General features: G+C 36.0%; 2 protein-coding genes across 8 annotated transcripts; one reads left to right on the top strand and one right to left on the bottom strand.

Moving 5' to 3' along the window:
* The first annotated feature begins 14,591 nt into the window (after positions 1-14,591).
* LOC132636557 (uncharacterized) lies at positions 14,592-38,992 on the top strand. Of its 4 annotated transcripts, XM_060353481.1 has the most exons (17): positions 14,618-15,115; positions 16,620-16,757; positions 22,117-22,353; positions 22,426-22,480; positions 22,879-22,968; positions 23,057-23,147; positions 23,648-23,708; positions 29,870-29,913; positions 30,205-30,375; positions 30,495-30,593; positions 31,585-31,653; positions 33,951-34,089; positions 36,220-36,415; positions 36,686-36,819; positions 36,911-36,950; positions 37,829-38,003; positions 38,650-38,992. In XM_060353481.1, the coding sequence occupies exons 2-16, from the start codon at positions 16,623-16,625 to the stop codon at positions 37,993-37,995; spliced, it is 1,728 nt and encodes a 575-aa protein (XP_060209464.1). In that variant the 5' UTR covers positions 14,618-15,115; positions 16,620-16,622; the 3' UTR covers positions 37,996-38,003; positions 38,650-38,992. The 4 variants fall into 4 exon arrangements, 3 of the variants coding, with proteins under 3 accessions (XP_060209462.1, XP_060209464.1, XP_060209461.1); XM_060353479.1 differs by having other exon boundaries at positions 14,613-15,115; positions 22,117-22,480; positions 29,870-29,916; positions 30,208-30,375; XM_060353478.1 differs by having other exon boundaries at positions 14,623-15,115; positions 22,117-22,480.
* Positions 38,993-43,890: 4,898 nt separating this feature from the next.
* Positions 43,891-50,430, bottom strand: LOC132636556 (3-hydroxyisobutyryl-CoA hydrolase-like protein 5). Of its 4 annotated transcripts, none has more exons than XM_060353475.1 (16): positions 50,343-50,430; positions 49,540-49,607; positions 49,362-49,445; positions 48,393-48,461; positions 48,167-48,230; positions 47,927-48,000; positions 47,738-47,821; positions 47,149-47,233; positions 46,958-47,043; positions 46,574-46,695; positions 46,434-46,494; positions 46,248-46,346; positions 45,206-45,307; positions 45,079-45,120; positions 44,409-44,515; positions 43,891-44,284 (listed from the first exon to the last, which is right to left on the bottom strand). In XM_060353475.1, the coding sequence occupies exons 2-16, from the start codon at positions 49,570-49,572 to the stop codon at positions 44,242-44,244; spliced, it is 1,155 nt and encodes a 384-aa protein (XP_060209458.1). In that variant the 5' UTR covers positions 49,573-49,607; positions 50,343-50,430; the 3' UTR covers positions 43,891-44,241. The 4 variants fall into 4 exon arrangements, with proteins under 4 accessions (XP_060209458.1, XP_060209459.1, XP_060209457.1 ...); XM_060353476.1 differs by having other exon boundaries at positions 50,339-50,396; XM_060353474.1 differs by having other exon boundaries at positions 50,279-50,366.
* Between the last annotated feature and the right edge of the window lie 8,537 nt (positions 50,431-58,967).

Here is a 58,967-nt window from a genome sequence, read left to right as displayed (position 1 = left end):
ATTCTATAAAACATGATTTGTTCACCCCATTCCCACCGAACCAGCTCACTGGAAAAACACATGGTGGAAAATTGGTCCCATTAAAATTCTAGGAAATTTCATTTTTTTTTTCTTGTGAAAACACTTACTAAATAATTTTGGGAAATAGCCACTAAATATATATCAGTGGAGAAATTCAATGGGAAAATAGTGTTTTTTTAGTAGCTTCGCTAGGGCTGCTTATTGGACAGATCGGGCGGATAATTAATCTTAATGGTTCGGCTTATCGGTTATCGGATTTTAAATATGCTAATCCGCTAGCCAACCGATAAGATATCGGTTGGTTCGGTATTGGATTAGCAATTATCGGACGGTTATTGAGCGATGTATCGGCTAAATTATATAACAACTAAGGCCCCGTTTGTCCATAGATACCAAAAAAAAATCACTTTTTTTTGGAATTTTGGAGTTAGAGTTGGAGTTGTGTTTGGCCATAGTTTTTGAATTGTAGTTGTTGGTGAAATGTATTTGTAAAAAAGTTTAAAAAGTTTAAAAAAAAAAAAAAAAAAAAAAAAAGCCAAACGCTAATTCCGGAAAAAAGTGGAAAAAATCCGGAATAAAGTGAATAATTCTAATGGCCAAACGGGGGCTAAGTATTACTTTAACTAATTCAGTGTATTTGTTAATTAGATAAGTTAGTTGAGAAGCTGTTAGCGTGATTAGTAAGTTAGTTCGAAAATTTCACTGAAGGTGACTTTAAGTTTTGAAATTACCAGAGGTGACTTGTAGGGACCACATCAAGTCAAAACCCAATTAAATTTGGGATTAAGAAAATTGGGGTTGAAAATATATTTTGCCAAACTCGTTAATCTTTTATAAAATACAAAAAAGACCCCAAACCATTTAATCCAGCCCCCCATTTATTTCAAACTCAACATCGGTCCATATCAAATCCCACAGCTTTCATTCAAAACACACGATCGATCAACTGCTCCTTCGAACTTTCAAACCCACGAACTGATCTCAACCGCTAAATGTGCTTCTTGAAACCGTCGTCAACCTCTTCAAAAGCAAAATCAACGAACTGCTGCTCTCCGTCTCTCTCAGGTAAAATCGCTCAACTTTTTCTTCTATTAAAGTTAGGTTTTTGAAATCAAAGTGAGAAAATGATGATTTTGGTCAGAGAAGAAGAATAATAATATGGGTTTGTCTACAATGTTGTTTATTTTGTTGTTCAATGCTTGAGAAACCCTTATTTGCTGTATTTGTTCGAGTTGTTGGGGTTTGTGTGTTTGTAAATAGTGTATGTGGTTGTGAAATTCTGGTTTTTTGTGTTGTTTGTGTTCTCGTTCTCCTTAGGAGTTCGAAAAAAGGGCTTGTTGGGCTTGACAAAACCCGTATTTGCTCTATTTGTTCCACTTGTTGGGGTTTCTGTGTTGTTAAATAGTGTATGTGGTTGTGAAATTATGATTTTTGGTACTGTTTGTGCTCTTGTTCTCCTTGGGCTTTCGAAAAAAGGGTTTGAATTTTTTCCAACAATTGAGTAAGTTGTTGCAGCAACTTCAGCACTTGTTTGACAATTGAGGTTGGTTTATTTTGTTTAACTTGTGATGGTTGTGTGTTTATAGTGAAACAGATGTTTTTTCTAGTTCAAAAGTTAGGATTTTGAAATAAAAGTACGAAAATGATGAATTTTGGTTAAAGAAGAAGAGGAAGAACATGGGCAGGGTGTCTATTCAATGTTGTGTATTTTGTTCAATTTTTTACTGTTGTTTGTTTGTAATACACTGATATTGCCCCCTGATAGTAAAATAGATGTTGTTGTCCTGTTGTTGTCCTTGTAAGGCTTAGGAAAAAGGGCCTTGTCTTTTTTTTTTTACCCAACAGTTGAGTAATCTGTTGGTAAAAACCCAAACAGTTGCTGAGGTAGTTGCAGCAAATGAATATGTTGTTGCAACAGATATAAAATCTATTGAAAATTATTAAAACAGTTGCTGAGAAAGCTGCAGCAACTGTTCTGATGGTTTCCAACAGATTAGTCTGTTGGAACAACTCAATCATATGTTCCAACAAATTTACCAGTTGTTGCAACAGATTATCCATCTGTTGGAAATAACCAATACAGTTGCTGAGGAAGCTGCAACAACTGTATTGATATTTTCCAACAGATGGATAATCTGTTGCAACAACTTATGAAGTTGTTGGAACATATGATGGAGTTGTTCCAATATATTACACACTTGTTGCAACATATGCTTCAGCTGTTGTAAAAATTCATTATTTGTTTACTTGAAATGGTGCACAAATCAATTGAAAGTGTTTTTGCTTATCTCCTGTGTGCAGATAAAATGTATTCACGAAAAAAGAAAATGGGAGGAATCATCTACAGTTAGTAAAAGAGCTAAGGGGGGCATCATTAGATGATCTTGCTGAACAGGCAAATATTCTTTCTGAACAAACTGCTGAACAGGAAACCTCTCAAGTAGGCGTTTCTGGCCAAGAAAGTAAAGAAGATCAAGTAGATGAAGAAGAAGAAGAAGAAGAAGAAGAAGAAGAAGAAGAAGAAGAAGAAGAAGAAGAAGAAGAAGAAGATGTAAATAATGATGACAATGAAGAGGATAAAACTGCATCTTTTGAAAGGTCGACGGCCGGGGCTGTTGATTCTTCTATTGGGACTGATATTGACAGACCTTCCACTGATGAAGTTGTCAAAACTTCCAGTATTGAGAAGTTCCATATGCAGATGCCGATGCCGATGGATAAACTAGGTGATTTGAATGGTGATCTTGTTTTAAAATCAGTCATGGGCAAGCCCTTTGATTACTTTAGGAAGATACTTTAAGAGAAGGACTTGGAGGATTTCTTCAGGGCCACATGTTTTGGCATGTATCTAGATTTGCCTAAGGACAACAATGCAAGGTTTCAAATGACCATTGTGTATGGTCTTCTCAAACGAAGAATCATTTGCAGCAAAACTGATGAGATATGGATAAAATACTGCGGCATGCCAGTTTGTTTTGGCATCAAGGAGTTTGCCATAATCACCGGATTGAGGTGTCATGCTCCTTCTCAGCCTCTTCCTACGGTTACATTAAAGAAGGGAGCCAAGACACCCAAGTCATCCAAGGGATCCAAGACGCCCAAGTCATCCAAGGCAGCCAAGAAAGGCAAAGCCAAGGTTGATGATGATTTGGATTTAGTGGATGTTGTTGGAAAGAGCTACAAGGTAGCGGATTTGCTAGCAGACTTGAAGTCAGAAACTATGTCAAGAAAGCACAAGGAGTCATTGTGCTTAGTTTGGTTTGTGAATTCTATTCTTTGGCAAAGGATGTAAAGAATAATATAGAACTTGGTTTGATTAAACTCTCAGAGGATCATGAGGCATTGAATAACTATCCATGGGCTCATAAAAGTTTTAAGTTGATTGTTGAATATTTGTCCAAAGCTTTGAACCCTAATGTGAAGACTTTCAACATCTATGGCTTCCCTTGGGCCTTCATGGTAAACTTTCTTTCTTCATTGTTTTATCTTTTTAATTCTTTTCCTTCATTGATTATTCTGATTTTTGGTGGCATAATTTTTTCTAGGCTTGGGCATTTGAAGTCATTCCTCACCTATGGAGTCAAGTCAGGGACTACTCGGAAGAAGTTTGTTTTCCAAGGATCCTCAGATGGTTGACTACCAAAAACAGCAACAAAAAAATGAATCTTGATCCTTTTAACCCCCCCCCCCCCCCCCCCAAGGAAGCAATAAGTCAGAATCTGTTGGAAAATATCCCTGAATAGTTTTATAACAATTAACTACTTGTTGCAACATATACATTTATCTGTTGCAACAACCTCAGAATATGTTGGAAAAATCAAAATAGTTGTTGAGGAAGTTGCAGCAACTGTTCTGATATTTTCGAACAGATAGTGAATATGTTGCAACAACTTCTAAGATGTTGCAACAACTCCTAAGATGTTGGAACAACTTACTCAGTTGTTGCAACAGGTTCACAATCTGTTGGAAAATATCAGAACAGTTGCAGAGGAAGCTGCAGCAACTGTTTTGGTTTTTCCAACAACTAAAGAATATGCTACAACAACCTAGGAGGTTGTTGGAACATATGTGGGGGTTGTTCCAACAGATTACACACTTATTGGTTGAATATATCTGCTTGTTTGTAGTAGGTTGTGCACCCAAGGCTTATCCCGACAAAACGAGAGGTGCAGATGCCATGTCTTGTTAGTTTAGGGCATAGGGAATCTGTGCCTGATGAATTGATTGATCAGATAAAAGAAAAATTGGCTGGAGCCACTGTTGACACCTAATTTTGGCTCGACGTGCTTAAAATTAACGTTTTGGGGGGCCCTGATTCGTTAAAGAGCACGAAATACAGTTTTTACACATTTTTACATTTTTTCAACAATTTATTGATGATTATCCTTATTTTAGGAATTTTCTCAATTTATTGTCATTTTTCAAGAATCATTATTTTGCACATGTACAGCGTAATACTACAATTTTTTGTGCAATTAATAATTGTTTCTTAATTTTATAGCAATACATTTTCATATCATAGACATTAATGTTTATATTTTATACTTGCGTTATTATTTATACATGTATTAATTAACTATATTTTAGTACAGTCCGACAGTGCAGAGAAAATCGGAACAATTAATTTTTAAACGCAAAACAAAAATTCGATCAAGGTAAGGTCTCGTCACCTTTTTAAAAGTTGACATTTGAGGTGATGAGTTGGGTTCTTCATCCATTGGTTGATATATTTTTATACATTGGTTAAAAGGGTGAAATCACCATTGGATAATAACCCAAGGATTAAAATGTGCATTGAGGGGACAAGGGGGTGCGCCTTTATATTTTTGGACAATAGAAGGGGTTTAGTTTGTATTATAAAGGAATGGAAGGGGTTAATTTTTTATGGACTCATTTTTTGAAACACATATTTACACACACACACCACAGAAATAGTTCAGAATTTTTTTTTTCTTTCTTAAAACCTAAAACACTCTCTCTCTCTTCTTCACACAAAAACCTAATTATTTCTCTTCCCTCCTCCATTTTCAGCCGCCAACCACGCCTATCTCATCGCTGCCGCCCCTCCACGCTGGAGCTTTGAGCTCCGGTGAACTCCGACGCGAGCCACCAGCCCTCTACTCCCTCTGTTACACACCTCTCCAGCCAGCAACCACAACACCACCGTCCCTTCGTTTTCCGCCAACAACCACAAAACCATCCCTTTTCCTCGCGAATCCCCTTCACTCCCGAACCTCCAGAAGCCTACGGTGACATCCATGACCACGAACCAGAACCTCCATTCAGGCAACCACGCCACTGCTAGCCTTTTCCTTTCCCCTGCTAGCGTTATTTATGTTCGTTTCAAATCTGGCCACTTTTAGCTTCATCTCCTGTGAGCCTCATGAGTTTTTGGCATTTCATCGTCGTTGAAGTAACGTTTCTAATGGTTGTTTGGTTTCTCTTTTGCTCTTATTTTTAAAGATCTGGTCGGAATTGTGATTTCTCCTGCGAACACCATTAAAACCGCCGACGAGCTCGGTCCTCTTTTTTGCTTATTTATTTTTGTTCTACTTGTACATTTGTGATATTTCCAGATCTGGATGCGTCTTGGGTTGTCCGGAACTGTTGAGTCGTGTTCTTGTTTTCCGGTGTCTCCCGTTGAAGTGACGCCGTTGATCTATGTTTCCTTTTATATTTGTGTATAGTATTTGTTCCTTATAAGTGGTGTTTACCATGATTTTGGCTAGAAAATATTCAACCATTTGAGCTCAGTTTCCATGGACGTCGTCTACTTAATGCTCTTTTCCTTGTTCGGTAATCCGGTGTCCAGTTTTGTTCGTTATTAATTTCGATTTTGGAATCTAACGGTTTGATTGAGAAGATTATTTTCATTAATTCCTTGATACTTACTAAAGGTATCTATCATTGTTTCATGGTCGAAATTTTTGTTCTATTTTAAGAAAACTTGTTGGTTTCTTTGCAAAGTGTGGACTTTACCATGGAATTTGATTCCTTGATGTTGTTGCTGTCATTTTCCTCTACAATTAAAAACGTATATTTTTTAATATTTGGATATTGAAATAGTACTTTGCTTGATGGCCGATGAAGAAATTTCCGTCGATTTCCAAGGCCTTCCATGTACAAAGACGGGTTTTTTTATTTTAAGTTTATTCATTATTTCTTTAATTCATCCGATAGTTATTTATTTTCTTACTAACATTTTTATTAAGTCTCATGCAGGTATCCGGAGTTACTTTTTGAAGATGACACTCAAAAGAAGTTTAAATAGCTTCTTAAATTCTCTGTTTATATATATATTTTTTACATTATTAAATTATACAAGCATAAAATATAGTGAAACTTTACTTTTTTAGGGTGCAGGTTGATGGTATTTATTTGTGATCTGCTTAGGTGATTTAAATTTTATGTGTTTTAAATAAATTAATATTAGGCAGTTATTATTTTTGTAGCTAATATTCTTATAGTTATCATGTTTTGCTAGAGTTTTAATTCAATAGCTTAGCACACTTAAGTAAATAAATAGGGTGATTTGCCTCAATATTTAGGCTTTAGAATGTACTCTCATAATTAATTGATTAGGCGTACATACTTAGCTAGTTAAATTAGTTAACTCACCTTGAGTGCAAAATAATTTCATGTCCATTCCTTATACCCTTTTCACATACCCAAGCTTCTAAGTTGCACATAACTTTTTTTTTAATAATTATTATAACACATATGTATAAAATACGTATTGCATGATTATTTATGTGAATATTCATATTATTCTTTAGTCTAAATTCTATTAATTTTTGTAAATAATAAAGCCTTTTTACACATCCCTCGTATAGTTAAATTGGTCCAGCCGGGAACCACATTTGTGGATTCTGAAGGATGCCTAACACCTTCCCTTCGGAATAATTTGAACCCTTACCTAGAATCTCACTTATTTTCGTAGATCATGTTAAGCTGCATATATTAATAATTTATAGGTACCCTAGTATACCTTAAATGTTAGGTGGCGACTCTGTACATAATTAACTATTTCAGAGCTCCATAAGTTGTGCTTTGTTTAGCCTTTGGTAAAAATGGGGTGCAACAGCCACAACCATCATAAGGGCTGGTGTTGTTGATGGTGGTAGTGGTGATGGTGATGGTGATGTTGATGCTAATGTTTGTGATGCTGTTGATATTAATGTTGTTGGTGATGGTGATGGTGATGGTGATGCTGTTGATACTAATACTATTGTTGATGTTGTAAAACAAGCAGCGGAAGGTCTTGCTGATAAAAGAGGAGATGATGACGATGATGGTGATGGAGTTGGTGGATATACTCCCCAAAGTGGTAGTGGTGGGCAGACCACAGATATCCCTTATAGGTTGGGTAGATATTCTTCAGTTGGTGCTGGTACCTCCAAGGTGTATTTTTGTGCTTGTGAATGCAGTACTTGCAGGCTGAAAATAGAGGGTTTAATAAACAAGGTTGAAGAGTTGCTTTAGGCACAAAAAGATACAAACTCGGCTATAAAGAGTTTGATGTCCAAGAGGGGTGTCCAACCATCCAAAAAGCTCATCTCACCCTATACTCCTATTGGGATTCGCAAGAGGGCAAAAATAATTTCCAAGACACTTGCTGATTGTAGAGCAAGGAAAACAAGTACTCCACAGAAGTCTATCGCTACTCCTTCTGCTGAAGTTGTGCCATGAGTGCTAAAAAAGTTGATATTTTCAAGCGTGTAAACCCCAAAAAAAAACTTGAAACCTTGATCAAATCCAAAAAGAGTGGGAGAGCAATGTACTCAATGCACGAATTTGGGACCGAAAACTTCAAGGTTATGACAGACATGCACGTATGGTGGGAGGATTGGGTAAGTTTCAACACTTATAAATATCTATATAATTCAGTATGTTGTTTGAACAAGTCATGTAATTCGATGAACTTGTTGCAACAAGTTAACTAGTTGTTCCAACAAGTCAACAACCTGTTGCAGCAAGTTCACTAGTTGTTCCAACAACTCTAACTACCTGTTGCAGCAAGTGGCTGACTGTTTTGATACTTTTACTGCAGTATGTAGATGAAATCTTATTGCTGATGTGTATGAGGCAGCTCAATTTCCCTGAGCACTATAATTCCTCTGATAGAATCATGGACCTCAACTTCTACCATCACTGTCACAACAGGTACTTAGGGTTGACCGATGAGTCTACAAATGTGGGTGTAGTGCCCTATGAGGAAAGACTTGCTCTCTTTAGGTAGGACGATAATGGTCTCGCTTTTCCCAGAGGTAGTGTACCCTACCCAGGTGGCTGCGAGTGGATTGGTGCCAAAAGGATCATAGCTGTCATGAATATTAATAACAACTATTTTGTCACTATTGAGATCATCATTGAAGAGGGTATCATAAATTCTTATGATTGCAACATCCCATGTAATGAAGAAAGTGCTTTCTTCTGCCACATGCAACCGTTATTGGATTTGTTCCCCAAGTTGCTAAAGCAGAGTGGCATGTTCTCACACTTGCCTGAAAAGTTATTGAATGAATCATGGAAGTTTGATCGGAAGAAGGATATCCCCCGCAATGAGACCAATAAGGCATGTGCTTCCTGGTCACTTGCTTTTGTTAAAGCTTTGCTTACCCGCATGAATATGACCAAGCCCGATACCTTATTGAGTGAAAATACTGTGGAGAGGATGCAATGGAGGTGGGCTTGTGGAATTATTGATAAGGTGTGGGAGCCCTAATGTGGGGACAAACAATTTCTCTTAAACTATGTTTGCATTAAACAATTTCTCTCATATTTTGCTTGCATTTGAATTATGGTGGATGAACACATTATGTAAATTTGTTAAATATATATTCTATGCTCAGTACCCTTATATATTGTTTAAGTTGTTTAAGTAGTTTTACGCAAGTGACAGATATGTTGGAACAAATACCTAAATTGTTGGTAAAAATAAAACAACTAGTGCAAATATTGCAACAGATGTGAAAAAAGTTACTAAGTTGTTATAACAAGATATGGATCTTCTGTTGCAAATAATCCAGCAGCTGCTGAAGATGTTGCGACAAGTAAAGAATCTGTTGGAACACATGGATCTTCTATTGCAACAATTTACTTAGTTGTTGCAACAATGTACTTGCATTGTGACATAAGTATTCCATTGTTTATCAATAAATATGGTTGATTTCCATTGTTTATCACTAAATATGGGAGAATCAAGTAGTTCACATCAATTCACTCTAATAATTACTTGATTTAGTGCATGCTGACTTAGGAGATCCTCTTTTCTGACTCAAAATACATCATATTGATTAAGTATTATACATTGATCACTAAATATCGTTGATTTCCTTTGTTTATCACTAAATATGGGTGAATCGAGTAGTTCACATCAATTCACTCTAATGATCACTCGATTTAGTGCATGCTGACTTAGGAGATCCTCTTTTCTGACTCAAAATACATAATATTGATTAAGTATTATACATTGATCACTAAATATCGTTGATTTCCTTTATTTATCACTAAATATGGGTGAATCGAGTAGTTCACATCCACTCACTCTAATGATCACTCGATTTAATGCATGCTGACTTAGGAGATCCTCTTTTCTGACTCAAAATACATCTAATTGATTAAGTATTATACATTGATCACTAAATATCGTTGATTTCCTCTGTTTATCACTAAAGATGGGTGAATCAAGCAGTTGATCACTAAATATGGGTGAACCAAGTAGTATCTGTTGCAGCAAGTGTAGTATCTGCTGCAGCATGTGAGGAATCTGTTGCAACAACTGTAGTATCTATTGCAGCGGCTGTAGTAAACGTTGTAGCAAGTACAGTATCTGTTGCAACACATTTAGAATCTGTTGCAACAATTGTAATATTTGTTGCCGTAAGTGAGTAAGTTGTTGAACAAATTCTTACTCTTGTTGGATAAAACACAAGTTGTAACACATAACTTAGTTGAAAAAACCCTAACATGTAACTTAACTGTTGCAACAAATTTATTACTTGCTGGAAACTATTCAACAATTTATTAACAAATACACACATTTGCGATTTGAACAAGATCAACATAAATTACCATGCTAAGAAACAATAACATTAAAATGTCACAAAGTTCCAACAGATAACTATTATTAAAACATAATACAATTTACAACTATGGAGCTTTAGGCTTGGACATGTTGTTTTTTTGTGGCCAACTGTTTTGCATAAGGAGCATTTGTTTTTTCGCGTTGGAAATGATTCCCCGATTCCACGCCTTCTCTTTGTCCGCCTTCTTCCGGGTTTGCTTGGATCAACATATGAAGGAGGTATCTCTCTCTCTAAAATCTCCAAAGGAACTTCCCAAGATTCTTCAAAAGGCACGGGACAAATTTCCTCACAATATGCAATTATGTAATTCTCCACCTTATAATATGGAGAGGAGTAGTCATAAATCCGTCTTCCAAAGTCGTCACCATATTGGACACGAAGCGCTGCCATTGCATGTGGACAAGGTATTTTGTCCAGGTCAAAAACTCTACAAGTACAAGATCTACTTTGCAGATCGACTGTCGCAACTACACCGTGACCGATGACGCTGAACTTGTAGTTGGCTATTTGACGGGCTAATAACTTGTTCTCCAAGTTGACAAATTTTGAAAAAAAAAAATTCAACTGAAGGAACAAAGATGTTTGGTGAGTCGATGAACTCCATACGCCTCTCATGAAATTTTTCTGCAAACCTCCTGTTTATGGCATCAAATAAAGCAGTAATGGGAAACTCTCTTTCAACATTGAACATTGAGTTCACCGACTCAGCAATGTTTGACGTCATAAGATTATACCTGTGAAAATAAACAATAACGTAATTCCTTAACGTACAAACGATTATAGCTGTTGGAAAATATCGAACAACTGCTTAAATATGTTACAACAACTAAGTGGCATGTTAGAGCAAGAGAGTTAGTTGTTCCAACAGATGTGTTACTTGTTGGAAAGAGCTTCAGTTATTGTCTCTGTGTCATAACAAAATGCAACTACTAAGTGAGTTGTTGGAACAACTAACTTACCTGTTGCAACAAGCGAGTTAGTTGTTCCAACAAATGTGTTACTTGTTGGAAAGGGCTTTAGTTATTGTCCATGTGTCATAAAAAAATACAACAACTAAGTGAGTTGTTGGAACAACTAACTTACCTGTTGCAACAAGTGAGTTAGTTGTTCCAACAGATGTGTTACTTGTTGGAGAGAGCTTCAGTTATTGTCTCTATGTCATACCAAAATGCAACAACTAAGTGAGTTGTTGGAACAACTAATTTACCTGTCGCAACAAGTGAGTTAGTTGTTCCAACAAATGTGTTACTTGTTGGAGAGAGCTTCAGTTATTGTCTCTGTGTTATACCAAAATGCAACAACTAAGTGAGTTGTTAGAACAACTAACTTACCTGTTGCAACAAGCGAGATAGTTGTTCCAACAGATGTGTTATTTGTTGGAAAAGTAATGTATGACTACCTATTTCCGGGGAAGAATTCCCTACTCCATCTGTGGAATCCAACACGTTCAAGATGTTCGGCGGCCCCAAGTTAGGTATCTCTGATTTGATTGAAATGGTCATTGAACTCATCTATATTGTACGATTTTGCTGCTTTATAAAACTGAGATACGACCTTCGTATTGTGAAAGGTGATTTGGAGATTTTCCCCAAGGTGCTTCATGCAACAACCATAATGAGATAAAGGGAAGACAATTGAAACTGCTTTTTTTGATACTTGGATGCCTATCAGAAATTATGCACAACTATGTGGTATCATCTACAAAGCTTCTCATTTGTTCAAAAAAATACTTGTATGAGGCATCACACTCCTTGTCCACTACATAAAATGCCACAGGAAAAACATGATTCTCCTCATCTTGCGCCACGGCTGACAACAACACTCCTTCGTACTTGCTCTTCAAGAATGTCCCATCGACAGCTATGACTTTTCTCATTTGCGCAAAATCAAGCATCCAAGCCTTGTAGGCTACAAAAAAGTACTTGAACTTCCCATTAGCATCAACCTTCAATGCCGTCTTACTTCCTGGATTTGCGGAACAAAGCATATAACGGTACGCTTCAAGCACTGCATACCCGTGCTCATGTATCCCCCTTGTCAAAGCTTTTGCAATCTCCATGCCCTTCCAAACTTTCCAATAACTTACCTTACAACCCAATTCTGTGCAGAATGATTGGCTCATATCTTTTGTAGATGGGCCTTTACCATCGGGAAACCTACCTTTGAAGTATTCACCAATGACTTTCGCTGTGGCGTGTGGATTATGGCTAGTAATATGCTCAGAACCACATGTGTGATACTTTACGTAGGTTGTAATACAAAATATGTCAGAACTTAAAAGCTTCATAGCCCTCAGCCACCACTTGCACTCCGGATGTACACATCTAAAGCAATACACAGTGCGCGAATTAATCACCTTCTTGAGTGTAAAATCTTTCTTCACGCAAGCAAGTTTCAACATAGTTGCTAGTTGTTCCTTGTTCTTGAATGACATTCCTTTATAAAAGCCTGTTTCATCATCTCGAACATGGCTGCACTGTGAAGATTGTGTAGAACACGGTGTATTGCTCGCAACTTCGGGTGTAGGAATCGGCTCACCCCCACTTCCATTATCTGGAATATCCATATCCATATCCACCCCATCCAATTTATCATTTAACACATCTTGTTGGTCTTGCCTAAATTATGGTTCTCTACCGGGCTTCTAACCACGTATACCTTTAAAATGGGCCTAGCTACATCATTCAAATAAGTACGCAAACGATCCTGATCGGTTATCTTAAAAGGCAATACCCTCTGGTTTTCAAAAGAGCTATGCATGTAAGTGATGGCAAGATCTTTCGGTTCACAAGTTAATTCACAATAGGTGATAATTAAGTTCACAAAATCATCAAACACAACATCTCTTTAGACACTCATCGCTATCGTCTCTAACATGTAACTACCCTTCTATCGCCAAATATATCGATTGTTCTTCTCGATCCATTCGCCATGGCAATCAACACCTATTGTTATTGAGTCCCCCATTAATTCTACCTGAATATATATATATATATTTTTAAAAAAGGTCATGACAATATAGTAACAAAATATAATAACTTAATGACTTGTTGGAACAGATGAATCAGGTGTTGCAACAAGTGGATTACCTGTTGCAACAAGTACTATCCTTGTTGCAACAACTAACTAATCTGTTAGAGTCAGCTTCAGTTTTTTGAAATATGTTTCATCCAAAGACAGTTGAAGATGTCTAACAGATTAGTGAGTTGTTGCAACAAGTATATTACTTGTTGCAACAGGTAATACACTTGTTGCAACAACTAACTAATCTGTTGGAGTCAGCTACAGTTTTTTGGGTCCAGTTTTTGGGTTCTGTTGGACTGAAGCTGAATCCAACGGATCAGTGAGTTGTTGCAACAGGTAAGATACTTGTTGTAACAGGTAGTACACTACTTGCAACAACTCACAAATCTGTTGCAACTTATTCATACTACGTATTTAACAACAATTAGTATAGAAGTTGTAACAATTGCATAATCTGTTGTAATTGTGGCAGCAACTACAATAGTTGTTCCATAAATTACAGCAGCTTCTGCAGAAACTACAACAGTTGTTGCAAAAATTTAGAAGCTCTTATATAGCAGCTTTAGCACTTGTTGCAACAAGTACAATTGCTACTGTAAATTGTTGGAAAATCAACAGCAAAACCCAGATAAATAATTGAAACAAAACAATAATATTTTACTTACCAAATGAGCGGAAATTACTTCTAAAGTAATGCCCAGCAAAAAAATTGCAAAATCTGTTGGTTTCGTTTTTTTCTTTGTTGAGCAAATTCTTCAAGATGCCGCACCAATGGAAGAAGAAGAAGCAGGAGAAGCAACAATACTTATGAAGTAATGCCCATGTAGATACTAATGAAATTCAGCCAAAAAAATTGCAAATCTGGTGGTTTAGTTTTTTCTTTTGTTGAGCAGATTCTTCAAAATGGCTCAACAATGGATGAAGAAGAAGCAGGGAAAGCAGTAATGGAAAATGAGGAAGAAGAATGGAGGGAGAAAAAGAATGAGAATAGGCGGATGAAAAAGAAGAAGAAGAAGAAGAAGAAGAAGAAGGAAGAAGAACGAACCGAGGAAGGAGAAGAAGAACAGTGGAGGGAAAAGAGCAAAAACGAGTGCGGCTATTGACGCCCTTTTTTTTGGATCCATTTTGGTATCTTAGGGTTTATATTGGCTGAGTCAAAATGTTAAAAATAAAACGTGAGGGCAAAGTGTTAAAAATAAAGTTAAGGGTTAAAGTGTCAAAATAAAAACTTTTTGGCAAGGTCAAAACCTCTTAATCACTAATAAAAAAACATCACATCCACTCAATAATTAAAACTTGAGTCAACTCCACTAAAAACAAAGACCGAAGAGTCACTTATAATTAAATGGCCCAAGTTAGTTAGCCAATAAGATTGTATCTAACGAAGATCAATTGCAATATAGAAAATATCCCTCCTTTGCTCGACAGATCTCTTCTCCTCTTCTGTTATTTTAGTGTTCCATTATCACCATCGATGATGAAGCTTCAAATCTCTCACAACAGATTGCAATGCAAAAGTATCTGGACAATTACGAAGGCATCCATTAAACTGTTGGGGCTTTAGCTTTATTTGTTAAAGGGTTTACAAATTATAATACATATTCTATTATTTTATATACTTCAGGGTAAAATTATGAATATGATAATTCTTAATGGAGTAACTGTTTACCAAATAAGGAATTGAGTAATACTTTCCCGCACCGATAAATCGTTAACTATAAAATTTCAATCCGCTAGCTAATCGTTAATCCAATAATCCAATACCAATAAATTAATAAACTAACTTTATTATTAGGTTATAATGGTCGGGTTTTGAACAGGCCCAGTGGTAATAACGCCAAAAAGGGAAAAGAAAAAGAAGCTTAAAAAGGTGCCGAGAAAATAAAAATAAAATCGAAAAAAGTGCCCCGTGCTTTCTACTGAAGAGTGTGGCAGAACACTGCAAACGTTGTGCTCCTCCATTGCTATTGACTTTGTTTCAGGTAATTCATATTTTAGGGCTTTATTTGTTCACTTTTGGGGTGTCAAACTTGCCTTCTTAATATTCATTAACACATATACCTTATTGGTCAGTAACTGTAAGGATTTTCATAGTATAAAGGGTGTAAATATTTGATTTTAAAATACAAAATTTAGTGTAATAAGTCATATTATAGAGATATGTAGCGTAATGAACCTTTTTTATTTTATTTTATTTTTTAAGGTCTCGCCTTAGTATTAATGATGCAATATTTTGTGTGAGGATTATTTTTTACACTCGAAACTCGAATGCAGCAGTATATAAGCACTTCATTTAGTCAGAGTAACATAGTAATTTCTCAAGTTTTTATCAAATTGTTAATTAATTATTGTTTACATGAAATACATGATGAAGACTGATTATTCTTTACCATTTCTAAAAAGGGCGTTGTTACGATAATTTTTTTTTTTGAAACAGGTAACATTATTTTTACAATAATATTTCATACTGGCATGTTTTTGCTTTCTTGTCCTGATTAAAAACAGTTGTTGATAAGTGTTATTACTCACTAAGCTAGCAACTCACTTCCCGCTAATTTTTTTTTTGTATACTATAATAGACGCGGTCGAGGATTTTGGAATCCCTACATTGATTCGCGTGGGTGAAGAGTTTTATTTATTCATTATTGCCTTTTCGTTTAAACTCTTAGAGTTGCTATGTTAGTGCCAGGAGTGTTCTTGTATGATTATAGAGCTTTGAATAGTATCAGATTTTCTTTTGTATTTCGAGATGGATTTAGTATTATTACGTTGCGAATGGTTAGTTGATGAAGGTTGTGACTTGTTTTGGTGTTGTTGGTTGGTTGTGCTGTTGATTATGAGACAGAAACTTTTAGGATAGTCCTAAAAATAGGGGACATATACCCGCAAGGGTCGCTCAGTTGGTTGAGCATGGGGCTTTCATAATGAAGGTCTCAGGTTCGAAACCCCCAGCCTACGACAGCGGGGGATTTGCCTTCTGGGTCGAGCTCGTCGCATTGGGCTTGCCTAGTGCGGGTTACCTCTCCTGTGTGGTTTGTGAGCTATTGCATAGGAGCTGGGTTTACCCTGTGCGCACCCGAAGGGTAGCGGTTGGAGGGCTGTAGGTTCCCATGTCATCAAAAAAAATATAGGGGACATATTCTATTAAAGTGGTACTTTAAGGATGTATTTGAGGTTTAGGATAAATATAGGGAGATTTTTTGTCAAAAACTTGTCAAAAGGAAAAATCTGTCCCTCATGTTTCTAACCTTTTGAGAACTTCGAAAAATGTGGAGCAAATTATCCTATGGGGTTGCGGTTCTCGTTGCTTTGTATGGTTTCTTCACTGTGTTCGTATTGATTTCACCAAAACCATCATCACTGAGCTAATTTTTGGAAAGAAAAATCGGAAAAAATAACATTCTTACTGTGCTTTTTAGACAAATGCAGAACTTACTAAACTAATATTTGGCTGAGACAATGAGTATTTTGCTGGTTTTATAACAGAGTATGGGGGTTATAAACGACGGTTCAGTATCAGGAAATTTACCCACTAACAAGGTCTTTGCTGTTCATTACCCTGCTTACCCTTCTTCAGTCGAACGTGCTGTTGAGACTCTTGGCGGCATTCAAGGCATTGTCAAGGTATTACAATGTCTACATTTTGTTGATTCATAATGTAACTTCTTTGTATGTACAATTTGTGCAAATTAACCGCGTCGGAATTTGAAAGTTCAGTTCTTAGTATGTTCTGTGCTATTGATGAGTAGCAATCTCATAACTCTTTTTGCTTTGCACAAACGGTCAAGGAAAAGCAAGTTCATCTAGTTTAGTTTTGGGGTGGAGTGTTCACTTGTCTAATTAACTACTATTAAGCTTATTCAAGAGCAATGAACACTTAGCCTAGTGTGCAAGAATGTCCTTTTTGATGGTGTTGAAACTTGAAAAAATTCCTAACTTTTTTTGCCTAAAACATTGACCGAGCTTCTAGAAAAATACTCAGCCGATGGTACTAATAGTGCATGTCATAATGGACTCTTTCACATTTTCTGCAGCTACCTTTTTTTTGTTACTTGATAAAAACAAGTTGAAAATATGTAAGTGGTCGTACATTTCATCTTTGAGAATGTAAGTCATGTGAAGTGGAAATTTACTCCAAAAAGAAGCACTTCATGGAGCATCTTGAAGTTTGATAAAGTAGTTTGATCTCTTCTTACATTTACCAAATCGCTTAAAATTTAGGACATGAGAACAGTCAACATTTGGTTTCTCTATCTAATCTTTCATTATTAAGCTGCCAAACTCCTTTAGAAAGAAAAGAAGAGTCAAAACAGGAAAATGTAACATTTAGCTTAATTTATTCAGCAATTATAATTTCTTTCAGGATCTATAATTGCCTCAGAGTGTCAAGTTAATGTAAGTAGGTCATTGACTCTTTCACATAGCATTCAAGAAAATCTTAGTAACAGTGAAGATGCATGTCAACTATTGAGGATTCTACATAAAGAAAGTGGAAAAAGGAACAAAAACAGTGTGATTGATTTTCTATGCAATTGGACTTATATAGCTTTAATTTTTAATTTAATAGGTTGGAAATAGTGAATATTTACGGAATAATATTTGTACACTTAAAGTGGTAACGAAGGCTGTTAACTAATACTAGATGAAACAGTGTAACTGATTTTCTATGCAATCGGACATATTTATTTGCTTCGTCTACCTTTAATTTTCAATTTATCAGCCTAGAACTAGAGGGAGGAATCTAGGTAGCAGTCATCAATGAGAATACAAATGGTGTCATGGAATGTGAGGGGGCTCAATGAGGATAAAAAGAGGGGATTAGTCAGGAATCTGATTAATCAGTGGGTAGCAGATGTGTATATTTTTGTAGAAACTAAATTGTTGGGCAGTGTTAATAATATTATTCAAAGTATATGGGACAATAGATGGGTGGGGGAGGTGCATTTGGAGGCTGTTGCGACTAGTGGACGAATACTGATCTTATGGAATAGGAGAGTTTGGGAAGGGGAGATGGTGGAGTGTGGCAATCAATGTATAACTTGTAAAATGACGGGACAAAACTCAGATTTTACTTGGTTTCTAACAGCTGTCTATGCTGACGGTAAAAAAATTGAAAGAAGGGAACTATGGGGGGAGCTTTACTCAATGAAGGAAAGGTGTGCAGGGCCATGGGTGGTGGGGGGCGACTTTAATGTCATCCGATACCCTATTGAGAGAACAAACTGTCTGAGAATCAATGGAGCTATGGCTGAGTTCTCTGAATGCATAAAGGAACTGGAGTTAGTGGATCCTCCTTTATTTGGAGGTTCCTTCACATGGAGAAGAGGTGAACATAGAAGTGCTTCCAGAATTGGTAGATTCCTCTACTCTTCAACATGGGAGGAACAACTCACTCTTATTTAACAATCAGTTTTGCCTAAGATAGGATCTGATCACTATCTATTTTGCTATATTGAGGAGAGTTGAACTTCAAAAGGTCTTGCTTTAGATTTGAGAACTGGTGGATGGGAGTAGAGGGGTTCAAGGAAAATGTGAAACTGTGGTGGGGATCATTTGTTGTAGACGGGAGGCCTGGCTTTGTTCTGGCTGAAAAGCTGAAAATGTTAAAAGAAAAACTGAAGGACTGGAGTAAAAATAATAGGGGCAACTGGAAACAGAGGGAGGAGGATATTCTAAATCAATTGGCTAATTGGGAGGCTATTCAAGAACAAAGAATTCTTACAGATGATGAGGCAATACAAAAATCCAATTTAGCTATGGAGTATGAGGAAGTAGCAAGAAATGAAGAAATAGCTTGGAAGCAAAGATCCCGGATACAATGGCTGTAACAGGGAGACAAAAATACAAAATACTTTCACAGGATAGCAACAGCTCACAAAAGGGTTAATTCCATTGATAACCTGACTGTGGGGGGAAATGAGGTGACAAACCCTGAGGACATCAAAGAAGCAATCCAAAACTTCTACAAGACTCTTTACAAAGAAACAGAGGAATGGAGGCCAGATTTGGTGGTACATGAAGTCAGAGGGATTATTATGGAAGAGAAAGAGTGGCTTCAAAGACGATTTGATGAAGCAAAAGTTTTGGAATGCATAAAAATGCGGGAGAAGGCACCTGGGCCTGATGGGTTTCCTATTTCATTCTATACTTTCTGGGAGATAATGAAAGATGACATACTGAAAACCATTCAATATTTTCATGAGAATCAGAAGTTTGAGAAAAGCTTTAATGCTACTTTTATAGCATTGATCCCCAAAAAAGCAGGAGCATCAGAGTTGAAGGACTTCAGACCTATAAGTCACATAGGTGGAGTTTATAAGATAGTAGCAAAGCTACTAGCTGAAAGGCTCAAGAAGGTAGTTGATAATCTGATGAACAAGCATCAAATGGCTTTTATAAAGGGGAGACAAATCATGGATGCTGCACTTATTGCCAGTGAATGTGTGGACTCCAGAATCAAAGGGGCAGAAGCAGGTGTCATGTGTAAACTGGACATAAAAAAAGCTTATGACCAAGGTCTCAGGTTCGAAACCCCCTGCCTACAACAGCAGGGGATTTGCCTTCTGGGTCGAGCTCGTCGCACGGGGCTTGCCTAGTGCGGGTTATCTCTCCTGTGTGGTTTGCGAGCTACTGCACAGGAATAGGTTTTACCCTGTGCGCACCCAAAGGGTAGCGGCTGCGGGTTCCCATGTCATAAAAAAAAAAAAAAGCTTATGACCATGTTAATTGGAAATTTTTGTTGAGCAGCCTTAGACAGATGGGCTTTGGTGAGATGTGGTTGAAATTGATAGACTTTTGCATTAAAACTGTCAGGTTCTCTGTTCTTGTGAATGGAGAACCTGTAGGTTTTTTCCCTTCCGAAAGGGGACTTAGGCAGGGTAACCCATTGTCCCCTCTCCTGCTCATAATAACAATGGAGGGTTTTGATAGCTTGATGAGGATAGCTTTGCAGAATAGGTGGATTAAAGGTTTTGAGATAGGGAATATTGGGGGGCAGAGAAAAGAGATATGTCATTTACAATATGTAGATGACACAGTGATATTTTGCGAGCCCAAGGTTGAACAGATTGGTTACATAAGAATGATCTTGACACTGTTTGAAGCATCTTCAGGCCTAAAGGTTAATTGGGGAAAAACCAGCTGGTTTCAATAAAAGAGGTACCAAACATACAGACTCTTGCTCTCATTTTAGGATGCAGAGTGGATATTTTGCCTACAACTTATCTAGGCATGCCTCTTGGCAGCAAACACAAAGCAGGGGAAATTTGGGATGGGATAGTAGAGAAAACAGAAAAGAAATTGGCAAAGTGGAAGGCACAATACTTATCTTTAGGAGGAAGACTTATTCTTATCAATTCTGTTCTAGATTCTCTTCCCACATAGGTAATATCATTATTTCCTTTACCCTCCAATGTTCAGAAGAAATTGGATAGACTTAGAAGGGAGTTCTTATGGCATGGCTGCAGAGAGGGCAAAGGTTATAATCTGGTTAAATGACAGACAACAATGAGAGGTAAAGAAAGGGGTGGATTGGGCATTAGAAATTTGAAAGCACAGAATAATTGTCTGTTGATGAAGTGGCTATGGAGGTACAGCAGTGAAGAGAATGCATTATGGAAAGAGGTGATCAAGTGCAAGTTTGGTGAACTCAATCCTTGGTGAACTAGAGTGAGCACTGGCACTTATGGTGTTGGAGCACGGAAAACAATCAGAGCTTTATGGCCCAAGATGGAAAGTAATATGCAGATGACCGTAGGAGATGGAAAAGAGTGAGATTCTGGAAAGATTCTTGGAAGGAGCAAGTTCCATTGAGGGAAATATTCCAGACTTGTTTATTCTATGCAATATTCCAGAGAGCTCAATAGATGAGATGTGGAGTGTACAGGGCTGGAACTTAAATTTCAGAAGGCTGTTGAATGATTGGGAGGTGGAAAGGGTGGCCGACCTGTTAAGCAAAATTGGTGATTTCAATGGCACTAACAATGAACCAGACACCCTGAGATGGAAGCATAACAGTGATGGGAAATTCTCAGTAAAAAGGGCTTACAAAAGGAAGTGTAATCTACAGAATAGAGAGCAGCCAAATATTTGGAGAAACTTATGGAAGGCCCAGTTCCAAACAAGGTGAAATGCTTAGCATGGTTGGTGGCAAGGAGGGCTTGTTTAACACATGAAGTTCTAAAGAGAAAAGGTGCCAACATAGTTTCCAGATGTTTCTTGTGCAAGGAAACAAATGAAACCAACAAGCATCTATTTCTACATTGCAAATTCACTGCACAACTGTGGTCATTATTTCTCACAGACACAATGGACTATGCCTGAACACACTGCAGATTTGCTTAGCTGTTGGATGAAGAGGGGAGGCAGTAAGAGTCAAAAGAAATGGTGGAGGATAATCCCACACTGCATATGGTGGACAGTTTGGAGGGAGAGGAATGATAGGTGTTTTGAAAATAGATCCAATTCCCTTCAGAAATTCAAATGGAATTGTATAGTATCTTTCTACTTTTGGTGTAAGGAAATAGGATTAGAAGATATAAATTAGTTTGTAGATTTACTAAAATCTCTGTAAGTATTTCTATTTCCTTTTTTTTTTGTGTTTCTGCTGTAACACTTTGGAAGGTCTCCAGCATGTCCTAAATGCTGATGAATACACAATTGCCAGTTTAAAAAAAAAAAAAAAAGTGAATATATAGGGAATAATATTTGTACACTTAAAGTGGTAACGAAGGCTGTTAACTAATACTAGATGAAACAGTGTAACTGATTTTCTATGCAATTGGATTTATTTATTTGCTTCGTCTACCCTTAACTTCTCAATTTAATAGGTTGGAAATAGTGAATATTTACGGAATAATATTTATACACTTAAAGTGGTAACGAAGGCTGTTAACTGATACTAAATGGCTGACTAACTGGCTTTGTAGACATGTGGTAATTTAATTGTAGAATCTGATCTTTGCTGACACTCCTTGTAATTCAGGCTCGCACTTCACAGTCAAATAAGCTGGAGCTCCATTTCCGGCCAGAAGATCCTTTTTCACACCCAGCCTTCGGGGAGCTTAACCATAGCAATAACTTCTTGTTGAAAATATCCAAGTGTAAAGTAAGGGATGTCCAAACTGTTGACAGTAGCTGTGGAATATTGATACAATCTTCTAGTAGTCCTGTTAATTGTGAAGAAAATTCTTCTGTTGAAAATTCTTTAGCTGCACAAAAGGTGAATGAGTCTAGATGTTTAAATGATAGCGCTTCGAAAGAAATTGAAGTGCAGACAGCTACTAATTTGCAGGAGCATCTCTCAGCTAATATTGTTTCTCATGTTTCTGAAGCTTATCATTTTAATGGTAAGAACTAGCTTTTAATGTAGACTACGAGCCCGTTTGGATTGGCTTACAGCTTAAAGCTGTTTGCAGCTTATAAGCTGAAAAAAATAAGTTGGGGTAGTCCAACTTATTTTTTTTGGCTTATAAGCTGTTTTCAGCTTATAAGCTGCTTTAGATAAACTAAGTCAAATGGCTTCAATTATTTTTTTGAGCTTATTTTAAGCATAAAATGACTTTAAGCTGGCCAGCCAAACACTCAAAAAAGCTGAAAACAGCTTATAAGCCAACTTATAAGCCAATCCAAACGGGCTCTACTTCATCTTCTCTAGTTTGTCTTTCTGCTCTTTGCGAGTGCATATTAACTATGAAATTTCTTGTTCCCTTTTTTCTTTTCATGCACGATTGTGCTGCTTTCAAAGGAATGGTAGACTATCAGCATGTTCTCGCTGTTCACGCTGATGTTGCGAGAAGAAAAAAGAGACAGTGGGCAGAGGTGGAACCTAAATTTGGTCAGCCTTTCTCTCGTTATTCCTGCAATTCCACAATGTGGGAAATGCTCTTTTCTGATACCTAATTTCTTGAATTTACTGCTTGCAGAGAAGGGAGGTCTTATGGATGTCGATCAGGAGGATTTAATGATTTTACTACCTCCTCTGTTCTCCACAAAAGATACGCCTGATAATATTGTGTGAGATGCTTTGGCTTGTTAAAATCTGCTTTTGCAATTTTAACTTTTAGATATTGTATACCTGTACACACAATCTTGTTTCACCATGGTTTTAGCAAGCCATCTATATCATCTAGCCATCTATATCATCTATATTTCTGTCTTTCTGTGTGTGTGTGTGTGTGTGAGAGAGAGAGAGAGAGAGAGTTGCTGTTAGTGGAAAATTGTTGTCTCAGATGTTATATGAACTTTGTATGGGTATGTATATGCTGCGGCTGCAAGTATCCATTGTGGGTAGTACATTCAATTTTTAGCATGATCGTAGTGTAATTTGAGGATTTGCACGTATTACACATAATCAATTGATCAACTTCGAGGCAAATGAAGTGTATGTAACATTAGTTGTCTCACCACAATTGGTTATATATGATGCAGACCAGTTTCCTTGTCTAGGTTAAAAGCATTCTCTTTAAGAGATGTATGTTCCTATTAGAAAATTGACAAACATTTTGTAATTTCAGATTAAAACCTTGTGCAAGTGTGGGCTCAAAAAGAAAACAAGAGGGACGGCACAATTGGGAGGTAATTTTTTTTTGCCTGCATGGAAGAAGTCTCTTGTTTTAACTTCTTTTTTTTCAGTCTAATGTTTTCTGCATTTTTACTTTAATCTTTTCAATCAATCTAACAAGACCACTGCAGACATTCTAAAACACTTTTTTTTTTTCATCTAATGATTTCTGCATTTTTACTTTAATCTTTTCAATCAATCTAACAAGACCACTGCAGATCCTGTGTCGTGCTGCCTAGGCAGTAGTAGATTTCTTAAGATGGAAAGTGTGTCTACATGGTTCCATGTTTGAGTAATTCTGGACACTGGATTACCTTTGATGCACTTTCTTATCCCGTGTCTTGAGTCTAATAGGAATATGATTTTTTATTTTAGTGATATCTAGCTCTAGTTAACAGGTCACTATTGATCCGGGGCCTGTTGAAAGACCCATAAAAGGTTAAATCCTTCTCTTCTGTATGTTAAATCGTCTGCATTCTTAATTCTAGCACTAATGTTACAATAGTAAACAACTGATCTATGCTGTAAAGTAGTTTACTCAGTATATTAGTACGTACCCAATGCAAAATTCAATTGAATATTGACATTGACTTAACATTAAAGTGTAAAAATGGATCTTTGGTATTTGATGCTAAGTGGTGTTTGGGCTAGCTTGTGCGCCTTGATCAATTTACCGGTTACCTGCTTCTTTCCACCAACTCAGATTTTTTTTTTTTTGATGAAGTAAGTGGTATTAATCAAAGGCATCAAGAAGATGCAATAATTACAAGATATAGCATTTGAGCTTACAAAAAGAAGACTGTCTGGCTGTACAACAAATATCTAAGCCAGAACTAATGAGCTAGTAAAATCCAAAAGTTGATCTGCATTACCTACAGGGACCAATTTGGTCCAACTAAACAAATTGGCAATACATCTTGCTTTCAAAAGACCTAAAGGTGTTGACACCCCCTGAAAACATCTCCTATTCCTTTCTAACCAGATACACCAAAATATACTAGCTGGTACCATGTTCCAAATTTTCTTGATGGTTTTGTCAACTTCCCATAGATTCCAGCTCTCATAAGCTTCCTTTATTGAGAGAGGAATGGTCCAATTAAGACCAAAGAGGCAAAAAAACAGATTCCAGATTTCTGAGGCAACTTCACAGTGGAGGAAAAGATGCCTGGTTGTTTCCACCTCCTTTCTGCACATATGGCATCTGCTTGGAAGCTGAGTGTTCCTTTTCATCAGGTTGTCTTGAGTAAGACAAGCCTCATATAGAGCTGTCCAAGTGAAACATATGACTTTAAGAGGTAGCTTTGTTCTCCAAATGAGTTTCCAGGGCCAATTGTCTATGAATGGATTTCTAGAGCACATTTGATGATATCCTTCCTTGACTGTGTAGATTCCCCCACTGTGTTGTCCCCATTTGAGTTTGTCAGCTTCCTGGGGATTGATGAAACATTGTTGAAGTCTCAAAAAAAGATCTAGCAACTCATTCGCTTCCCAATCATACATGTTTCTTCTGAAAGACAGGTCCCAAATGTTCCCTTCTCTGTTAGCAGCAATTACAGAGTTGGGATCTTGAGCTATTCTGAACAAATTTGGAAAGTCATCCTGAAGGATGGTACTTCCAACCCATTTGTCCTTCCAGAATCTTAAGAGTGAGCCATTGCCCACTTCAAAATGAGTCTGTTGAACAAAGGTGTCCCACAATCTTCTAATACCCTTCCAGAGACCCACTCCATAAGGAAGAGTAGAGGCCTTTGTGCACCAAGGATCCAATATTCCGTGTTTAGCTATCACAACATCTTTCCATAACCCTGCATCCTCCAGGTTGAATCTCCAAAGCCACTTCATCATCATGCTTTTGTTATGAGCTGCAAGGTCCTTAATACCAAGACCTCCTTGAAATTTTGGTTGAGTCACCTTTTCCCACTTGACGAGATGGTATTTGTGGTCCTCACTGTTGCCTTCCCAGAGAAAATCTCTCCTTAACTTGTCAATTTGCTCCAGAACGTCAGTTGGGATTTGAAACAGTGCCATATAATAAGTAGGTAAGCTGTCGAGAACACTGTTGATTAATGTCAGCCTGCCACCAAATGAAAGATATTGCATTTTCCATGTTGCCAATTTCTTTTCGAACTTTTCAATGATTCCTGTCCAGATTTCGGTAGATTTGTATTTAGCACCCAAAGGAAGACCCAAGTAAGTGGAAGGAAATGATCCAATCTTGCAACCCATGATATCTGCTAGCTCTTCCAAATTTGGTACCTCATTGACAGGATAAATAGTGCTCTTAAGCATGTTCATATGCAGACCTGAAATAGCTTCAAAAATAAATAAGGTTCGGTTAAGCTTTGTCACTTGTGATCTCTCAGCACCACAAAAGATCAATGTATCATCTGCATATAACAGGTGCGAGACATCAGTTTGAGGTCCAGGGTTCCTTCCTATCTTAAATGGCACAATCCATTGCAAACGGCTAGCTGTCTGCAACATTTTGCTAAGTCCTTCCATTGCCAAAATGAACAAAAAGGGTGAGATCGGATCACCTTGCCTGATGCCTCTCTGAGGGGAAAAGAAACCTACAGGTCCCCTGTTAACCAAAATGGAATATTTGACAGTAGAGATGCTATACTTTATCCACCTTATCCACCTGTTTCCAAAGCCCATATGACTCAGAATGTTAAGCACATATGACCAGCTCACTTTGTCGAAAGCCTTCTCTATGTCTAGCTTGAATAGCAACCCTGGTTCTCCGCTCTTTAGTCTCCAATCTAGAGCCTCATTGGCAATGAGTGATGCATCTGTGATTTGCCTTCCCCTAACAAAAGCATTCTGACTCCCCGTCACCAATTTCCCGATCACTGTTTTGAGTCTTTCAGCAAGTAACTTTGAAGCAATTTTGTAGACACTACTAATTAGACTGATTGGTCTGTAGTCCTTGAGTTCGATTGCCCCTTTCTTCTTAGGAATCAAGGAAATGAAGGAAGCATTGATGCATTTGACCATGTGACAGTGGTGATGGAAGTGCTTCAAGGCATTGATAATCTCATTTTTGATGACCTCCCAAGCATGTTGAAAAAAGGCCATAGTAAAGCCATCCGGCCCTGGTGCCTTATCTGGAGCACAATTTTTAATGACTGAATGAATCTCATCTTCTTCAAACTCCCTTTCCAGCCAGACCTTTTCTTCTTGAGAGATTCTAGCTAGATTATCAAATCTAACCGATGGTCTCCAAGGTTCATTCTCTGTATACAACTGTTGATAGAAGCTCAAAATCTCCTCTTTGATTTCTTCTTTGTCTTCAGTAGTGGACCCCCTTACTTGCATCTTATCAATGCAGTTATACCTTCTATGTGCATTAGCCATGTTTTGGAAAAACTTTGTGTTTCTATCCCCGTCCCTGAGCCATAGACATCTTGACTTTTGTCTCCAAGATATCTCTTCAATCCTTGCTACTTCTTCTATCTGAGCCTGCAAATTAAGCGATTGAATCTTTTCATCTTCCGTAAGGATTCTGCCTTCAGTAGATTGCTCCAGTCTTGAAAGTTCATTTAGAGCCTTGCTTCTTTGGTCTTCCAACTTCCCAAATACCTCTCTGTTCCAATTGGAGATATCCTTTTTCAAAAGTTTAAGCTTCTGTGTTAGAATGAAATCAGGACTACCCACAACCTCATAATTATTCCACCAAGCTTTTACACAATCAAGAAACCCCTCTGTCTGCAGCCACATATTTTCAAACTTAAAGTAAGATGCGCTAGAGTCCCAGTCCCCACACTCCAACATCAAAGGCTTATGATCAGATTCCACTCTAGGGAGAGCTATCTGTTTTATAGCCTTAAAACAGTCATTCCAATCAGGAGAAATCAAGAATCTGTCTAATCGTGATGCCTGCAATTGTTCAGTTCCTCTAGACCAAGTGTATTGAGCTCCCAGGAGAGGCAAATCCATGAGACCCAAATCTAGTATAGTATCTGAGAAAGTTTTCATGGCACTTGTCCTTCTGTGACAATTAAATTTCTCATAATCAAATCTACACACATTAAAGTCTCCTCCCAACACCCAATAACCATCCCAGGTGCCCCTTATAGAAGCTAGTTCATACCAAAGATCCTCCCTTTCATTGTTGCTATGTGGACCATACACCCCAGTGAAGCACCACCTGAATTGCTCTTGCAGACTCTCCAGAATTACAGAAACTGAATATGTTCCAGGCTCAATGATGATGCTTTTCCACAGCCTTTTGTCCCATATTATTATAATTCCCCCCCTGGTTCCACTAGCTTGTAAAACTGCCCAGCTAGCCCATCTATTACCCCAAAGAGAGCCTACAAGTTGATGTGACCAGTCCTCAATTTTAGTCTCTTGCAAACAAACTATATCAGCCTTCCAGTTCATCAATAGAGACTTAATGGTACTCCTTTTCTGACTTTCGTTCAAACCCCTGACATTCCAGCTTAAGATTTTTAATTTCATCTTGACTGAGCTTTGTGAGACCTACCCCTCAACCTTGATGGCTCGGCATCCTGAATTAAACTTGACGATAATCTTTTTAACTCAGTTGCCCCTTTCTTCTTTTTAGGCTTTGGCCCGCCCTCTGAAGATACCATCTGTTGTTGCTGCTGCCTCCTTTGTTCCATCCTTATGATAATCTTTGTTCCATCCTTATGATCATGTTCCACCAACTCAGATATTAGGTAACTCTGCCCACCAAAGTTCAAATAGATGAGAAGATATCACCTATTTTTTTTCGTGTTTGCTTAGATTTGGACCCTGGTCTATGAAATGTTGGATTTCTTGTTTAACACTTCTAAAAAGCTCCGTTTTTTTAGAATGGTAACATATGTATTCATCATCACCAACGAGGTGTTGGTTTCAATATTTACAATTACAAAAGGCCTGGTTCATCTTACAAGGATTCAAAAATTCAAAAATGCTTCTGCATCCATCCTCTAGATAGCTTTTCGTACACCAGAAAAGAAGAAACAAAAAGCACTTTATTTTGATCTTCTGTATGGAGCATGTAATATCTTCAAAGCACCTAGCATTTGACCCCAACCAAATATAGAAACATTAGTCAATATATCAGTAACCTTTCAGTGAAGAAACAAATGGCTTTTGTTTTACGCCTCTTCCTGACACAAAAGCACCACTTGGGAGTCAACTGAATCCCCCTTTTCTGTAAGTTTTCATGTGTCAAACATGCCTTTCTAGCCACCAATCAAGTGAAAAAACAGACCATCTTAAAAGGAGCTTTGGTTTTCCACATAGATTCCCAAGGCCTATCAGAACTATTATAGTTTGTATCAGATAGAAGATAAGCAGAACTGACTGTAAACTTTTTTGTTGCTGCTTCCATTCAATACCACTGAATGATCAGTACTTCTTATACCTTGAAAGATTTTTACTGTCTTGAGGATTTCAACCACCCTCTCAATCTCCCAATTATTTAACAATCTTCTAAAAAAGAGATTCCATCCCTGCTCGCTCCATGCATCTTCAATTGTAGCTACAAATCTGGATATGAGTATTTTAGAGGACCATATCCTAACCAATTATCACTCCAGAAAGATATCTTCCTTCATTAAAATATACTTGAACTGTATATAAGTTAATTTGACACAATCAAAGAAATATAATTGTTTCCTGTATTGTTTGCAAACCTTGGCCAGAAAGCTTCCAATTTTATATATGAACTAATCGTGAGATATTGAAGTAATCCCAAACCTAATACCAACATAGGTAGAATATGAAGTTTGCAAGATGGATGAACACAGATTAGCTGCAGAGTCTTGATCCTCTTTACGAACATTTCGGGGGCCTCATGAACAATGTACGGACAATTGATTCCACTTAATTCTACTCATTGATCCATTTCTTGCTGCTCTACAAACAACATAAGGGTAGTCATTTTCACTTTGTTTTGTCTTTTATTCTCTATGTTTTGAGTCTTTTTACTTAATTTCGTGGATCTTTTAATTTTTTGTCATTTCTTTTTTATTAGTCTTCATATGTGATGAGGCCATTATGAATTTTTATGTTCTACCTTATGTTACTTTCACTTTCCTTAGCGTTTATAGAGCTGCATGCTTGAAATACTCTGTTTAGTTTTACTTGACATACTTCATACGTTCTTCAAATACTCAGCACACTAATATTTTACTGATGTATATTTTTTTCAATGTAGAGGGAGATGGAGCCAAGTCTTGCCATTGATTTTACTATCAAAGATATCCTTATGTGTCTGCAATGCATCTCTGTGTACTTTGTTTGTTGTTAGACTCTGGTAACTTCTTCTTCTTCGCCTTCCAATTTTTAATGCATCTAGAACAACCCTTGCCTGTAGAGGCACTTTTTTTGTCCTATACAAGAGAGACCTTAAAGCTTGTTCCAACTTTGGTTGTCTTTTGGGATGGGAAGAAACATCTTTTCGTGAACAAAAATATACATATAAAAGAATATAGTCATTCTGCAGCAAGATGGTATTGCAGCTGCGTGGGTTTTCTGCTTAACATTCATACAGATTCCGAAGCCAGTGGATTGGGAAAAGTACGTTCCTCAGGGCTCAGATCGTTGGAGATGGCAGAAGGCGGTATGTGAATTGTTTGAAGAGCGTAAAATATGGGCCAAAGAGTCTTTGGCTGAGCGCTTGCGTGATAAGGGTCTGAAATTTCGAGAGAGCATGCTCAAAAGGTAGTATTTACAGTTCTCATACAGTCTTCAATTCTATTATTCGGAATGAATTATTTAATTATCTCTTGGAAATGAATACTGCTAGTATGAAGTTTTAGTCTATCTCCATGTTTATGCAGGCTTCTTTGTGGAGTAGCATATTACTTTTTGAATGGGCCTTTCCGTAGATTCTGGATAAGAAAAGGTTATGATCCTCGGAAGGATCCTGAATCCCGCATGTAAGAATGAAATAATAATCCTTTCTTATATTTTTCTTACTCTTAACGCTCGCCTTGTGGATCTCACTAAGTTATATGTATTCACTATTCACTGATGATGCTTTCTGAGTCCCCCTTTACCCCCACCCCTCTTTTCTTGATTTATTAGAGGTACTCTCATTTATGTCATCTGAAATATATCTTGTATATCTCATATCCATACCGACCTTGGAAAAACTGTAAATATTTGCCTAAAGAGATATCTGCATTTATGGGATTATTAGAGGGTGACAGAAATCCTATGACTGCACACAGTTTAAGACTTCAGGTACAAAAAAATCAGACATAGATTTTGAAACTGACCAGATTAGAAGCGTTATTTATCCTAGAGATGGAATTTTAACCTCTTTTGCCTTCGTTCCCTCTCTCTTTGTCCCTCCCTTTATGGCTTCTTCCTCTGACATAGAGCTGATTCCTCTTTCCTACAAGTGGGATGAAGAGAGAACTTTATATCTCTGAACTCTCTTCCACTTTGTAAGCCTGTTTTTTGTAAGTTTTTCCTCTTTGTTAGCAAACTCAGGAAGGAAGAGAAAGGATAGAAAAATGGGGAAGTAAGTGAAGTGAAACTTTTTGCATTGACTTGCCTTTCTTGTTTGTAAAATAAGATGGAGAATAGGTTTCTTCCCCTTTTATAGCTGTCTTCTCCTTTAATATGCGGGTCCATTCAAATGTCAACTTGCTCGACTTCATTTTGTTATATGTTCTTTAAATGAAACAGTTCTCTTCCTTTTGCTAATTACCAAACACTTTTCGCCAAGGGCCTACTAATTCTTTTCCCCATATCAACATCTTTATTTGCAACAACCAGGGGTATGTGATCCATTTGTATCTTATATGCATTTTTCTTGATCTGGTGTTGCTTAAGGTACTCAGAATCAATTCCTACATGATAGCTGTTTCTTTTGACCTCTTGATCATGCTGATGGCTTACTTCTTGCATTTTGCTTAACAGATACCAGAATATTGATTTCCGAGTGCACCATGAATTACGAAGCTACTGTGAGAGCCGTGCGTCATCTGGGTACTGAATCCATTAACACTCATAACTATAATGTGTTCTTTAGAATTTAAATCTATCCTGGCTCTTTGTAATCTGTAGGTAAAAATGCTGTAATCTTCATCTCAAATTGAATCTTATCCATCTTTAATCATACATTATCTATATTAGAAAGAAGCTAGCTAGTGTTGCGCAAAGTGCACTTTTGGATTATTCAGAAGTACTTCAAGCTATGTCCTATTTGTCGGATTCAGATGGGAAAAGATTACAAATTATTTGAGTTGTATTCTGCTGACTAAACTGAGCCTGGGGTCAATCGGAAACAGCCTCTTTACCTCCCAAGGTAGAGGTAAGGTCTGCGTACACTCTATCCTCCCCAGACCCCACTTGTGGGAATATACTAGGTATGTTGTTGTTGTTGCTTGTCTGCTAACTAAACTGGAGTAGATGTTCACGAGCTATAAAGTTGAGTAAATTGATAAAAAATTTAAAAACTTTCTTTAGCTTATTTGCTAAAACTAACATGAAAAATGTTGTAGAGTTCCACATCGGGTGAAAAAGGGATGGATAGTCTCCTTATATGGTCTTGGGAAATCTCCTCTTCATGAGCTGGCTTTTGGGGTTGAGTTAGGCCCAAGATCCATTTTTTTACATTGTATCAGAGCAGACCCATCCTAATTCTTGTTCACCGAGGTTCGCCCCCCATTGAAGAGCCCTTGCTCCAGATGTCCAGCCTAGGCGTGAGGTGTGGTGTTGAAGAGTTTTACATCAGGTGAAAAAGGGATGGGTAGTCTCTTTATATGGTCTTGGACAATCCTCCCCACATGAGCTAGCTTTTTGGGGTTGAGAAATGGATCTTTGGGACTAACTCAACCCCAAAAGCTAGCTCATGAGAGGAGGATTGCCAAAGACCATGTAAAGAGACCTCCCATCCCCTTTCCACCTAATGTGGGACTCTTCAACAAAAAACAATCATGTGGCTGGCCGTACGGTGTATTTAGATTGCAATCATATCCTGTCTCTGATTGATGACCTATGAATCCCTATGAGGAGAGAGCCTTATGTTTAGAGATCATGCTGTAAATGATCCCTTGCTTTGGTTATGCGGTTATGGCCGCATCGAGTTTTAGAGTGTTTGAATTACATTCAAATGAAAATGGGTTGTAAGAGAGTGTTATTACATCTTAAAACCAGTCCATGGACTTTAGTTCTCACTCAAAATCAAATTAGTCTTGATATCGTTCTTTAATTTCAGTCCCCTCTCATCAAAAAAAAAAAAAATTCAGTCTCCTTCATGCTGAAATTGTATATTGTTCTATCATCTTATGTAATGATAATGACGATTGTTCATTTCTTTTAGCTTTCCGTGAAGGTTAGTAATTTAATTCCATTGTAAGTATTTCTAGATTTAATAGATAATAGTTATCAATAATAGCTTTAGATATCATGTCACTTTTGAATGCATATTGCGTTACCCTTTGACACCAAAGCTAGATATATTTATCCTTGAAACCATTAGAAGAATGATAGACAAGGCGGCGGAGAAGGTGTATGCACACTAAAGGTATAATGTGTTATTGGGAACAAGCACTTCTCTATTGAACTCGTGCTTTGGAAATGGCAATTTTCATTAGCTTTGTTTAAGTTTTTGATCATCTCATCTAAAATCTTAAGTTGTTAGAGAGAGCACACTTTCATTTTTATGTCTTCAATACGCTATGTACAAGCGTGATTGTTTTTGATGAGCCTAGCACGTAATTGGTGGCTTGAGACTTGGACCCAGGATCTTTGCCTACTCTGATACCATGTAAAGATCTTGGGCCTTACTCAACTCCAAAAGCTAGTTCATGAGATGATCATTGCCCAAAACCATATGAGGAGACCAATTCCATATCAACCAATGTGCTACTTAACAAGCTTCACACCTCTTTTTTATTTGATACTTGGTAACTCTGTCCGCCAAGGCTTGGACAAATGGGAAGAAATCACCTACTATTTTTTGCTTCCGCTGGGATTGAACTTGAGAGTTGAGACTTCATGGTTCTCAACACACACCATTGGCAACTAGGCCACACCCATGAGAGCAACAAGTTTAACACCTCTTTTATGTGTATTGATAGAATTCAGTTCTGCAGGGCTTCTTGTTCTCGTACATTTTGCTTTGCTAGTCATGTCGTTTAACTTGGATATAATTAGATTTATTCTGGTATCCAGCTGAACTAGCCAATATGATCTTACATAAATCCGATTTTGATTTGGTCTTAGTGGATAATGATAGCTAACTAATAGACTCTTTTATGTCATATTTTCTTTTTCTACAGATTGCAACATAGATGGGATGATATATGTGCCTTCCGTGTTTTTCCATGTAAATGTCAGATACCATTGCAGCTTTGTGAACTGAAGGATGACTACATTCAAGAAGAAATCAGAAAACCTTCGAAGGAAGAAACTTGCGATGTATGTTATCGTTCAATAAAAAGTTCCTTCTCCATGAGCATATCACCTATATATTTTCTCCGGCTTGTGAAAACTTTGCTACTGTATGCTATACATGTTGATATGGTTTGTGGTGCTCATGGTGCCCTTGCTTTCTTCAAATCAGAAACACCACTAGCATTTGGTTGTTCAGTATTATTGAAGTGTATGTAGTCCACTATGACAATGGAAGTATGTAACTTCCTACAGTGAACATAGTAAATTCATGTCTACTATTTGCATGGCATAATAAATCTATGACATCGGAAAACTAATAAAGAATGAAGTAGTTTCTTAATAAATGGATTAGTAGTTCCATAGTTTCTTACGTAGGGACCAAGCATAGTGATGCTTCAGCTATTCGCTTGTTATCTCAATAATTTATTGTCCTTTTGGAAAGGAAGGACATGGTATAGTTGTAGCCTTTTTCTTAAAACCATGACTTTTGTTTATGCTGATACCATGTTAAGAAAATGAAATTTGGACCCAACTTACATACTTAACCTAAAAGGTACACTTTATAAAAGGAAATTAAGTTTGCTACTCTGCCTATGGAAAAGAATCAAGCCGACATGTGAGGAGACAAAGGGCAGCCCTGTGCACTAAGTTCCCGCTATGCGCGGGGTCCGGGAAAGGGCCGGACCACAAGGGTCTATTGTACGCAGCCTTACCTTGCATTTCTGCAAGAGGCTGTTTCCACGGCTCGAACCCGTGACCTCCTGGTCACATGGCAGCAACTTTACCAGTTACGCCAAGCTGACATGTGAGGAGACATTTTGAAAATATAATTAAGTAAATAAAGGTGTTATGTTAGTTAAGTTGGTCACATACTTCAACATGGTATCAAAGCCAGACGGTTCCCAATGCCGTGTTACCCGATGGTGGGCCCCCATATAGCGTTATCCACGTTTCAGATGTCCAACTCTAATGTGCTAGGGTGTTAGAGCTCCGAATTGGTTAAGGGTGTAAACTGTGTTCTCTTTATACTATCTTTTACAATCCTCACGAGCTAGCATTGGGGGTTGAGTTTGGTCCTTAGGTCCTATGTCATTTTCTTACCATGGTATCATTGTAGACAGAAATCCTGAGTTCAAGTCCCTTGAAATTAGGGTTTAATTAACTAGCTTATGAGCTACCCTATCCGAGCACAAAGTTGGGTGGTGTGGCCTACGTGAAGGCATGGGTTGCTTGCCTACTAAATTGGGGTGAAATGCGTGAGGTTGGGCTCACTATCAAACTCATCCTTACTGTTCTGTTACTCAATGGTAGGCGTAATTAGTTATCCATACTCTAGCTGTCCAGTTTCGACGTGCAACAGGAAGGAGAAAATGGGACCGAGTGTTAAGAGTCCTACACTGATCGAGGGTATGAGTTGTAATCTCTTTGTATGGTCTTGAACAATTCTCACCTCTTGATCTAACTTAGAGTTTAGTTAGACCTGTGAACTTTGGTCCATTCTCTTAAGTCTTAACAACTTACATATATCAAATTTCCTGGTTGCCTTTCCCTGCGAAAGTTAGAAAAAACTTTTGCATTTCATCTGTGTCAATTACTGATTGAGTGAGTCGAGAACTGCCTTTGAGGTATTAACATATTGGCACGCGCTGCACTCACACACATATTTTCAAATGTCATATTTCTTTTCAAGAGACCTCTTGTGCTGAAAGATAATTAAATCCATTGACTTGAAAATCTTAAGGATTAGAAGTCAATCTGGGGTAGGAGAGAAGCAAACGGATTGTCCACTAGAGATTGATTGTTTTACTTCTTGTTTTTAGCTGTGCTAAGGTTCATGTTACCTCTTGATATTTCCCAATTTCTTTTACCTTGTGGTTTTTGTTCCAATTTCTTAATCTTTGCTTCCCAGATGGATGTATTACTATGAACTTCTTTATTATAATATATTCAACATGCTCTGTCTGGTGCCTTGTTCCTTCTGTTCTGTATGAGACAAATGATTTTTTGCTTCCTGGGGAGTGTTGCCCTATAGTAACTAGTAACTCACTTCATATGTACTTTTCTGATCTGCTTGAATGTTGTTATCTTTGTGTATTCTGACAAATCTTGAAGAAATCACCAATGATACTTTTCTTCCGATTATTTAATTTGCAGAGTACAACAGGATGGTTCTCCGCTCATACTCTTGATTGTTTGAGACGCTGTATTGATGTGAGATTTATGTCAGTATGCCCTCATCCCCGTGCTGAGTCTTTACTAAACTCCGTGTCTGCTCGCTTCGAAAAGTCAAAGAGGATTCACACTTATGTGAAAGTTGCAAGACCTGAAGAGCATGAAAAAGCCAATAAAGGTTTAAAGCAGTTGGTGTTATTTGTAGTCTATTATGAATCTTAATTGTTGACATAATAATCTATCATGAAAATTGAAAAACAAATTCCAGAAAATGTTTTGCTCCATACCAAACACACCCTTAAAGCTAAAATAATTCCTACAGCTGATTGGCTTTCTGGATTTTACCTTGCCTTTGATAGATTTTACCTTCCAACTATTTGTAATTGTAGTAACATCAGAGCCTTCGCTCAAGTATTTTCTCTTAATAAATTCCTTGAAATGTCACAAGTGGAAAACAATGAAGTCGATGAACAAGCAGAAACCCATGAAGTTGATGAACCTGATGATTTAGAAGATTTTGAAGATGAGTTTGAGGATGATAATGTTGAAGAGGAGATTGATGCATATGACCCTCTTGACCTCGTAAGTTCATATTTATATTTGGAATGCATTCACAAGCAATTTGTAATAAGTATTCCTTATTGTAAAGTCACCTGATTCATTGTCTTCTCAGGCTGTCGAGGAAGGGGATGGCTCTCTACATGATGATCCACGTATCCTTGGAATAAAACCATATTTAATCAGATCTATTATGTCATTCTTCTCTTATGTTTACATGTTGATGGATGGGATTAGTTGAATGATCAGCAAACCTGCAAGAGAATTGCTCGAAATATAGAAAAAGAATTCTTCTAGAAAAAATTGCTGGATTTATCCTTAGTAATTGTTGTTTCTATTCTCCTACAGCCCGACAAAAGAAGCAGTAAAGCAATTAACAAAGAAGGAACTAGAGGGTAGAAGGCTGTAGTAACATGGATGTCTAGGATATGTATGAGTATTATTTGGATGAGAAGCTGTTGTCTTAAAAAGATTTAACTGACTATTGGCGATTGTTTACATGATATCAAACACGAAGTTAGAGGGGAGCAGCTTGTTTCTCTTGGAAACCTTTGCAACCTGTCTAGTCGATCTTTTCTTCTTTCATTTATTTATAAATAACTGCGGTATTTCGAGGAACTTGCACACCTCCAATTAATCTACTACCTCCCACCAGCAAAGGTGTTGGGCTTCCCAACAAGGCTTAGGTGGATGGGAAGATTTGACTTGGTGACATCTATTTTACTCGAACCTTGGTTAAGATTATCTCTCTAGCTCTTGACCATTAGGCCATCCCTTTGGTTTAAAGCCTAGTTCTGACAAGACAAGAAGAAACTGGGGAAAGAACATTGTCTTGTAAAGTGATGATCCTTTTTGTGATAAAAGAGAAGTTCACTTCGGGTCATAAATAGTGACATCTGTCTTAGTGCATTGGAATGAAGGTGGAAATGACATGGAGTGATCAATAGATTATATTTTTTTTGATGCTCAAGTACCTTTGGAATTGTGTGCCAAAGGATTTTGTTGGCAATTAAGTTTCCTATATGCTACCCAGATTCAAACCACGATAATGTTTCCAGAGATTTCTTGCAAGAGCTCTTTGGCAATTTTCCATTCAGTACAGCGGGGGTGGATGAAGTGCAAGATGATCAGAGTCTTGGAGAATATCAGATATATGACGAATACAACGATGCTTCTTATTCCGAAGACGAAGACTACTAAGACGTCTAGTGAGTGTTCTTTTTTTTTTTCTCTTGCGCAAATCATATACTTTCCTGCTTTGGCGCATCTAGCAGTTTTTCCATCACTTTCAACCATATTCTGTTTCGTGCTAAATCATCGTGGGTGTTTTACATCTTAAATCATATTCCCTCCGGTTCAAAATAAGTGTGCACTAATTATAGAAAAAAATAAGTATTTTGACTAAATTGCCCTTAATGAAAATTTGCATATTACTATTAACTTGACACATTGAGATCTGGTCACTTAGCATTTAATAAGGGTAAATCTGGAAAAATAAAGTTAATTCCTTCTTGATTATGTAAGTGGACACTTATTTTGAACCAAAAATAAAAAGGCTAAGTGGACGCTTATTATGAACCGGAGGGAGTGAGAAAGTATTTTTCTGGTGCAAGTAATCACCTGTGTGGTTTGCGAGCTATTGCACAGGAGCTGGGTTTACCCTGTGCTCACCTAAAGGGTAGCGGCTGCGGGTTCCCATGTCATCAAAAAAAAAAAAAGTAATTTAGTTTTGTTCTGATCTTGAATAGTTATACTTTTGCTTTTTCCCACAGATTTATCTCAGTGAAAAGTGTATTTGGTATGGCTACTAACTCCCTCCTGTGGTTTTGAATTTCTTTTGGGTTATTATTGCAGGCTAACCAATGATGGAGTGAAGAACTGATGCTAGCTCAAGTCTACAGGGAAAAATCTCACTTTGCCCAATTGCTGCTATCCATTATTATTTATCATGTAAAACTGATATTTGGGGTGCGGCTCTTCCTTGGACCCTGCTAACGCAAAATGCTTTGTGCACCGGGCTGCCCTAAGATTGATGTTTGTGAATGCTATAGATTTGTGTATGAAAATTGTGCTCTCTATCTAATCTCAGGGCCCCTGTCATTGTATAGTGCTGGCCAAGAGTTTGTTCTTGAAATGATTTTGAGGAATCTTTACGCCAACTTGTAAGTATGTTATTGATGCTTGTTTTGTTTTTTAATTTCTCTCCTTTGTTTCTCTTTTAAAATAACCAAGATAAAAACTAAATACTTTAGACCAGGAAAATATAAGAAAAATCAGAAGAGAGCATACTTTTTTACTTTAAAAAATAATAGCAAGATTTATATCCTAAAGATGTGAGTCATGTGACTATTCTTTTTGTAGTTTTCAAATTTCCCGAATAAACCTACAAATAACAAAATAAAAATAAATAAGACGAGATTAGAACTAAAATGAACACCTTGGTACCAAACGGTGTACAACTCAAGGAGGGTAAAAAATTACTCTCTCCGTTTCAATTTAAGTGTCATAGTTTGACGAGGCATGAAGTTTAAGAAATGAAGAAAAACTTTTGAATTTTTGTGATCCTAAATTAGAAAATTTTGTGATTATAAACACGTACGATATTTGAATTGTCAATTTATTAAATTTTAAGAGAGACTCTTTTTGGGACTGGCCAAAAAAAAAAAGTAAGACACTTGAGGGAGAGAATATATATTTACAATTATAATTTATACCATCTTTTCTTTCTTATTGTTCCATTTTTGGAATCCGCTAACAATAAAATCACTTTAAAAGTCCTTATTTACAGCAAATGTTCTTCTTTAATCACGAACAAGATCAAAGTTGATGAATAGTCGCTCTTAATGCCTTTCCCGTTCTGTATTATTTTATCTTCTCTAAACTTTGGTTGCAAGTACCAGCATAATGAGACAACTTTGTTAGTTGTTTATTTTTCTATTTCACAATCTTTACCCTGTTAAAACCAACAAATTGACTAACGTCTATATTTAATTGCCTAATAATACAAAAAACAAGCCATCAATCCATGTAATTACAATTCTTAGCATATTCTTAATAATTTCACAAATTGAGGTGACACATCGATGGGGATAGAGATGGAGAGAGAGAGAGGGGTTACATGGGATTGGGAATCATGAGGTGGAGGTTATGGCAAAAGTTAAAAATAATTTATAAGAGCATTCAAAAACAAACTCAAGAACGTGTGATATTATAAGATTCGAAGATCGTGACGGAGTCAGGAATTTGAAAAAAAAGGTTCTAAGAAATACAAGAATGTAATACCTGAAATTCGAAGATAAGTCAAGAATGTGTACTAAAGGATTCTAAAATGCAAGATTGTGGTACCTAAAATTCGAAGATAGAGATGGAGTCAGGAATTTGAACGGGAGGATAAAAACAATGCAAGAATGTGATACTTAATATTTGAAGATAGTGACAAAGTCTGAAGTTTGAACTAAAAGACTCTAAAATGCAAGGATATTTCACACATGAGATTTGAACTTGTGTAATTTTTGAGCCACCTTTGGCGCTATACTAGCATATTCCTTTATGTAAGAGGAATTTAATGATTTAAGTATATATAAAAGAAATTATTTTTGAAACCTATTGTGTCATGGTAGGCCAAAAATAGTGGCATCGAGTGTTTTAATCGCGGATGTCGTGCGTGCTCGACCGTCAACCTCCGAACTTGATCCCCATCAATTTTGTTTGACTTTTACTCAGACTTCAAAGTCGTATTTGATCCTTTTTAGCTCCACATCATTCCAAGTGCTCAAATTCATGTCCTACACATGAACACACATATTAGGCATAAAGTACACATATTCGAACTAACACAAGTAAAGTGTACAAAATATGATGAGGAATTTAACTAAAAACATGAATTTCTAGCTGCCCCTTGTGTGTGTTTGGAGGGGTGGGGGTGGAGGGGGGGTGGGTATGGTGAGTAGAATGGACTCCAATTTTCACACCTTTGTGAGTTAGTGTAGAATAAACATCATTTTCAGCTTCTTTTGGTAAATACCCATTTTTCTCCTTCTTTCAACTAGTGTATCATATATCAACTCCTTCAAAATCCTTCATATATATTAATCCTCTTATGATCCCTTCGTTATAAGCAAAGAAGAATAAGTGCAAACTTCGTTTATTTCTAAGTATCCAAAAGTAATACTCTCCTAGTTCCTTGTTCTAGGCAACATGGGGGAAAAAGTCATGATGAGAAGTCAAGCTAATTCCAAGAAACACCACAACAAGTTGATAAAATTGTTGAAACCCAAAGTATATATTGCTGACTCTTGTAACTTCAAGAATCTTGTTCAACAACTTACTGGCAATGGTTCAAATATTAGTCCAATAATTTCATCCCCACCACCACCTAAAGAAAATAGCCAAGAAGTAACTATAGATTCATCATCAGAAGGAAGCCAAGAACAAATGGATTTTTCTGAAGAATATAAGAGAATTGAGTCATGGCTATTGGAGAATGTTATGGAGTCTTGATATTCTGATTTTAATTATAACTATCTGGGGTATGACCATGTGCCATTGGTTCAAGAACAATTAGTGTCTCTATATGATTGTGATTATGATTTATCCAATCTTTTGTGATAATGATGGCCCAAGATCTATCTCGTGTTTGGTACTGCATGGTTTCCAAATCATTCTCTTGAAGCTCATCCTCTTCATCATAAATGATCCGATTTCCCTGAAATGACCTCATCCCTATAAAGGTCTCATGTGCATATTTAGTTCCTTTTATATCTAGCTATATGTATAGAAACTGTACATGATTTTCTTGTTTCCTTTTTCTCCTCTCTGTTTTCCTCCTCTTTGGCCAAAGTAAATAGATAAAGATAGTTCAGTGTAAAGTGATCATCCATGGTATACATTTTTTTTATATAAAAGATACACAATTGTTGTATTTATCATATGTTCATGAATTTAAAGTCTATTTTGCTCATATGCATGCCTGCAATTGTAGTGCAAATATTTTAATGGTTAAATCTTAATTTGAAACATTCCAGGCTAATTTGTTTGCTAGTCACGTCATAACATTTCTTTTGTCATATTATGTCTTAAGGATTTTACCAACTTATATATGATCAAACAATGAAATAATTGTTACTGAGGAAGACGTCGAAATCCCACATAAATTAATCTCTAAGGTCTTATACAATTTTATGTTGGATGATTTCGACCGGATATTTATACTGCGATATAATTCCCTAGTCTTTCTTAAATTATTGTTATGTTACCCAGACTGTCGTATATGTACTTACTGTTTAATTTCATTGTTTAGCCTCCCATCAAGTAGCAGTATGAAGAAGATATGGATAGTACTCCTTTAGAGTTAGATCTTGATGGGGATATTGCAATTATTTTACTTAGTTGATCATGATGTTGTTGAACAATACTTGTGTTTTTATTGCAATAAAATCATTAATAGATTACTTTTTTGTAACAAAAGAGTTGCTCTACTTTGAAGTAATTAAAGTTATGACCATTTTAATGAAATTATGGTCGGCATTAAAAACTTCTAGCTAGGTACTAGAGGTCTCTGTCATCAAGTTTACTTGCTGTAGGAGTTGTGCTAGCATAAAAAACTTATGCTAATTGCTAGGCACTATTGTTATCAAGTATGAATTCTTGGAGAAGTTGAGTTAGGCATAAACAAATTTTAATGTTCAATACAAGTTTCACCTGATTAGGGATTGGCTTTATGTATAATTAGTGAAATGATCCATGTTAGGTGGTGTGTATTTTTGTATAAAGATGGGCAATGTTTGAATTTATCATATCTTTGTGAACTTTAAGTTGATTTTGCTCATAGACACTCTTGTATTTGTACTATAGCTATCTTGTTAAAATTTCAATCTGACATTCCAAAGTTTTGGGGTTATGACTTGTAACACATGCCTATGTGCTCTCACACTTATATATACCCCTTCATTCATCTGCACAGGAAAAGAGCTAAGCCCAAAAGTCACTGAGCTCTGACACGAATGACGAAACTCCCTTTGTGTAATATAGTGCAACATCTATTTACAGGGCAGAAGTAATAAGTTTGGGAGGCATGTGTATTCTCCGCATTGCCCTGTTTAGATCAGACTGAGCCACGTAGAGTTAAGGGGTATCAACTGAATCCTCTTTAGGAAAAATTACACTCCATAAATAAGACAAAAATATTTGTTTTGGGTTACATGTAAGTTACTGAATGTCTAACGAAATTTTAGTGCAGTGACAAAGGGAGTTCAAAAATTGCTTTAGGTCAATAGGTTCAAATCTCAAGTGTAACATTCTAATACCTGAAATCCTCTAGTAAAAAGAAATTGACATTGTCCTCTGGCATAGTTTTTTTTTTTTTTTTTTTTTTTTTCCCCTCCCATTTTAGGAGGATTTATAGTGTTTCTTAAACTTTGTGCTTAGTCAAACAGTGCCTCATAAATTGAAACACAGGGGATACTATTATTCGACATATGTTCTCACTATATTACACTGAAACCACACATATGTTCTCACATATGTCCTCTGGCATAGTAGTAGTAGAAAAGATTTACTATAAATTTACGTCATTCTTTACGGACAATTAATATAAGTAAATTTGTTGTATATCAGTATATGACGTACGTTTTTACACTTCATCTGGTGTCAAGTAAATGCTACTTTACATATACTCCATTCCCGTTCTAATTTATGTGGCCCATTTTTCTTTTGTCTTTCACAAAAAGAGTATCACCTTTCTATAATTAGAAATTACTTAAACTTTAATATTCCCCTTTTACCCTCAATGAAATAATTTATAGCCAAAAAAATGTTAAAGGTTTGTTTTACACAAATTACAAAATTTTATTTTATTTCTTAAACTTTGTGCTTAGTCAAACAGTGCCTCATAAATTGAAACACAGGGGATACTATTATTCGACATATGTTCTCACTATATTACACTGAAACCACACACGCAAAAGTATAAACTACATATATCCAAACAAAGTTCTCACAGCTTGAATATGAATAAGCTTATAACACTTTAAAAAATAGAAATATAACAACAGAACAAAAATCCTTCTCTTTGGGAAAGGAAAATAGAAACATAAATAAGCCAAAACCATTATTAAAATGTAAACAAGACAGAACAGAACAATTTCTTCAGAGAATCGAGTTGATTGATTATTGCCATAAGCCTATAACATCAGTAGATAATTTTGGTTCAAGAGCATGCTAAAATAGATAATTTTGGTTCAAGAGTATGCTAAAATAGCAAGGACTATAAAAGCAATGCCCAATGCTGTTAAACTGACGCTATGTTGCCTGGAATCTCCAAAACAGCTGCAGCAATCGTGTCGGATCCTCAAAAAATGCATTACTTTTGAAGGATCGGGCATGCATCCGGCAACAATTTTGAAGAGACCGAGCGACATAGAATTTACTGACGTGTACTTTGGTTTCTCACTGATGACAGTATGCTGAATCCTCGTATTTTCCAGTCCACCTGTTGATCAGATCATGTGCAACAAAGAAGTTAATCACCAGTCTTTTTTTTTTTTTTTTCATATATTCCTTAAGCAAGAAAAATTGTATAAACGGTATGCAAATCAAAATTGCACCGTTCATACCTGTACTGTTCATTTTCTGAAACCTTGAGCTCCAAATCTTCTTCAAATGGCTCAAAGACGAGGTTGACTCGCTCGTCCTCAAGCTTTTCAAGAGTTGGAGGGTCCCACTGAGGATGATTGCAGGTATGTAATAATGTTCCCAAGGCGGGAAGGGGCCAAAGAGAGAGCAGAGTTAGTATAAGGATTTCAATGAGACTTCTGTTAGAAAAATAGGAAAATATAATCGAAGAAGAAATCGCTTTTGAGGCGTATTAAAATTGACTTTCCTTAAAGAGATATTGATGCCCATATACGGATTGGGGAAAATAAAAACAACTCTCTTCAAAAGATACACTTCACGAAGGAAAGCTTTGTTTAAAGAGTAAGAAAAGTGGCTATTCTGAATAGTAATCTTGTTTCATGAACGGACATGTCTAATTAAATAAGTTTTAAATAAAACCTGAAAAATACCTAGGCTCAACTATTAGGTGCCAAGTCTCGATTAAATCCATTATATAAATCATCAATAAAATGCTCTAATTTCCCAAAATTTAGTAATGCAACATACTCACAAACACAAGATGTCCCCGAAAATAAGTTTTTTTTTTTTTTTGTTGTGTGTGTGTGTGTGTGAGTGAGAGAGAGAGAGAGAGAGAAGAGGAGGGGGGGGGGGGGGGGGGGGGGATCATACCTTTGGAGAGTTATCCTTGTCAATAGTAAGAGCCCTGATACCCTTCATAAAATGAGACACAATGAAAATTAGAGTCGGGAGGATTAAGTATGCGTAAAACTGAGCAGCAATTCAGTGGTAATATTACCTCATAGACATCACCAGATATTCTCGTTCTTAGAATATTTATTGTTATTCTAAATTCCTTCTTCAAACATCCAGACAACGTTTGCTTCCTCCCCTCCCGAATCTGAAAATATTAGAACACATATAAAACAGATGCAGAGTATACAGCACGAGAGAAGACAAGAAGAATGCGAGTAAACGTGCCAATTTTAATTGATAAACCAAAAAGAGAGTTAATATTGTTTATGCAACTCATTTTGACCAAACGAATTAGGAAAGTAACATGCCTAGGAATTTAAAAACCCGTCAAATGGCTTGGCGTTTGCATCAAACGATCTTGGTTAATGCACAACTTAAGCATAATTGCCCCTTTTACACATTGATTAATTAGTTCAGCACGTTAATGCACATGACTGGAAAAACTCAGACAAATGTACAACTAATGTAACATTTTCGCCATATCCTTCAAAACAAATTGTCTACAACTTATTAGGAGTTGTAGCACAAAAGCCAGTCTCACAATACACTTATGTTGCTCGACTCTTGAAAGTTACTGTCAGGTGTGTGTCGGATCCTCCAAAATCTTGCATATTTGGAGGATCCGACACGGGTGCATAAACATTGTTGAAGGGTCCGAGAAACCTAGCAATATCAGGAAGTGGAATGAGCATAGTCTGCTCCACCAGAATTCAAATGAAACAGCATTGTGTTTGTCCTAATTCACAGTTAGGAGCTATTTTGCATGAGTTTGATGTCTTGGTTTCTTTACATTGAGGACAAGTTTGAAGAAAATAAAATATTTCAGAACTAGAGAAACTGAGAGCTGCTGCACTTACAAAGTTACAAAGGTAACATGACCATTTCGGTGGTCTACTCTATGATAGCCTATAAGGACTCAGCCAAAAAAATAGATGTACCATCACCATAACAAAAAATGTATATGTATCTGTGATTTAACATATTCCACCTCAGAATGTCCAAGGGTTGGAAAGACAAAAGGGAAGAAAATGGGGATTGTGCACAATAATGGCTGCTTTTGTAGGAATAATAAAGGAGGAACTAACCGATCTTAGAGTAACTTTTAGACCTGTTGGAGATGATCTTTTTAGGCCTTTAAGCACCGGCATAATCCAACTATTTCCTTCTTTGCCTGCCTCAGCTTCCTGAAAAGAAAGTAACCATCAAATTGTTTATATTACATCTCTCACAAATCATCATGTGCACAATAATGCAATGAAGAATTGTCTTACGAATGAGCTAATAATCTCTGCAACAGAATCCTTGGAGAAGCACTCTTCGATTATTGACTGCCTGCATGTGAGTTAATATGTGTTACACTTGATATCCTCAAGGAAAGATTATCGAGGGTGTTAATTAAGACAAATATTACTTTTTCAAGATGCTTTCTTCATCAATCTGAACATCTGTCGAGAACTCCTTGATTGCACATCCCACAGCAGCCTCGTCGCCAGTGTTTAAGCTTAATAAGTGCTTCTCGAGCTCAGGCAGTTTCTGACATTTTAAATACAAAATAGAGTTGATATGTCTCCAAACTCGGTCAAAGAAGAGAAAATACAATCTTAAGACATTTCCATTTTGATATTGTTTAGAAACACTCTATTCTGATGATCATCTGGATATTCCAATTAAAACATATGCCTGGTCTATTACGTGTACATGGTTTAAGGGAAATAAAGTGTTTTCTCATCCATGAAATAAAATCTTGCATTATGATTTGTGTTTGGAATAAGAGAAATTTTTCCATTGGACTAACCTCCAAAGGTACAAAATGTGTTGCAAGTCCAACAGCAACTAATTCTTCACCGTTCAGCCTCGCTCCTGTTAAAGCCAAGTATTCCCCTACATAAACAGTAAATGTATCACGAATCCTCCCTTGGTTTCTTCAAATGACATAAATAACATAAAGAGAAACTTCATTGTCCCAAATTCTGTTTTAAAGCTTACCCAGTCTACCAGGAAGCCGAGAAAGTATGTATGAGAAACTACAGTCCGTGTGGAAGCCTATACTTGCTTCAGGTGTGGCAAAAACCTATAAAATGAGAGTAAGATTCAATAAAGCCATTACTTGAAGAAATAAACGAAAACGGAAAAGGGTAAAAAATGCCCTTAACGCATTGGAAATGGCTTAAATTTGCTAATACTGCATCATAATTGCCCTTAACGTCAATTTTCGGATTAAAAACGTCCCTCCTTTTAACTGAATTATGAGATGGCACGTGTGGGGCTTTAATAAAATAGGTGGCCTAATTTATTTGTCCATGTGGACCCAACCATAAATAACCCAACCCATCTAGCTTCTTGAAAATTGTTTCCTTGTTTAAGAAAAACGTGCTGAGTAATACTGTTAGTGGGTTTTAGATTGAGGATTAACCCAAAACAACTAGAAATCATTTGAGTTCAGCAATGGTGGAGTCGACTTCACTAGGCTAGAAATCATCGTGTTCAGCAACCAACAAACTTCAAATGAAAACAACTCACCAGTTATAACTAGTCTATATTTATAACAATATGCAGTAGATATATTTGTACGAACCGTCTTTTCAGTCACAACAGAGAACTTCATCGGAGCCATTAAAGATGCACCTCCACCCATTGAGATTCCATGAACAATAGCAACCTGTACAGCGCAAAAAAGGAAAGTTGCAGATAAGTTTTCTGAATCAATACGCTCTCTTTTCTATTTCAATATAAAGAATTTCAGAAGAGCATCGGGAAATTGTACCGTGGTTTTTTTATATGTATGAATGTGATTGCAAAGCCAATACATTCGATATACAACTTCGAGGCAGGAATCCTCTGTGAAATAAAAGTTCCAAATGGAAGTCAACAAATGGTAATTCAATACCGTGTCAGACCCTCCAAATGTAGTGATCCGACACACAGCCGGTGGCACTTTTTTAAGAGTCCGAGCAACATAGGTCTAAAGTAAACAACTGAACTTTTTTCTGTTACAAAGTATTACTTGAGTTCCTGCCATCATAGAACATTTTCAAGTCCCCACCAGCAGAAAAAGCCCGGCCAGCACCCTGTTCATTTTAGGAAAATAAATAACAAGATTAGCATTTCACAGCCCTTAAGCTCAATCATTTGTTAGCAGTATCTATTATGCTTATTTTATACTAGAAATGACCAGAATTTAAGAAACAAAATAATTTGAAAATTTTGGAGAGCAGGAAGAGTTCACCAACCTTGATGATAACAAGTTTTGCATTCTCATCTTTCTCCCACTTCTCGAGATTTGCTGCCAGCAATTTTACCTACTTATAAGAAATTAAAAGTTTAAGTTCAATGCACCGACGATGTAAAAGATCTTTACATAATCATGCCACTAATAAGGTACTTAATTAAAAGTAGATCTATATGATATGTATTAGGGGCAATAGCTTTTTGGTTCCTCCATTATTGCTAAATTTTTATTTTAGTCCTTGTAATATACGACTAAGCATATTTAGCCTTCAATAGTGTGCATCTTTTATCCCTATGATCATGAATGTCCATAAGTTCACCATAAGTGTTCCACCACTTAATTACTCGTGATTTCTGTTAAGCTTGTATTATTACTTCATATTTGACGGTAATATAGCTCTAAAAATAGTCCAACATAACATATTTCCTATATAAAGTGATCAAAACACACATTACAAGTACTTGAAGGTTAGAAATGTACTTTGTCAAATACTACAAGGACTAAAATCAGAATTTATCAATAACTAGTGGACCAAGGCTGCTATTACCCCTATGTATTAATTGGTAGCCTGGTAAAAATAGTTCTCCAACTAACAGGTTATCATAGGTTAAAATCTTTACACTATCACTACATATAATTTAAATCCAACAAAAAGTTGTATGCAATTAGAAATAGATCATTTCAAGAATTATTAACTTGCGTAAATGATACTTCCTCTGTTTTAATTTGTTTGTCTTACTTTCCTTTTTATTCCATTTAAAAGAGAATGTCTCTTACCTTTTTTGACAACTCTTTAATTTCAACTTTTCACGTGGCATATCTAAAAAGTAAAACCACAAGATTAAAGGGCATTACATTTTACATATCTTTAGTTTAAAACCACAAGATTCGCAAGTCCTATTTATTTTCTTAAACTCTCTGTCAAGTCAAAACCAGACAAACAAATAAAATTCTAATTTTTCAACATTACCACTTTGGATGAAATGACATTCAACTGTTTCGGGCGATTTAAAGTCACCACTCTAGCATTTCCAAGTTCTTCATCCAAAACAACCTGATGAACAATCAAAGAATTCAAGATCCACAAGCAAAATTTAACATGTAAACAAACTTAACTTTACAATCCTTTAATTAAAATTTTAACTTACCTCTTCATCAGGGTTTACTATTTCTTGAGCCATAATTAATCAAACAGCTACACTCCAAAAACAACAACCTTTACAAGAAAAGCAAAATTTCAAACAAGATACCTTAAAATCTTAAACAAAAATCATACAATTTGTGGGTGCAAAAGAAAAAAAAAATCTCTCAGATAAATAAATGGTGACAGGCAAAGACAGAGTCAAGATATGAAGCTTATGAATTCGAGATTTTAGTCCTACTGGTTTTGAAGTAATAATTTATTATGTGATAACTTTTGGATATCAAGATTAAAACAAGCCTTTTTTTTACCGTTACTTTTTCATATATCTTTTAAATATTGTGATTTGTCAATCATTATGAATTGCAGCTTTTCGCAGTTCCCCATATGTTACAAAAACAAAAAGTGAAGATTACATCTCTGAATTCACGATCAAAATTAAACTATTTTTCTATCAAAATCCGAACTGTGCCATGTAAATTGGGACAAAAAGAATACATATTAAATACAACAACAACAACCCAGTGAAATTCCACATCTTGGGGTATGGGGAGAATACATATTAAATGAAATTCTTAAAACAAATACAGAATTTGAATAAAAATTACTGACAGCTGATCAAGAAGACAAAGTTGAAGAACTAACTTGGAACTTAATAGGTATATCACTAACTTACAGTTACAGTAAGAAGTTGAAATGAGTTAAAAAAAAAAATGAAAAGAAGGGTGGGATTTTTTGTTACTCACAAAGCAAATTGGAATGATAAAAGTGACTTGCAATTGCAACAAAGAAGAGCAACATTATACCTACCATTACACCTTTTATTATGAAGAAGAAGTGACTGTGGTAGTTGTGGTGTGGTTGTTGTGTGATTTCTTTCCCATTTGTTTGGTGACATCTTACCTACCACTACCCCCTTTAAATTATTTTTTTGTGAAATTCATTTATGTAAGAAAGATAGTTATATATTATTAGAGATAGGTCAAAAATACATCATAACTATCATTTTTTATTTAGTTTTATATCTAAATTATTATAAAATTGAGAAAATTGTCTAAGCTATCACTATCTAATTTTCAAAATACACCTGAACTAAATGTGTGAACTCACTCTCGAAAAGACTAGTGAAGCTGAAATTTTCAAAAAAATTATCCACATGGCATAAGTAATGCTATAGTGGCACCTGCATGGAAAATTTGGATTTAAAAAAAAAACATGAAAAAAAATTGTAAAATAATATTAAAAATTTTAGAAAATAAAAAAAATGATTTAAAAAATGGAAAAGTTGATTTTTTTTAAAATGTGAAAAATAAATAATCAATTTTTTTAAAATAATAACTTTTCCATTTTTTAAACAATTTTTTTAATTTTCTATAATTTTTGATATTTTTTTACAAATATTATTTTTCAGTTTGTTTTTTTAAAACAAATAGTTTTTATTTAATTTCCATGTAGGTGCCATTGTGACATTATTTATTCACGTGAACAACACTTGGCAGCATTTTTATATAAAATGGAGAATGTAGATCCCATGTCATTCAAGTATAATTTGAGGTGTGTTTTGCAAACTAGATAGTGATAATTTAGGTAGTTTTCTCAACCTTCTGATAGTTTAGATATGAAATTAAAAAAAAAGTGATAGTTGAGGTGTGTTTTTATCCTTATCTCTTTTTTTTATAAAATTCATTTATGTACACTTTATGAGAAAGATAGTTATATATTATTATAATAATGTACCTTGCTGATCCATATATATATATATATATGTATATATATATATTAATATAATAATATATATAATATAATATTTATATAATGTTATTTACACTTATCCGTACATTTGAATCGCTAATAGCAGGTTATTTACTACATTTTGAAATTTGAAGTTATCAAATTAGGATTGCTATAATGTTTTTTTAAGTAATTTTAACCTAATAATGTAAAAGTAAACTCTTTTCTCTTTGGACTTCACTATTTTCAAAGTCGGGTGGCGCTAGAAGTCTGAATACGATTTTGACTGAACTTAACAGCTTTTAATAAAATTTACTAAATATATCTAAATATTACATTTAGATTCCAATTATTATCATTTGGAATCGTCGTTTTAAAATACCAAATTTCTAAAATTGAAATTCTGGCTCCACCTCTATTAAAATACTTTAACTACTTTGCTTTGAATTTTCTAGAAATTATCTGTTCCTACCAACCCTGTTTTGAATTTTGTGGGGTAGCTGATAATTCGCGGTCAAATGATACCGCAATACTACAGCTAGCAACCAACCAAAACCTTATTTATCATCTTTAGACTATCTCACTGGACGACAAAAAAATAAACATGTTACCACATTTTTTGGAAAAAAAATAAACATGTTAACACATTTCTTTTTTCTTTATAGAATGGATTTTATTTAGCTACCAATGTCAGGACGGAACACTATTAGATCATTTCTTTCAGGATGTAGCAGTAATTTTCTTTCAAAACGTAGCATAATGTGTATAAATTGATATATTGTATACACAGTATGCATACACGTACAAGAATTATTTCAACAACAGAAAAGGGTCAAATATACCCCTCGTTATACTTTAAGATCAAATATACCCCTACCGTTCTACTTTGGGCACAAATATACCCCTCCGCCGTTAAAGTTGACCAAGGTAGAGTCCAATCACACGTGGCATTAATATTTTAGTGAATTAAAAACCAGGTGGCACGCCAGAAACCCATTTTACCCCTCCTGCTCTCTCAATTTCGTCCACCGCTCTCTCCTCTCTCCCAGATCAGCAGTTCAGAACCCCTCCTATCAATGGTTTTGTTATTGCTCAAAGAACTCTGGTCACATAAACCGATTTTTGAAAACCCGACCAGACCCATGAGGAAAATCGGGATCGAAACCCAAACGGTTTCTTAGGGAAATTAATACCCTTTTTGGTAACTCTTAGTCCAGAAAAAGTTGTTCTTGAAATTGAAAGTTCTTGCCAAGATAGCAGCAATGGTGACAAAAACCCTAAAAAGAAAAGTAGAATTTTAGCTAAAACCCCAATAAGTCAACAACAAAAACCATTGCTGAAAGAACTGCGGTCGCTTCTAATGTATTTCAATTAACTTCAATTGACGTTTAGATTTAATGCATTTGGTTCTTTTATTTAGTTTTAGTTGCGTTTAAAATAATCTCTGTGTAGATAAGTGTTACACCCTAGAAAATTTCGTGTTCCTAAGGCTGCAGACGGCTTAATGTGAGCTCAAGGAGGAGCAAATATTACAAGTATAATAATGAAATTCTACTGTATTAGCATGAGGATAGCATGAGTATGATATTTGGAATTCGTACAATATGATTGGAATGATACGTTAAAAGATATATAGCCCTCGTAACCGTAAGCTGAGGTGGGGCCCACATGATGGGTTTTTTTATAAAGGACATATGAAAGGTTATATGAACGGTATATGTGAAGTTAAACACAGCTCAAGAAGGACCCTTGAGCCAAATCCAAGTGTAAGCCTTCCAAAAAGATGCTTTTAAGTTCGTTTTCGGGTGATCTGACTTCGGGAGGCCATAACCCCATCATTATTTGTGAATTTGGGAAAACCACAAATATGAAAGTTGTAGATAATTGAATTATCTTTCCAACCATAGGTCGTGGGCCTTCACACGACATAGGGATAAAAAGTTATAAACGTTTTAATGCAGCAAGGTCAAGCTGGGCAGTGGGCTCCGCCCAACCCGACTCAAGGTCGGTGGGAACCGACCCAAGACCCATATATAAGGGCTAAATGCATATAAATTCACTCATTTTACAAATCAAGCAGTATACAAACTTTTAGAGAGAGAGGAGAGTTAGAAAGAGAAAGTGGAGAATCGAGCAAGTTCGAGGCCCCGAATCCCCAGGCTCGTGAAGGATAAAGTGTAGTACGAGTTGTTGTCGTCGTTTTAAGCTAATTATTGGGCTTGAGGGATGATATTTCATGATTGATCTGCTGGTAAGGTATGTATAAGGTTCCTCTTATGTTATTAATGTGTTTATTTAGAGTTTTAACGGATTAGAACGGAAGAAATAATGTTAAAAGCTTGTTTGGCATTTTTGGGAGGTTTATGAAAGTGGGGCTGTTTCAGTGGAGTTAAATGGATGGAAATATCTGAGTTATGATGTATATTGATTGTCGATATTGTTGTTTGACGTTGTTGCTGATAATTTAGCTGAATTGGATTTTCGGGTTTGTCCAGTTTATAAAGGAAATGCTGTCGAAATTCCGTTAGAAATAGAGATAAGTTTAAGGGATTGATTTTAAGGATATATATTGGATGGATTTTTGCAGTAAATTAAGTATATTGTTGTGTTTTTGAGATTTATTTGTTGTTGGGCTGTTGTGGTGATATATCGAATTGGGAGATACTAATGATATAGAGGAGATGCCGCCCGTTTCGTTTTAGAATTAAGTTATCAATTAATGTATATGATATACGAAAGCCTTCTTAAGTCCCGTGCATATTCTTACGATTATAGGTTTGGCATACTAATTGTGAAAAATTCGTGATTAAGTTGAGTTCCTTGGACTACGTAAGGTATGTAAGGCAAACCTTTCTTCCTTTGGCATGATTCTGTTGTTATTCATTCTATATGTTCCTCGTGATGGCTTATTGATATTGTACTCCTATTCTGTTCCAAAAGGAACACCCATAAGGTGCCAAGTTGAGTTGTGTATATGGTTTTACTAACGATTTCGAGGAAATTAGTTTTATATTAAAGGAAACATAAAGTTTGATTTTCAAAACCACTCCGAAGGGAGTGCGAGATTTTACTACTTCATTTCATTTACGATTTATGTTAACATTCCATAATATCATCCTTTTGTATTGATATGATCATTTATTCTTTGGGTAGGGCAATAAGATGAAATTGAGTAGAATATAAGTAGTAAGAATTTCATAACAATTCTACCCTCAACCTAGAAGTATGTCCTCCTAAGTCTAGTGAGATATAAATTTGATAACTTCTTATAAAGACTAAGGCTAATAACTGGATTGTGATGAATTGATTAGTTACTTATGATATAAATTGAAATTGATATTTGTGGATTGAGTTTGTGTTGATATGATGGTGATATTAAGCCGGAAGCGGCTGCCCGAAGGGGCCATCATTATTAAGCCGGAAGCGGCTGCCCGAAGGGGCTATCATTATTATGCCGGACGCAGCCGTCCGAAGGGACCATTCTGTTAACATGTCGGAAGCGGCATATGTGTTGGATTTCATAATTTACTTAAAGATTATTTTGAGACTTCGTGTGCACATTTATGTTTCTTCCAGCGAAGGCTGCAGGTATTGAGTTAGATTGTGATTTCTTCTCTCCTAAGTCAAATTATGATTATGACTTGTTACCACCTTACATACTCAGTACATTGTCCGTACTGACGTCCTTTTGCCTGGGGACGCTGCGTTCATGCCCGCAGCCCCAGATTGTTTGGCAGGTTAAGTGTATAGCTAGGATGCTTGGACGTCAGCTGGGATTGGCAAGCTCCATCTTATTCTGGAGCTGTCCTAAGTCATGTATAGATATGTATGATTATGGGTATGTGAGGGCTCTGTCCTGACTCATAATGTTCAGTTTACTTCTTAGAGACTTCTGCAGACAGTGTCCTGTGGTACGTTTGTCGAGATGTCGACAAAGTGATGTTAGTTGAGTCATTTATGAATTTTAAAAGAGTATGTATTTTAGATGATTTAGATTAGTTTAAAGTACTTATTTGATTGAAAGTTTTCATAATCGTTATACAGATAATGATTTCTATTTGGAAAAGTTTCATGTTTTTAAAAGTTTTTGAAATGACAGGTTTTGATAGAGCGAATGTCTAAGGGTTCGCTCGACTCAGATGAGAGTCGGGTGCCCGTCATGCCCTACCATTGTTAGGGTGTGACAATAAGTTACCGGTTTAAAAAAATAAAAATAAAGGTCAAAATACAATTTTCTCATTTAAGAATGGATGGAGTCAAGGAAGTGAGATTTTGCAGGCTTAAGAAATCATTCAGCGATGAAGGTAAACTTTTTAATTTGCCTTCTGGGAGTTTTTTCGCAAATACCATGTGGCATGCCCAAGCCCATATGGTGCTGAATTGCAACCGGAGAAGGCACAAATGACGATATTATATGGAGGTCAAGAAGATACGGAAGGAGGAGGTGTAAAATTGGATTTGGTTAGTGAGGTGGCATGCCACATGATTTTTAATTCACTAAAATATTAATGCCACGTGGGATTGGACTCCACCTTAGTTAACTTTAACGGCGAAGGGGTATATTTGTGCCCAAAGTATAACGGTAAGGGTATATTTGGTCCCAAAGTATAATGAGGGGTATATTTGGCCCTTTTTCGATAGTACATGGGTATATTTGACCCTTTTCCATTTCAACAATTTAGAGATACGTGTATCAACTTATATCCTCTATAAAATGAAATATATAGCTCTGTTTAGTAATTATTTAAAAATAAAGTTAAAAATGTAAATATAAAACATAATCACTTACATTAGATAATTTTTTTTATAAACCAATACGTTGAACAGGCGGCAGCCACTTAATCATCTTTAGACTATCTCACTGGACGACAAAAAAAAAAAAAAAAAGACATGTCACCTAAACCCGTCGACCGGTTCCAATTTCTTTTTTTTTGAAATCGGAACCGGACCGGTTAAACCGGTCGATTTTTTTTTTTTTTTGTAGCTGTTGGGCTGCTAATTTGGACCGTTGGGCAACAGTCCATTTGCAAAAATGGCCGTTGCCAAACGGTCCCAAACCCATTCCCCCCCCCCCCCCCCCCCCCCCAACCCTAAACTTTTTTTTAACACTTTAACCTATCCCCCACCCCTATATAAACTCCTCTCTATTTTCATTTTAATCCACACCAATTCACTCTTCTCTTTCTCTCAAATCTCAATCTCTCAATTATAGTTACTTTGCAACAATTAGCCACTTTAAATTTCTCTCAAATAAATATTATAAAGTCTTATTATAGTTTCAATTATTAATTTTGCAATTATAATATTGTTGGTGGAGTTGGTGATTTTGCAACAACCCGAAGGAGCTTTGGTGGATTTGCAACTCTTGCTTTTTCTAAACAATTCTATCCCACGGTAATCAAATTTTAGCCTATTTAGCGAAAATAGCTAGAGTTTTACAAGAGTATAAATATAAACCCGGTTATCAAGCTGCTATTTTTGATATAACAACAAAATTTAAGAAGTATTTTTTTCCCATTCTAACTTTATTTATATGGGGTTCTCTTTTAAATCCTTGTTTAAAAGTGTCTTATACTAGAGCATTGGTTGGTCAAATTTATACATTTTTAGAAATTGAAGAGGGAGTTCAACCATCTTTAGCCGAAGCCGAACTCGCTATTGATGATGAGTTTAGAAAAGTTTTTACTCATTATTCTAATTTGGAAGAACATGCTACACTCGTTGCTCCACGCCCTACTACTTCTCAAAGTAGCAAAAAGGGCTTGTCGGGTTTGTCGCATTTAAAAGTTTTACATTCACAGCCAACTCCTTCTTGTAGTGCAAACTTTGATGAATATAACGTTTATTTGATGCAACCAAATGTGGATATCAAGGAACTAGATGAGTTGGACGTCTTAGCATGGTGGAAGAAATACAAGGCAAGTCATCCGATACTCTCAAGAATGACTCGAGATATCCTTACGGTTCAAGTATCAACCGTGGCTTCGGAGAGTGCATTTAGCCAAGGAAGACAATAAATTAGAGACCATAGACACTCATTATCCGGCTTTAGCTTGCAAGTACTAGTGTGCATTCGCGATTGGATTAGATCGGAGCGACGCAACCAAAACTTAGAAGCGGAGGAAGGCGAAGAGGAAGAGATTGAAGATTTGATAGCAAGTCGACCAGACCAAATGGAAGACTTTGAAGATATCTCCATGGCCGAATATGATATGGGGGAAATTAACCAAATGATTGAGAATTGGTGATTTTATTATTCTACTATTTCTTTGCAACTCATGAATTATTTGCAAGTTAAAAAAAACTACAACTTGCAAATAAATGTTATCCAAGAATGAATAAAATATATGTCTCATTGAGTTTTCTTCTATTTACTTGTGTTTATATTTTTACTTATATTAAGTTAGGAATATACCTAAAATATACTAAGAATATACTTATAATATACATCTACTTAAATTAGAAACTAGAAAGTTATATACTTGAAAAATAACTAAAATATACTTATAATATATATATATATATATATATATATATATATATATATAAGTATATTCTTACTATATTTTAGGTATATGTAGTAGAACTTAATCATATAACTTAATATATAAAAAAATTAAGCTAAATAACTTAAGTTATAATATATAAGTTATAAGTATATATAGTATACTTAAAACACACACACACACACATATATATATATATAAGTTATATAATCTAAGTATATTGATATATATAAGTATATTCTTACTATATTTTAGGTATATGTAGTAGAACTTAATCATATAACTTAATATATAAAAAAATTAAGCTAAATAACTTAAGTTATAATATATAAGTTATAAGTATATATAGTATACTTAAAACACACACACACACACACATATATATATATATAAGTTATATAATCTAAGTATATTGATATATATAAGTATATTCTTACTATATTTTAGGTATATGTAGTATAACTTAAGCATATAACTTAATATATATATATATATATATATATATATATATATATATATATACACGTATATGCTGTATTGCTGACTTGCTGTTAGCCTGTTAGTCAGTAAATATATAAACTTTACTTATAAACTTATATAACATATGTAAATATACCTACAATAGACTAATAAATACTATAATATATATATATATACTATACAAAAAAAAAAAAAAATTTGGACGTATTTGAACCGGACCGGTGCCGGTTTCGGGTTTTTAACCGGTAAACCGGAACCGGTGGCCGGTTCCGGTTTTTTAACCGGAAACCGGCCGGTTTGTTAACTAGTTACCGGTCCGGTCCGGTTTAAACTGGTTAACAGGTTTAATGCCACCACATTTTATTCATTTTTTGGGAACAAAATAAACATGATAACACATTTTCTTATTCTTTATGAAATGGATTTTATTTAGCTGCCAACGTTAGAGTGGAACCGTTACTAGACCAATAGAAAGTGAATTGCGCCAGGCCTCGGAGACTGAAAGACATCCATTTAGAAACGGATTGTAATTGTATAGCGTATATCTGGAGAACTTGAAAAATCTGAAAGCTCTTCTTTGTGACGATAATATCAAAATACCAAGTAAATTAGTTGTAAAGATGTCGGAGGGTGAAGTACAAAAATAACCATTTTTGAACTGCTATTTAAGTGGCTTAGCTTTGCAAACTATTTAAAGTATAGCCACTTGAAACAGGAT

Source organism: Lycium barbarum, chromosome 4, assembly GCF_019175385.1.
Source record: "Lycium barbarum isolate Lr01 chromosome 4, ASM1917538v2, whole genome shotgun sequence".
NCBI classification, from domain to species: domain Eukaryota; kingdom Viridiplantae; phylum Streptophyta; class Magnoliopsida; order Solanales; family Solanaceae; genus Lycium; species Lycium barbarum.
Note: the sequence above shows the minus strand (reverse complement) of the source record. Positions and strands in the feature narration are given on the sequence as shown.

Bases quoted from the DNA above. Each gene is read 5' to 3' on its own strand.
- LOC132636556 (XM_060353475.1), bottom strand. From the start codon at position 49,572: ATGGCTCAAGAAATAGTAAACCCTGATGAAGAG. The intron at 45,308-46,247 runs GTTAGTTCCTCC...TAATATTTTCAG, and splicing joins TAAAAGTTACTCTAAGATCG to ATTCGGGAGGGGAGGAAGCA. The intron at 45,121-45,205 runs GTAATATTACCA...CATTTTATGAAG, and splicing joins TATCTGGTGATGTCTATGAG to GGTATCAGGGCTCTTACTAT.
- LOC132636557 (XM_060353479.1), top strand. From the start codon at position 16,623: ATGGGGGTTATAAACGACGGTTCAGTATCAGGAAATTTACCCACTAAC. The intron at 31,654-33,950 runs GTACTGAATCCA...CTTTTTCTACAG, and splicing joins GAGAGCCGTGCGTCATCTGG to ATTGCAACATAGATGGGATG. The intron at 36,416-36,685 runs GTTTAAAGCAGT...AAATGTCACAAG, and splicing joins GCATGAAAAAGCCAATAAAG to TGGAAAACAATGAAGTCGAT.